We start from the raw sequence: 72,089 nt of genomic DNA, 5'->3' as shown, positions 1-72,089 counted from the left end.
AGAAAACCATGCAATAATCTGAGTACAGCGTTCAGACAACAAAGCAGCCAAAAAGATATCCGCCATATTGGGTAGTCAACATTAGTCAGAATTAGCGTTATAAATATTCCCTTACCATTGATGATCTTCATCAGAATGCACTCCCAGGAATCCCAGTTCCACCATAAATGTTTGATTTGTTCGATAATGTCCATCAGTTATGTCCAAATATCTTCTTTTGATGTGGCGATTTCAAATTCAAAAGCGCATTCAGGTTGCGCCGAACGTCGGACGAAAAGTTCAAAAAGTTCCGCTACAGCCCGTAGAAACTTGTCAAACTTAGTATAGAATCAACCTTTAGGATGTTTTTAACATAAATGTTCAATAATGTTCCAACCGGAGAATTCCTTTGTCTGTAGAAAAGCACTGGAACGAGAGCTAAACTCTGTCAGGACCGCGCGTCACGAGCCTGAGACACTCTGCCAGACCACTTACTCAAACAGCTCTCATGAGCCCCTCCTTTATAGTAGAATCCTCAAACCAGTTTCTAAAGACGGTTGACATCTAGTGGAATCCTTAGGAAGTGCAACATAACCAATATCCCATGGTATCCACAATAGGGGCTGAGTTAAAAAACTACAAGCCCCAGATTTCCCACTTCCTGGTTGGATTTTTCTCAGGTTTTCACCTACCATATGAGTTCTGTTATACTCACAGACATCATTCAAACAGTTTTAGAAACTTCAGAGTGTTTTCTATCCAATACAACTAATAATATGCATATATTAGCATCTGGGACAGAGTAACAGGCAGTTTACTCTGGGCACCTTATTCATCCAAGCTACTCAATACTGCCCCCATGTCACCAACAAGTTAAAAGTTGTGGAATTTCCTTCCTTCTTAATGCATTTGAGCCAATCAGTTGTGTTGTGACAAGGTAGGGGTGGTATACAGAAGATTGCCCTGTTTGGTAAAAGACCAAGTCCATATTACGGCAAGAACAGCTCAAATAAGCAAGAGACACGACAGTTCATCATTACTTTCAGAGATGAATGTTAGACATTTCAAGAACTTTGAACATTTCTTCAAATGCAGTCGCAAAAACCATTAAGAGCTATAATGAAACTGGCTCTCATGAGGACCGCCACAGGAAAGGAAGCCCCAGAGTTACCTCTGCTTCAGAGGATAAGTTCAGTAGAGTTGCCAGCCTCAGAAATTGCAGCCCAAATAAATACTTTACAGAGTTAAAGTAAGAGACACATCTCAACATCAGCTGTTCAAAGGAGACTGGGTGAATCAGGCCTTCATGGTCGAATTGCTGCAAAGAAGCCACCACTAAAGGACACCAATAATAATAAGAGACTTGCTTGGGCCAAGAAACATGAGCAATGGACATCAGACCGGTGGAAATCTGTCCTTTGTTATGATGAGTCCAAATTTGAGATTTTTTGTTTCCAACCGCTGTGTCTTTATGAGACTCAGAGTAGGTGAAGGGATGATGTGTGGTTCCCACCGTGAAGCATGGAGGAAGGGGTGTGATGGTGTGGGGGTGCTTTGCTGGTGACACTGTCTGTGATTTATTTAGAATTCAAGGCACACGTAACCAGCATGGCTACCACAGCATTCTGCAGCGATACGCCATCCCATCTGGTTTGCGCTTAGTGGGACTATCAATTGTTTTTCAACAGGACAATGACCCAACACACCCCCAGCCTGTGTAGGGGCTATTTGAACAAGAAGGAGAGTGATGGAGTGCTGCATGGGATGACCTGGCCTCCACAATCACCCGACCTCAACCCAATTGAGATGATTTGGGATGAGTTGGACCACAGAGTGAAGGAAAAGCAGCGCCAACAAATGCTCAGCATATGTGGGAACTCCTTCAAGACTGTTGGAAAAGCGTTCCAGGTGAAGATGGTTGAGAGAATGCCAAGCGTGTGCAAAGATGTCATGAAGGCCAAGGGTGGCTACTTTGAATAATCTAAAATCAAAAATCTAATTTGTTTTGTTTAACACTTTTTGGTTACTAGATGATTCCATATGTGTTATTTCATGGTGTTGATGTCTTCACTATTATTCTACAATGTAGAAAATAGTTAAAATAAAGAAAAACCCTTGAATGAGTAGGTGTGTCCAAAAGTTTGACTGATACTGTATATCACAGCAAAATGTGACACTGTGTCACCTCCTGTAGCTTCGTAGCCTATGGAAAGTGTGGTGCATAACTCCCCAGTGAGCTGTTGCAGAGGCTTGTTGGCTACTGGTGTATCAGCACACATCTGAAACTTGATCTTTCACATCTGCGTCTTTCCACCATGGCTAAATCCCTAGCTACTGTAGCCAAGGGATTGTTTTTGTTCCACTGTAATGCAACTTCAACGCTCTTTTCCTTGCACTTCCATAAAAGTGTCAAGATTGAAATATCTGGATTAAGAGAGTAAAGTAGCCACTATTTTCAACATGCCGTTTGAAATTTCTCTGTTGGATGAACTTAGCCTTTTTCCAGGAGGAAAATGCATTAGCCAATAGAAATTAGTAATAAAAAAAGAACCCCCAAAGAAACCAGATATGTCACTTCCTTGAGTAGGACGCAAGTAAATTTATGCCAGGGATTAAAATGTTGGTTGACTAAGTCTCGTGTTATTTCTGTTTCATGCTATTCCATGATAACAGCTTTGTATGCCTTGCAGGTGTTCTTCGAGTTAAGTCCTAGCATTGGCTGGGGCTATAAACTGTTCAACACTCTTGTTACAGGCACCTGTAGCCACTGTCTATATTAAATGACCTATAATGACCTGTTCTTTGGATGGGCTTTTATGTTGTATTTTTTACCTTTATTGCCAATACATGTATCTTTTTGTCTCTGAGTCTTGTGGTCTCTAACTGGGTTGTGCTGTCCATTCAGGAGTCTTAGCTGATGGTTTCTAAACATTTAAACCACCACAACAATAAGTTGACATGGGGAATCATCAACATCGAAACATTCTTCAAAGGGGCAGAAGCAAGCTACCTTAAAACGGCAAGACAACCGAGTCAAAGAGGAGCTTGACACTGTTGAACTTTGCACGGCGTGTCCTTACACGTCGGTGCTTCCCGCTAATATTGATGCATTCCCATCTGCCATTGTGTCGGCGAAGCGGAGCGAGATCATAGACAGGGCAGTCTGCAGATCAACAGCTACTCGGCTCCTTACCACGCTCCTCCACCCAGCGACTTGTGGAAGAAAACAGGGAAAGAGTCTGGACAGCATCTCTTCTCTCAGGCTTGATAGCCCCTCGGAGCTATCAAGGCTCTTGAAACATTTTGTCGCCATGCAGTCCAGGCTGTTCCATTCCTCCTGATCCTCTGTTCCACCTGTCATCCATCCCACAAGCCCCCTCTGGGTGACCTGATGACAGCTGCCGAACGTGAGGGGATTCATAAACCGCCGAGGGGAGGTGTATCGGGGACTTTGGGATTTTTCTAGTCACAAGTTTACTGATCAAAACACGTTTGGTCTAACAAGCAAACAACAAACACAACACTCTTATTTTGTCTGAAAATCAAGAATGAGACAACTCCAGTATTCCCACATAGATTTAGCGATCATTTCGCACGAGCTCCAATAACCGATGAACCCTGTGTAGTTATCTCACTTGTTACTTGGGTGAGGGCTTGATATGGATCTGCAGATCAAGACACCACTTCTTCCTTCCAGGATGTGAGAAAGCCCTCAGCCACCATGATGGGCTGGATGATCTATGAGGCTGCGCCATTGAAGTCAGTCCATAATAATCCCGTGACAAAGCTGAGGGTGTTTGGGGAAACAGAAATAGTACCATCATGGCTCTATTTCAATAAGCTGGCCCCCAGTCCTTCTGACTGTATCTCACAGCCATCTTCTGCTTGACTTGTATTACCTTAACCTTGTCTGATGTAAAAGAGATCGTGTTAATGTCTAAAACAGTGAAAAAAGACCATGTTGATGAGATATTTCATCTTTGGGGACACAGGACAACCGTTGTATTTTACAAGCACTTCGTTACACCCACAACAATGACATCTGCTAAAAACGTGTATGCGGCCAATAAAACGTGATTAGATTTCTTATTATTTGTGTTTAGCACCTGTCATCCTTTCTACAAAGGGTGAAAAATCAGACATGCAGTCTAATAGCCAGATTCCGCTGTAAAAGCATGCATGTCTGTCGAAAAAAAACCTGGTTACTTTCAGTCTACCTTTCAAAACAATAACTATCGTGCTGGAAAGTTTGCCTGACTTTTTGGTGTATCTCTTCAGCTCCAAATCCATGAGTGATGGCAGTTAATGAAGTGTAGTCACAAGTTCCTCGCTAGCTACCATCATTAATACATTTCAAGCCTTGGTGACTCTGATTCAATCGTCATAAATGAAATAAAGAATGACAGCTGAATAAGGCGATTGAGTATTCTTTGATTATCTAGAGACATCATACAACTATTCAAAAGTGATTATATTAATTCCACAAGGTATTTAAACCACGTTTATAGCCTCCATCAACCCTCAAATCTCTAAAAATGAAAACGAGCAACAAATGAACCGTTTTTAGTAGAAACCAATCCCGACCAATCAGCCTAATTCTCTGCGGGTGTGACGGCATCACACTGTTCGTGGTCTCTCACTCGGTGCCTGTTTTGGGGATAAAACACTCTTGCCCCACTATGCGGTGCTGCCTAAGCAGGAGGAGTTTTGTAATGAGCCAGCAGGTATCTGCAGCTGGGCCTAACGTAATTTCTCCGCAGCTAAAGAACAGATCCTATGGCACGGCACCTAAGTGGTTGTGATGGAGGAGTGCTACAGCTCATCGTCCCCCTCTCATCCTCATCACCCCCCCCCCCCCCCCTCCCCCGTTGCACCCCCTCGAAGGTTCCCCCTCTAACCCCTTTTTAAGAACAAAGGGTGACTAACTGGTGCCGGGCCCCTGATCACCTCTCTTCTGTGACATCACCACCATTGGCAGAGGGCTAGTGTTTTGGTTGCCTGTGAGTGCTAAGCATGTCTCCAGCATCAATAATGCAGCGCTCCAGTGGTTGGGGCCTGGGGTTTCAGTGAGCCAAGTATGAGTGCAGCACTTAAGCTGGCATGGCATCCAGTTGTCAGGGGTGTCAATCCCTCATTCCTGTCCAAGGAGGATGAATGGTGTTCCCCCTCTCAAGGGCAGAGAGAAGTTGTCATTGCAGAGAGATGTTGTTGTCGTGGGTCAAGGGACCATGTGGTGGGATATCCATATGCGGTAACTTGAGTAAACACTTGGTAAAGTGGAGATGCGTCGCTGCTCCCTGACTGTTTACACCAGCATGTTTTCAGAAAGCAACCAAGTACACTATCAGGGAATTCTTCGTCAAGAGTCAGCTGACCATTTCAAACTTGTGGATCTCATATCCAGCCACCTTTATTATTTCAAATACTTTGATGTTTGTGTTATAGTTCATTGCAGTTGACTGTTGTTTTTCCTTCAATTCGTATATCATTGGAGTCCCAATCTAAAATGGTTCGATACCAAATGACTCAAGTGGTTTAATCAACATTAAAATATGTCTGTTATTAAAACACTTGTAAAACATAACGTAGCATGCTTTATTTGAGTGACACTAAATAAACAAATCAACTGTAGGTTTAATAGCACATGTTGATATAAATGAATACATCTACTAATTGAGCAATAAGGGCCGTCATTATAAAGGTTGGAGATGTGACAGAGTTATTTGATTGTAGCATAAGGATCTTTTTGTATTTGGCGCATTTGATTTGATTTAAATAAGTGGTATTTGGAGACCATTTTGCAGTCGTTTTGATCGTGGCGTCTCATTTTGAAGAGGATTGTGATATGAGGGGGGCTGGTGGTCAAAAAAGAAGCACACCGGTCAACTAAAAGTGGAAAGTGTTTTATCTCCTCCTTCATGCGTTTAGAATGACAGACCGGACTGGGACACCATCTGTTACAAGTCTTCCTAAACTTGACCCTGTCGCTTTGGGTTTTGACCTCTAGGATTGTGCCGTGACCTGTGGAACGTGGAGTCGTTAAAAAGAGTAAAGGCTTCAATATAAATCACCTCGACATCTGTAGGATTAATCCAGAGTCTGGAGACTTTGCTATTATTACCTGAACGCACTAGTTTCAAAACAACTACAACAGTATGAGACTGAAAGGAAAATAGGAGACAGCATTAAATGGCCATACATCTAGAGAAGGTCCACTTGTCTTCTGTCTTTGGCAGTATTTAACATAACGGACATGAAGACTAGACAACTAGACAACACATTACCCAGGATGCATTCCAGAGCAGCAGAGTAAGGTGCACTTTCACCAGCTCTGGAAAAGTGCTGTCGTTTTCCCTGGCTCTGTTTTTAATCTTTTTCCACCATTTTTAAGATGGTGTCTGAGATGCCCAGAGGCAGCAGACCTGCATTTAATTATGTTATTTTTGTCTCCATTTGAAATTAAAATAATTTGTCATTTTGATATTGTTTTTAGAAAAGGCAAACAATACAGATAATCATTACGTTTTCATTTATTTGCATAATCCACTGGGACACCCTAGGGCAGAATTTTCATGTAAAATGCCTGTTTTGGTTATAATGTGACTTCAGACAAATTTCCTTTACAGTGCCGTTTTCATAGGTAAATAATTGCTACAAAAGTGCTAATTCGGTAATGAGATGGTGCATGAAAGATTATCAATGAGGACTGCCGCAGACCCTGCAAGAAAGGTTATAAACAAAAATGAATGAATGAATACGTCATTAGAGCTTATCACCAACTAGAAAGGCGAACGGTCCACCTCAAAAAGCATGAAGCAAAGCACTTCCAAGTGTGTTACACTTTCAACAGGCCAGACTCCTCTAACTCCCCTCCCCAGAGGGCAGCACCTCAGTGGTATTGGAACCTGTAGCTACCATCCCAGCTTCAAGCAGCTCAGTGCAAGGCCTGACCTTGACTCAGCTCTGATGGTGCGATCCTCTCTGCCCCATTGCCCACATCAATATCCATAAAAGTAGTGTAATGATGTATTATGTACTTGGACCATTACATTCCAAACCGGCAGAAGATAACCAAAGGCTTCACTTGGAAGTGTTTTGAGAACTTCTGAGACAACATGTGATTATGATGTCCAAATACCATTTTCTGCTTCATGTGTCATGTTAGTGTTATGGCAGAACACATCAACTTAAGTGGATAGATGTTTTCTCATATCGTTGTCCCTTTTTGTTGTCCCTTTGAGGAAGAAAATAATGTGTGTGTGTGTGTGTGCGTTGGTGTGCACGTGACAAGTGTGTGCGTGTGCCTGGCTGTGTTTTATTATAGAACTGGTGATGTTAAAACTTGATTACCCTTATCAGATGAGCCATCTCCAGCACAAGGCCAAAGAGGCAAATGAAGAAGGATAAGATGGCTTTGTTTGTTTGGCCTCTGTCTGCCACCGGGTGACATGACGTATGTGAGTGGGGTGTCTGTTTGACTGGGTCCTAGGGCTCCGCTTCACTGGTCTGGTCAATTGATACATGCTGCAGCTATTGATCTGTGCAGGTATTTTAAGTTTGCTGAAGTGTGCTCGAGTTTCCATGCACAACTACTCAGTCTGTTGCCTACCCCATCCATAGAAACCTCCGACATTATGGGTCTCTAAAGGGAGCGGGGTTGGGGGATAGGTTGACCCAGGACTCTAACGGACAGAAGAGGAAAATAGGGGAAACATTTACAACATTTGTGACTCATAGAAGACACTTTATATAGAATAAGGGAAAAATGAGGACAAAGACCACAAGTCAAAATGACGCCAATGCTTATTATGCCACACACGTTACTGAATACAACTGAATCACATCTGTAAGTGTATCTTAAGTACTTTTATTTGAAGCGAATACATTTAATTGTATTAGTTCATTCAACGGCATTGATAATTGAACACGTTATCATTGAACGCAGTAGAGCATCTCCTTATCATATCTACCCTTCAAGCAGTCATAGAAATATTACTCAACACCTGAATGGCAACAAAAACACATGACTCGCGTGGGAAATAAGCTCCAACGAGCCTAATGATGGAAACGGCTTAATGCGTCGGCAACATTACCCAGTCCTCCTCCCCGACGACGGCTGCAGTGGTGTGTAATGTCCATTTGGGACAGCCAGCTAATTTACTGCATCGGGCATATACCCGCTCAGCCATAATGATCACTAAGCCATCAAAGTCTCCCCCTATCACAATCAAACGCTCTCTAGTCACAGCTTCAGCATGAGAGAGCTGGGTTAATTTGAAACCAAAGCTGAGGTTTGAAAAATGACCTTCCCTGTTGTGGCACGTCAGGCTGACAGGAAATATGTGGATGGTGAGGCGTCCTGACATTAATGAGACACCTTGCAGCTGTGGGGGCAGCAGCACAACACAACACCGATCCTCTGACCGGGCCTCTCTCAGTAGAAACTGTCTATGACGGTCTTATTCACAAGAGACCAGCAGCTCGATAAGGGTCCATTTAACTTACTGAAGCTAAATTAATGCATATTTAAAATTGAAAACAAAAATAGGGAAATATACTGTACATAAAAGGCAGTTCTCCAGTGACAGTGCAACTACCAGTGTATTTTGTGTAAATCCAGGGCGATTTTGTAACACCACAAAGAGGGTCTCTCAGAACTGGGAACAAACCTCATGAATCAATAGTGATGCTTGTGATAGATATTTGTTACTTAAGTCAGTAAGAGAAATATTAAGACAAATGTGGATCTGACCAAAGCATTGTAAAGGGAAGATACATATGAATGCTAAGAGGGTGTAACTGATCATGTGAATGGCTAAACCAGAATAATGAGGCATCGGGTGCTTCTCCCAAAGGCCACCCTGGGGAAACATCATCTCCACCTCGCCGCCATTGGTCTTCTCCGTAATGGTATCCACATCAGAGACACTGCTGCATTGATTTAGCACTTAGCCCCACCGTCCCATATGAACGCTTATCATTTTGGGCTCCCAGCCAATGTCCAGGCGTCAACGTTACCAATCAATGCTCGGAACTTTGAAGATGGGGGAGGGGTGGGGCAAAGTTGTTTTCAGTTTGATGGTACAGCGATGGGGGAGACAGGAAGTGGTTTACTTGAAGGATGTAAGGCAGCAGATGGTGGAGTCTCTACCAGTCAATCATCTGTTATGATAGTTCTTGGTTTGACACAGCAGATACTCTTTCGGTAACACTGGCCAGTTGCATGAGCATTTCTAAATAGAACATTGCCATAAAATGTGGATGGGAAGGTGATCATGTTTACTGAGTTTGATCGGTATGATTAGTAACATGTCAACAATGGCTAGAATCCATAGGAGAGAGACAAAAGTATTTCAGTGGCAGAGTCAAATGTTTCCCCACTAATGGATGTGACCACCAGATCCAGTTACAGAACTTATTAATAATACTACATTACAGTACATGTATTATTCAAACCCATTCCTTCAAATGGCAATTTGGATTCTCAAGTGATGGTTAATGTGGTACATCTGTTCACTGCGTTGATACATTTATGGAACGTACGCACAAGATACAGTAATGGGTTTTTCATACCTCCAAGTGGACAATAAGTGGCTCATCTTGACTTTTTCTCACCATAAATCTATCCTAAATCCTTTTTCTTCAGTCAAAGTTCAAAATATCTATAGGCTATGTTACTTCACCCCAACTCAGATCAGACTCTATTGTCCCCAAAGGAAGTATGAAGTGCCATAATGAACTATCTTCCCACATAGTCTGACGTTGGGATGTGTAATTATGTTAGTATAGCCTCCTTAATGAGAAAGGATAGTTCATACTTCATTGCAGATCATGATATGTGCTCTCCAGTTCCAGAGAGGTATAGCCTACCTGTGGCTTTGTTGTGAACCGCAAGCTACAGTATGCGCCTATTACCCCGTGTTTCGTAGTCAGTCACCTTGGAAATAAAGGAGAGAGGAATTGATTCACGGAACTACTGCCAAAAGACAGCAGAAAACACATTTATAATGTTGCATGTAAGCTGCAAACCCTGAGCTCTGGCTTCGTTGACCCTAGGCTAAACACTCATGTGTCTCTACGTGAGCACTTCCCTCTTCTTCAGTTAAAAGCTTGACAGGGAAGACGTTTCACTGTCATGCTTGATCAGACAATGAGAGAAAATGTGCAACAAATCTCAAAAACATTTCATCGGAAGTCTTATTGGGGCTTTGGCAACAAAACCTCACATCTGACATTGACAAATGAGGCCTCGTGCCGGGATAATAGCAAATGCATTACAGTACTTCAAAGCAAATGGCTCGATAGAATGAGCTCACACAGGCCTGTTGTCTTTTTAGTTTCATATTAAAGCACACCATAACCCCTCCCTCTTCATGTTGGCAGTCAAAAATGAGTGGCATCCATGTTTAATCGGCAAACAGAAGAGTTGTAGAATATTTTTGTGCCCTGTGAGCGCAGCCACCTCCAGGCAGGAACCCACACCAGCAGAGGAGGAAAGTAATGTACAATTACAGGAGCTGCAGCAGCTTGCCGGGCAGTAATATGTTAAGTGACTATTAATCATTTCGGTGACAAATAACAACATAAAAGCTGGACGTGTTCTGCAGGAGACATGGATTTGATCGATGCTCCAGAGGTAAGGCGGAAGTCACCACGACAACTGGGCGTTGTTGAGAAGGCATCCCTATCAGTTACAATCTTTATTATGTTCATCTTCATAAAACAATATCATTTGATAACTCACTTAATTGTTTTATATTGCATTCTTGAATATACCTTTTTGCAAATGAGTAAATAGGAGCGTTAAAGGAGATGGTTCAGTGAGCAATGCTCATGTGATCAAAAACATTGCCTGAGACCTGAAGACCCACTAGCTCCCTGAGTTATTGCCTCGGCTTTATCTCCGCAGGCTAATGTGGTCTTGAAACGTGTGGACAGACTACATAAGAACAAAACAGAAAAAAGGAACATGGAAATCCCCTTTTTAATTTTTTCGTGTTTCGACTCTTCCGCCTGCCCCACTGGTGTGGACTATTAAAGCACTCACGCTACACACTTTATCATTCTTATGACCTTATCTTCGACAACAGTGCTGAGGCGGGTCTCCGCCTCCACCTCTAATTCATCATCCTTTACAGAGACTAATAGGCTAGAGGTGACACTAGGGATAGCCAACCATGATTTTGGGTTGCTGGAGTAGGCCTCAAATCCACTCGGAGTGAGGAGTTTTCATTTGCCTCAGAGACAAAGCGGTATTCATTTGTTGTAATGAACCCAATTTTCTCCTGTCTAGAAGGAGCTTCTAGGTCAGCGAATCTGAACAGAACATGGGATACTGTAACCTGTGCCTGTAGTACCATAGTGTCTTCATGGTAGACATTGCTCCTGAGCACACATCTAGGATCAGATTAGCAGTAGTACAGTAGTTAAAGGGGCTATCTGTAGGTTGATAAACAAATACTACTCTGTCAGGAACATTAACTGTTGCTGGCTAGCAATGTAGCAACTGAGGTTAGATAACTGTGGTCAATGTTAGCTAGAAAGCTAAGTTAGCTAGCATCTGTGATATTGATACCGTACCGTGGCTGGCAAAGTAAACAAGGCAAAAATACTTTCACACATCATTGCATTAACATGTCAATGTAAGACTGATTTATACTTGACTAATTTTCTACATGCAGTGTCTAGAAAGTTAATTGTTTTTGTTTTGTTTGCAAAAGGCCCCTTTTTCTCATCCTAAACTATATCTCACCAAGTGTACCCTGCACATCCTCCATCACTGGGTGATTACAGATAGGGGGTGAGGGATGGAACCAGAGACAAGCTCTCTCTGCAGTGGAACATGCCTCTTCTCAGGCCAAGTCACAGGCATCAGGCATGATACCTGGCTCCCATCAATCTTGACTGAACGGCAACTACATAAGTTTAGCCGAATAAGATGAGCAGCGCATCAGAGTAGGGGGAAGAAAACCTGTTCACACTGACAGCAAATATCCCTCGGAGGGTCGACAAGAGGAAGCGCTGAGTGACTGGCAACGTGGATGACCGCCTCCGGTCTAAGTCTATGTTTCAGTGTGTCTATGTGAGTCTAGGGGTGTGTTTATGCGTGGGATGTGCCAGTGAGCAGTCCCTATTGCACTTGTGTGATTACAAAAAACTGACCATCTCCATTACTATGCAAATATATTGGAATTACTACACTGAACAAAAATATAAATGCAACACACAACAATTTCTAAGATTTTACTGAGTTTCATATAAAGCCATCTTCAATTGCTTTGCGAAGTTGCTGGATATTGTCAGAAACTGGAACAGAGCATCCCAAACATGCTCAATGGATGAAATGTCTGATAAGTATATAAGGTCATCAAATAAGGCCATCAAATAACTGGGACAGGCCATCAAATAACTGGGACATTTTCAGCTTCTAGGAATTGTGTACAGATCATTGCAACACGGGGCCGTGCATTATCATGCTGAAAAATGAGGTGATGGTGGCAGATGAATGGGCCTCATGATCTCCTCACGATATCTCTGTGCATTCAAATTGCTATTGATAAAATGCTATTGTTTTCGTTGTCTGTAGCTTATACCTGCCAATACCATAACCCCACCTCCACCATGGTGCTGTCTGTTCACAAAGTTGACATCAGCAAAGTTGACATCAGCCCACACAACGCCATCTGCCATCTGCCCGGTACAGTTGAAACCAGGATTCATCTGTGAAAACACTTCTCCACCGTGCCAGTGGCCATCGAAGGTGAGAATTTCCCCACTGAAGTCAGTCACAATGCCAAACTGTAGTCAGGTTAAGACCCCGTCGAGGACAATGAGCACACAGATGAGCTTCCGTGAGACAGTTTGTGCAGATATTCTTCGGTTGTGCAAACCCACAGTTTCATCAGCTGCCTGGGTGGCTGGTCTCAGACAATCCTGCAGGCGAAGAAGCCGGATGTGGAAGTCCTGGGCTGGCGTAGTTACACGTGGTCTGCAGTTGTGAGGCCGGTTGGACGCACTGCCAAATTCTCTAAAACAATGTTGAACATGAAATTCTCTGGCAACAGCTCTGGTGGACATTCCTGCAGTCAGCATGCCAATTGCATGCTCTGCATCTGCAGCATTGTGTTGTGTGACAAAACTGCACATATTTAATCAGCTTCTTGATATGCCACAGGTGAACAGTCAAGTGAATGGATCATCTTGGCAAAGGAGAAATGGTCACTAACAGGGACACAAACACATTTATGCAAACAGTTTGAGAGAAATAACATTTTTGTATGTATGGAACATTTCTGGGATCTTTTATTTCAGCTCATGAAACACGGGAAAAACACTTTACATGTTGTGTTGATATTTTTGTTCAGTGTCGTTCTGGACTTTAGGGAGAGCTGTGTATTTTGACCAATTGCCGGGTTTGAAAGAATCTTTTAAATCCATTGGTTCAATTTCAGTTAAATGAATCTGAGAAATGACTGAAGAGTTGTGACGTTTCCCTTTAACACTACTTATGAAACTGAAATAAATCAAATAAAATCAGCAATAGGCTGACCGACAGATAAGTCATTAATGCCACCAATACTACCTACATGAACATCCCTGTCACCTTCTCTTTCCCAGAGAGAGAGGGATGTGATTGTACGGAGCGGTCTGTACTGGCGAGACAGTGACACTCCAGATGGGGAGACAGCAAAGTGAACTGTCATGACAGTGGCTTGATCACACGCAACCAAACATTACAATAACAATGTTTGTGGTGCGCAACAAAAAGGAAACTCAACTGCATAAGAGGTACTTTTCACTGCAGAGGAAATACGCTGTCTGTGACTTAACCCGGAAACCCCGCAACCAGGTTTGATTGAATCTTTTTAAACGGCAGTGAAAATGCTCTCTTTCCTTTTAATAACCCTATGTAACATATGAAGAGGTTTGTTGAGCTTTGGGCCTAGTTGATGGTGTGTTTTTAGCTGATAGTCTGTCTGTGCTTTCATTCCTCCAGTCTAGCAGAGCCTCTACTGTCAAAACCGAATACGTGTCTATATAATGAAGATGGATGACTATGTTGCTGCTGTGTGTGCAGACACTGAGGGAAACAGACAGAGAGGGGACAAGGCACATAGGGAAGCATTTCCTCTGTGCACAGTCTTTCCTGTAAGGGCTTTTACAACGTATATCTAATGCTTAGCTAACCTTGGACTACAGTGTCCAAACATTCCAAACACCAAAACAGAGATGTGCTCTGTCTACGCTATGGGTGGGATGCCGGTCCTGCCTTAAGCTCTCTTTCCTCGGAACGCCATCCATTAGTGATGACCTTTGACCCGACCTGTTGTGATCATGTGATAGTGGAACATAGAGGTCAGACAAGCCCGGTCAAGTCAGAAGTGTTGATGAGTGAAACTGGGATAACCCCATGGTAGTTTAAAAGATCTGTTTATTGTTTTGATTAGAGGGCACAGATTCCTTGTTATCTAAAAAAAAAGGTGGCCTTAATTCAGTTATGCGATCTAGCTGAAGAGAGTAACGTGTATGTCTCTTGATCAACCCGTCTTTCTATAAGAAAAGGGAAAGGTGATGCGTAAATCCAACAATTCAATTTAATTGTTAATTGTTAAATGCTCTAACGAAATATTCTCTCTGAGCGCTATTAGCCCAAAGTCCTGTATAGGACCAGAATTCATAAACACCTGATAGCTCCAATGAATCCTGCAACTCGATCCAATGAGACGTCGGAGTTGCAGGTAATATTTAGTGACGTCAATAAATATCAGTTTTATTTGGATATAATTGTGGTCATCGCAAAGGTTATTGCTTTCATTGAATTTAATATTTCAAACACTTCAATTTCAGCTTTGACTGTAATTCAATCTGCCAATTGTTTTCAGCAAAAAGCCCATCATCACAAGAAGCTGCTTTTTTTGTGATACAAGATCTGCACGTTAATCAGCAGCTTTGTGAAATTATGCCTAGAGTACAAACGTTCAGACCTTTCAAGCCATGGTGAATTATTTTAAAGTTAGGTATCTCTTTAAACCCATCTCTTTAATTTACAGATCAGCATGGTTTGGTGGATGTTTGTGAAGTTAGAGAGATTGGATTTGACTGTTAATGAGCACGGTAGACAGAGAGAAATGAACAACATGTCATGACTTCACTCAAATTGTGAGCGCAAATCTAAGCAGTCACTGCAATGTGGTTACACTCTCTCCTCTCCTGCAATAAGGCATTACATGCTTACTGTTGCTATGATATAAGAGGAGCTTATTTCTTAGTGGTTCCTCCTGGAAGGAATCACTTTCATCCTAACTCAGAATCTAATCAGTAGGGTTGTAAAATTCCGGGAACTTTCAATAAATTCCCTTGTTTACCTGAAATCTTCTTTTGGACGATTCCCAGAACCAGGAAGTAATAAGCAGGAAATCCTGCATCCTCCAACCAGGATTTCTGGAGAACCAGGGAATTTATGGAAAGTTACTGGAATTTTGCAATCCTACTAATCAGGTACATACAGTTTGACATATAGCATGTAAATATTTGATTTGTTTACTGATGCATCCACTTAAGTAATTCTTAACTGAGGATTTATAGTATTGGGACTTTACAGGACATATTGTAATGATGATGGTGTCACAAATGACAAATGGCCAAAGTAACTCTTGTGACTCTAGGAACAACCTGCAAGGAGGAGTTGATATGGGAGAGAAGGATGTTGGCGATATATAAAAAAGAGAAGGAGAGATATTGAGAGAGAGAGAGAGGGAGAGAGAGTAGGTTTTAAAAGGATTTTGTCGGTTATTGACTGGTTGCACTCCTCTGCTAATAGCCATTTAAAGATTATGGGCCTGCTGGTGGAAATCAAGGCCTCCATTGTTCCCCTTATTGCATTCTGGCAGATGGGGGCTGACAACAACACACAGGCTCCCTCCGGGCACACTCACTCGCTGCACGCCCACCTCCATCAGCAAATATCCTATTGAACCAGCCCTAATAACTGCCCATGCATTATTAATCTACATACGATATTGAAGGCGGAGAAAGCGGCGGGGTGAAAGGGCTTGTGGGCCGGCTGAATGAGGGAAGATTGGTGTTCAGGTGCCAGTCGGAAGGAAAAGGTCCATCCAAAGAGTCCCAGGGTGACCATTTCTCGGAACAGGGCGTACATTCCGATAAAATATAAAATATATATTCATTAAATATCAGATTGCTGATGAAATGAGTGCGATCCATTAGTGGGCAGCCGAGCGACCGGCTAATGTTTCCCGGTCGTACCTGGGTTGGGTGGCTTTTAGCGTAGCTGCCGCTGGAGCTTGTGGGAACAAACTTCTTGATATGAAAAAGTTGGTGGTGGTTAGGTAAGAATGGTGAGGAATAGGAAAGGAACACGGAAAGAATTAGATGCGTGAAATCAACCAAACATTTTGGGGAAATGGAATTGTGTGGTTAGCTGTGTGGTCCCACTGGGCACACACTGGTTGAATCAATGTTGTGTTCACGTCATTTCAATGAAATTACATTGAACCAATGTGGTATAGATGTTGAGTTGACATCTGTGCCCAGTGGGGTGATATTGGGTGATTTGATCACAGTTACAGTACAACACAGTCCCAACGTCAGAGGAGTGTGGACCTACATCAGATTCCACAACGAGAACCCATGAACCCTCTCAAACATGTCAACGTCTGCTAACAAATGTGTGTATAACTAACAACAAGCATTCACAATCGTCGGGGTGTACATTCTAACATTCACATGTCGCGTGTGTATTACCTGCAGGATAAACGGTTAACATTTGGAATTGTTTTAGAATAGCAGCTGAGGCTGCTCTGTGAAGAAAAATAGGCCTTTGGCAAAGCTCTTTTTCTTCCAGATGATTCCAAATGAACTATATGCAGTGTGTGATGAATTGAATTTCCTTTGCCAAAAGGCTCACATTTGAATGAAAAATAATGAACAGTGCCTGAAGACTCCCATTTCAGATTTCATTATGAAACATGGCCTTTAATTGTGAGGAAATGAAATTCTTCCACTTCAGTATGAGTTCTGGAGCAACGACACTGATTATCTAGTGTACTTTGGGGTGAAAATGGCTTGGCCTGTATCAGGATTACTAAACACACAACCTTCTAGCGTATACAACCTCCATTCTGAGAGGCTAGCATAGCTAATATGTCTTCTCTCCATTGAAACAACCTGAACATGTGTCATGAGATAGGAGAGACAAGGCTTTTACTGCTCCCTCAATCCACTCAATGGGGGAAGATAGAGGGTTCATGTAGTAGCCTATACGTTTCAGTAGGTGAAGATAGAGGGTGCATGTAGTAGCCTATACATTTCATTAGGTGAAGATAGAGGGTGCATGTAGTAGCCTATACGTTTCAGTAGGTGAAGATAGAGGGTGCATGTAGTAGCCTATACGTTTCAGTAGATGAAGATAGACGGTGGAGATATTAGCCTATATCTCTCAGTAGGTGAAGATAGAGGGTGGAGGTAGTAGCCTATACCTCTCAGTAGGTGAAGATAGAGGGTGGAGGTAGTAGCCTATACGTTTCAGTAGGGGAAGATAGAGGGTGGAGGTAGTAGCCTATACCTCTCAGTAGGTGAAGATAGAGGGTGCAGGTAGTAGCCTATACCTCTCAGCATGATTTAACATGGCACCACTCGCTGCCCTCAGATGTCTCTCCCCTCCTCGTGAAGACCTGCCTGGATGAACGCTCCCATTTCATCAGATGCACAGACATGAGAGGAAAAGGAAAACTAATAACCTGCTGGCGGCGAGCCAAACTAAAGACGATTAGCCTTGGGTCGCTTCCAGAGAAAACATGCCAGCACGCCATTTGCTTGCATGATCATAATTTGCACTTCTCTGTCAGGTCGAAAGAAATAGAGGGAGGTAAGAAGAAGAAATGAGGAAATGCCATCAGCATGGACGGACATGGGTTGGGTGATGTGAGTGGTGCATGGACAAGGACATGGGTTGGGTGATGTGAGTGGTGCATGGACAAGGACATGGGTTGGGTGATGTGAGTGGTGCATGGACAAGGACATGGGTTGGGTGATGTGAGTGGTGCATGGACAAGGACATGGGTTGGGTGATGTGAATGGTGCACGGACAAGGACATGGGTTGGGTGATGTGAGTGGTGCATGGACAAGGACATGGGTTGGATGATGTGAGTGGTGCATGGACAAGGACATGGGTTGGGTGATGTGAGTGGTGCATGGACAAGGACATGGGTTAGGGGATGTGAGTGGTGTATGGACAAGGACATGGGTTGGATGATGTGGGTGGTGTATGAACAAGGACATGGGTTGGATGATGTGAGAGGTGCATGGACATGGAAATGGTTGGGTGATGTGAAAGGTGCATGGACTTGAACAGGGCGATGTGAGAGGTGCATGGACATGTTTGGATGATGTGAGTGGTGCATGGACATGGGTTGGAAGATGTGAGAGGTGCAAGGACACGGGCTGGTTGATGTGAGAAGTGCATGGAGAAGGACATGGGCTGGGTGATGTGAGATGTGCATGGACATGGACATGGGCTGGGTGATGTGAAAGCTGCATGGACATGGTTGGGTAAAGTAAGAGGTGTGTGGAAAAGGGCTGGGTGATGTGAGAGGTGCATGGACATGGATATGGGTTGGGTGATGTGAGAGATGCATGGACATGGTTTGGGTGATGTGAGAGTTGCATGGACATGGTTGGGTGATGTGAGAGGTGCACAGACATGGACATGGAGTGGAAGATGTGGTAGGTGCACAGACATGGACATGGTTGGGTGATGTGAGAGGTGCATGGACATGGGCTGGGTTATGTGAGAGGTGCATGGACATGGACATGGGCTGGGTGATGTGAGAGGTGAATGGACATGGTTGGGTAATGTAAGAGGTGCATTGAAGTGGGCTGGGTGATGTGAGAGGTGCATGGACATGGACATGTTTGGTGATGTGAGTGGTGCATGGACATAGACATGGTTGGGTGATGTGAGAGGTGCATGGACATGGTTTGGAAGATGTGAGAGGTGCATGGACATGGGCATGGGCTTGGTGATGTGAGAGGTGAATGGAAATGGTTGGGTGATGTGAGAGGTGAATGGACATGGATGGGTAATCTGAAAGGTGCATGAACATGGACATGGTTTGGGTGATGTGAGAGGTGCATGGACATGGTTGGCTGACGTGATAGGTGCATGGACATGGGTTGAGTGATGTGAGAGGTGCATGAACATTGGCTAGGTGATGTGAGAGGTGAATGGACATGGACATGGGCTGGATGATGTGAGAGGTGCATGGACATGGTTGGGTGTTGTGAGAGGTGCATGGACATGGGTGGGTGATTTGAGAGGTGAATGGAAATGGACATGGGTTGGAAAATGTGAGAGGTAAATGGACTTGGTTTGGTTGATGTGAGAAGTGCATGGGCATGGACATGGGTTGTGTGACTTGCATGGCCATGGACAATTGCTGGGTGATATGACAGGCGCATGGACATGGACATGGGCTGGGTGATGTGAGAGGTGCATGGACATGGTTGGGTGTTGTGAGAGGTGCATGGACATGGGTGGGTGATGTGAGAGGTGCATGGACATGGGCATGGGTTGGGTGACGTGAGAGGTGCACGGACATGGACATGGGCAAGGTGTTGTGAGATGTTCATGGACATGGACATGGGTTGTGTGACTTGCATGGCCATGGACAATTGCTGGGTGATATGGCAGGCGCATGGACATGGACAGGGACATGGACTGGATGATGTGAGAGGTGCATGGACATGGTTGGGTGTTGTGAGAGGTGCATGGACATGGGTGGGTGATGTGAGAGGTGAATGGACATGGACATGGGTTGGGTGATGTGAGAGGTGAATGGACTTGGTTTGGGTGATGTGAGAAGTGCATGGGCATGGACATGGTTGTGTGACTTGCATGGCCATGGACAATTGCTGGGTGATATGACAGGCGCATGGACATGGACATGGGCTGGGTGATGTGAGAGGTGCATGGACATGGTTGGGTGTTGTGAGAGGTGCATGGACATGGACATGGTTACGTGAGTTGTGCACGGACATGGAATTGGGGTAAGTGATATGAGAGGTGCAAGGACATGGACATCGATGAGTGATGTAAGAGTTCCATGGACATGGGTTGGGTGATGTGAGAGGTGCATGGACAAGGACATGTGCTGGTTTATATGAGAGGTGCATGGACAAGGACATGGGTTGGGTGATGTGAGAGGTGCATGGACATGGACATGGGCTAGGTGTTGTGAGAGGTTCATGGACATGGACATGGGTGGATGATATGAGTGGTGCAGTTACATGTACATGGTTGGGTAATGTGAATGGTGCACGACATGGACATGGGTTTGGTGTTGTGAGAAGTGAATGGACATGGACATGGTTGGTTGATGTGAGAGGTGCATGGACATGGAAATGGAAGGGTTGATTTGAGAGGTGCATGGACATGGAGATGGGTCGGGTGATGTGAGAGGTATATTGACATGTACATGGGTTGGGTGATGTGAGAGGTGAAATGACTTGGACATGGGTTGGGTAATGTGAGAGGTGAGTGGTCATGGGTTGGGTGATGTGAGAGGTGCGTGGACATGGACATGGACATGGGCTGGGTGAAATGAGTGGTGCATGGATATGGACACGGGATGGGTGATGTGGGAGGTGAATGGACATGGACATGGGCTGGGTGATGTGAGTGGTGCATGGACATGGGTTGGGTGATGTGAGAGGTGCATGGACATGAAGAGGGTGATGTGAGAGGTGCATGGACATGGACATGGTTGGAAGATGTGAGATGTGAATGGACATGGGTTGGGTGATGTGAGAGGTGCATGGACATGTGTTGGTGATGTGAGAGGTGCATGGACATAGGTCAGGTCATGTGAGAGGTAAATGGACATGGAGATGGGCTTGGTAATGTGAGTGGTGCATGGAGATGGACATTGGTTGGGTGGTGTGAGAGGTGCACAGATATGGACATGGGCTGGGTGATGTGGGAGGAGCATGAACATGGACGGGTAATCTGAAAGGTGCATGAACATGGACATGGTTTGGGTGATGTGAGAGGTGCATGGACATGGTTGGCTGACGTGATAGGTGCATGGACATGGGTTGAGTGATGTGAGAGGTGCATGAACATTGGCTAGGTGATGTGAGAGGTGAATGGACATGGACATGGGCTGGATGATGTGAGAGGTGCATGGACATGGTTGGGTGTTGTGAGAGGTGCATGGACATGGGTGGGTGATTTGAGAGGTGAATGGAAATGGACATGGGTTGGAAAATGTGAGAGGTAAATGGACTTGGTTTGGTTGATGTGAGAAGTGCATGGGCATGGACATGGGTTGTGTGACTTGCATGGCCATGGACAATTGCTGGGTGATATGACAGGCGCATGGACATGGACATGGACATGGGCTGGGTGATGTGAGAGGTGCATGGACATGGTTGGGTGTTTTGAGAGGTGCATGGACATGGGTGGGTGATGTGAGAGGTGCATGGACATGGGCATGGGTTGGGTGACGTGAGAGGTGCACGGACTTGGTTTGGGTGATGTGAGAAGTGCATGGGCATGGACATGGTTGTGTGACTTGCATGGCCATGGACAATTGCTGGGTGATATGACAGGCGCATGGACATGGACATGGGCTGGGTGATGTGAGAGGTGCATGGACATGGTTGGGTGTTGTGAGAGGTGCATGGACATGGACATGGTTACGTGAGTTGTGCACGGACATGGAATTGGGGTAAGTGATATGAGAGGTGCAAGGACATGGACATCGATGAGTGATGTAAGAGTTCCATGGACATGGGTTGGGTGATGTGAGAGGTGCATGGACATGGGTGGGTGATGTGAGAGGTGAATGGACATGGACATGGGTTGGGTGATGTGAGAGGTGAATGGACTTGGTTTGGGTGATGTGAGAAGTGCATGGGCATGGACATGGTTGTGTGACTTGCATGGCCATGGACAATTGCTGGGTGATATGACAGGCGCATGGACATGGACATGGACATGGGCTGGGTGATGTGAGAGGTGCATGGACATGGTTGGGTGTTGTGAGAGGTGCATGGACATGGGTGGGTGATGTGAGAGGTGCATGGACATGGGCATGGGTTGGGTGACGTGAGAGGTGCACGGACATGGACATGGGCAAGGTGTTGTGAGATGTTCATGGACATGGACATGGGTTGTGTGACTTGCATGGCTATGGACAATTGCTGGGTGATATGACAGGCGCATGGACATGGACAGGGACATGGACTGGATGATGTGAGAGGTGCATGGACATGGTTGGGTGTTGTGAGAGGTGCATGGACATGGGTGGGTGATGTGAGAGGTGAATGGACATGGACATGGGTTGGGTGATGTGAGAGGTGAATGGACTTGGTTTGGGTGATGTGAGAAGTGCATGGGCATGGACATGGTTGTGTGACTTGCATGGCCATGGACAATTGCTGGGTGATATGACAGGCGCATGGACATGGACATGGGCTGGGTGATGTGAGAGGTGCATGGACATGGTTGGGTGTTGTGAGAGGTGCATGGACATGGACATGGTTACGTGAGTTGTGCACGGACATGGAATTGGGGTAAGTGATATGAGAGGTGCAAGGACATGGACATCGATGAGTGATGTAAGAGTTCCATGGACATGGGTTGGGTGATGTGAGAGGTGCATGGACAAGGACATGTGCTGGTTTATATGAGAGGTGCATGGACAAGGACATGGGTTGGGTGATGTGAGAGGTGCATGGACATGGACATGGGCTAGGTGTTGTTAGAGGTTCATGGACATGGACATGGGTGGATGATATGAGTGGTGCAGTTACATGTACATGGTTGGGTAATGTGAATGGTGCACGACATGGACATGGGTTTGGTGTTGTGAGAAGTGAATGGACATGGACATGGTTGGTTGATGTGAGAGGTGCATGGACATGGAAATGGAAGGGTTGATTTGAGAGGTGCATGGACATGGAGATGGGTCGGGTGATGTGAGAGGTATATTGACATGTACATGGGTTGGGTGATGTGAGAGGTGAAATGACTTGGACATGGGTTGGGTAATGTGAGAGGTGAGTGGTCATGGGTTGGGTGATGTGAGAGGTGCGTGGACATGGACATGGACATGGGCTGGGTGAAATGAGTGGTGCATGGATATGGACACGGGATGGGTGATGTGGGAGGTGAATGGACATGGACATGGGCTGGGTGATGTGAGTGGTGCATGGACATGGGTTGGGTGATGTGAGAGGTGCATGGACATGAAGAGGGTGATGTGAGAGGTGCATGGACATGGACATGGTTGGAAGATGTGAGATGTGAATGGACATGGGTTGGGTGATGTGAGAGGTGCATGGACATAGGTCAGGTCATGTGAGAGGTAAATGGACATGGAGATGGGCTTGGTAATGTGAGTGGTGCATGGAGATGGACATTGGTTGGGTGGTGTGAGAGGTGCACAGATATGGACATGGGCTGGGTGATGTGGGAGGAGCATGAACATGGGCTGGGTGATAATAGAGTTATGTGGACATGGACATTGTCTGGGTGATGTGAGTGGTGCATGGACACGGACATGGGTTGGGTTATGTGAGAGGTGCATGGACACGGACATGGGCTGGGTGATGTGAGTGGTGGACAGACAAGGAAATTGTTGGGTGATGTGAGAGGTGCATGGACATGGGCTGGGTGATGAGAGAGGTGCATGGACATGGACATGGGTTGGGTGATGTGAATGGTGAATGGACATGGGTTGGGTGATGTGAGAGGTGCATCAACATGGACATCGGTGGGTGATGTGAGAGGTGCAATGACATGTACATGGGTTGGGTGATGTGATAGGTGCATGGACATTGTCATGGGCTGAGTGATGTGAGTAGTGCATGGACATGGACATGATTGGGTGATGTGAGAGGTGCATGGACATGGACAGGTAATTTGAGAGGTACATGGACATCGACAAGGGCTGGGTGATGTGAGAGGTGCATGGACATGGTCATGGACATGGGCTGGTGGATGTGAGAGGTGAATTGACATGGTTGGGTGATGTGAGTAGTGCATGGACATGGTTGGATGATGTGACAGGTGCATGGACATGGACATGTTTGGGTGATGTGAGAGGTGCATGGACATGGACATGGACTGGGTGATGTGAGAGGTGCAAGAACATGGTTGGGTTATGTGAGATGTGCATGGATATGGGCATGGTTCGGTGATGTGAGAGGTGCGTGGACAAAGACATTGGCTGATTGATGAGAGAAGTGCATGGACATGAACATGGGTTTGGATGATGTGAGAGGTGCATGGACATGGTTGAGTGATGTGAGAGGTGCATGGTCATGGGCTGGGTGATGTGAGAGGTGAATGGACATGGTTCATGGGCTGGGTGATGTGAGAGGTGCATGGACATGGTTGGGTAATGTAAGAGGTGCGTGGAAATTGGATGTGTGATGTGAGAGGTGCATGGACATGCCTGGGTAATGTAAGAGATGTGTGGAAATTGGCTGGGTGATGTGAGAGGTGCATGGACATGGGCTGGGTGATGTGAGAGGTGAATGGACATGGTTCATGGGCTGGGTGATGTGAGAGGTGCATGGACATGGTTGGGTAATGTAAGAGGTGCGTGGAAATTGGATGTGTGATGTGAGAGGTGCATGGACATGCCTGGGTAATGTAAGAGATGTGTGGAAATTGGCTGGGTGATGTGAGAGGTGCATGGACATGTTAAGTGATGTGAGAGGTGCACAATCATGGACATGGTTGGTTGATGTGAGAGGTGCTTGGCCATGGGCTGGTTGATGTGAGAGGTGCATGGACATGGGCTGGGTGATGTGAGAGGTGAATTGACATGGGCTGGGTGATGTGAGAGGTGAATTGACATGGACAGGTGATGTGAGAGGTGCATGGACATGTTAAGTGATGTGAGAGGTGCACAATCATGGACATGGTTGGTTGATGTGAGAGGTGCTTGGCCATGGGCTGGTTGATGTGAGAGGTGCATGGACATGGGCTGGGTGATGTGAGAGGTGAATTGACATGGACAGGTGATGTGAGAGGTGCATGGACGTGGACATGGGTTGTGTGATGTGAGAGGTGCATCAACATGGACATCGGTGGGTGATGTGAGAGGCGCAGTGACATGTACATGGGTTGGGTGATGTGATAGGTGCATGGACATTGTCATGGGCTGAGTGATGTGAGTGGTGCATGGACATGGGCTGGGTGATGTGAGAGGTGCATGGACATGGACATGGGTTGGGTGATGTGAGGGGTGCAAGGACATGGGTCTGGTGACATGAGAGGTGAATGGATATGGTTTGGGTGATGTGAGAGGTGAATGGGCATGGACTGGGTGATTTGAGAGGTATATGGACATGGACATAGGTTGGAAGATGTGAGAGGTGCACGAACATGGACATGATTGGGTGATGTGAGAGGTGCATGGACATGGACATGGACAGGTAATTTGAGAGGTACATGGACATCGACAAGGGCTGGGTGATGTGAACGGTGCATGGACATGGGTTGGTGATGTGAGAGGTGCATGGACATGGACATGGGCTGGGTGATGTGAGAGATGAATGGACATTGTTGGGTGATGTGAGTGGTGCATGCATATAGACATGGGTTGGGTGATGTTAGAGGTGCACGGATATGGACTTTTTTGGTGTTATGAGATAGGTGCATGGACATGGTGCTGGGTGATGTGAGATGTGCATTGACATGGTTTGTTAATGTGAGAGGTGCATGGACATGGTTGGGTGATGTGAGGGGTGCATAGACTTGGGTTGGGTGATGTGAGAGTTTCATGGACCTGGGCTGGGTGATGTGAGAGGTACATGGACATTGTTTGTTACAGGGCAGGGTTGAGACCCAGGGTCTCAAGCTTGTTGACAAGTTTGGAGGGTACTATATTGTTAAATGCTGAGCTGTAGTCGATGAACAGCATTCTCACATAGGTATTCCTCTTGTCCAGTTGGGTTAGGGCAGTGTGCAGTGTGGTTGCGATTGCATCGTCTGTGGACCTATAGAGGTGCATGGACATGGACATGGGCTCGGTGATGTGAGAGGTGAATGGACATGGACATGGGTTGGGTGATGAGAGAGGGCCATTGACATGGACAGGTGATGTGAGAGGTGCATGGACATGGGTTGGGTGATGTGAGAGGTGCATGGACATGGGTGGGTGATGTGAGAGGTGAATGGACATGGGTTCGGTGATGTGAGAGGTGCATGGACATGGGTTCGGTGATGTGAGAGGTGAATGGACATGGTTTGGGTGATGTGAGAGGTGCATGGTCATGGACTGGGTGATTTGATAGGTGCAAGGACATGGACATGGGCTGGGTGATGTGAGAGGTGCAAGGACATGGTTGGGTGATGTGAGAGGTGCATGGACATGGGCATGGTTGTGTGATGTGAGAGATGCATGGACAAGGACATTGGCTGGGTGATGAGAGAATTGCGTGGACATGAACATGGGTTGGGTGATGTGAGAGGTGCATGGAAATGGTTGGGTAATGTCAAATGTGCTTGGAAATGGGCTTGGTGATGTGAGAGGTGCATGGATATGGACATAGGCTGGGTGATGTGAGTGGTGCATGGACAAGGACTTGGATTGGGTGATTTGAGAGGTGCATGGACATGGACGTGTTATGTGAGTTGCATGGACATGGACATGGGTGATTTGGGAGGTGCATGGACGTGGACATGGGTGATGTGAGAGGTGCATTGACATTGGCTGGGTAATGTGAGAGGTGAATGGACATGGACATGGGTTGGGTGATGTGAGAGGTGCATGGACATGAACATGGGTTGGGTGATGTGAGAGGTGCATGGAAATGTTTGGGTAATGTAAAAGGTGCTTGGAAATGGGCTTGGTGATGTGAGAGGTGCATGGATATGGACATAGGCTGGGTGATGTGAGTGGTGCATGGACAAGTTCTTGGATTGGGTGATTTATGTGAGAGTTGCATGGACATGGGTCGTGTGATATGAGATGTGCATGGACATGGACATGGTTGGCTGATGTGAGAGGTGCATGAAAATGGGTTGGGTGATGTGAGAGGTGCATGTACATTGGCTGGGTGATGTGAGAGGTGCATGGACATGGACATGGGTTTGGTTATGTGAGAAGTGAATGGACATGGTTGGGTGATGTGAGAGGTGCATGGACATGGACATGGGTGGGTGATGTGAGTGGTGCATGGATATGGACATGTGTTTAGTTTTGTGATAGGTTCATGGATATTGACATGGTTGGGTGATGTGAGAGCTGCATGGACATGGACATGGGCTGGATGATGTGAGAGGTGCATTGACATGGACGGGTTATGTGAGAGGTGCATGGACATGGACATGGGCTGGGTGATGTGAGAGCTGCATGGACATGGACATGGGCTGGATGATGTCAGAGGTGCATTGACATGGACATGGACATGGGCTGGGTGATGTGAGTGGTGCATTGACATGGACATGGACTTGGGCTGGGTGATGTGAGAGTTACATGGACATGGACATGGTTGTGTGATGTGAGAGGTGCATGGACATGGGCTGGGTGATGTGAGTGGTGCTTGAAGAGATTGAGGAGATGGAGGAGAATGAAGTCAAGGGATATACAAAGGGCTGTTTGATTTATGGCAGATCTTTCAGAAAAGTTGTGTCAAACACTAAGGGAGCCTCCTGATGTTCAGTTATCTACAGACAATAGGCAATAGAGAATGTGAGAGAGGGTGAGAGAGAGAGGGTGATAGAGAGAGAGGTTCATAGACAGAGATGGGGTTCTAGAGAGAGAGATATTGTAGTAGAGAGAGGTTGATAGAGAGAGAGGTTGATTGAGAAAGAGAGAGAGAGAGCGGTTGAACATGGCTGGCGCCAGTTAGCCCTCTCTCCCTCCCATTAGCTCTGTCATCAAAATGGAGAGGAACCATATGAATCATCCAGGTTGCAGTCATACAGTTTAGATATGGTGCAGACTGACTAAATGTATACATGGATTCATATGGAAATGAATGCATGTTATGAAGGGTCCAAGCCTCTCAATGTTATCTACCTTTTATCTACCAATGGATGCCATAGATACTGTACATACTGTTGATCTGGTTTCCAAGTGGCTGTTTGCAGGGCTGCACATCAAAGCACTAGACTATTGAACAATAATTAGGCCATAGGCTATAACATGCACTGGAACCCCTATCATATACCACGAACAAAAATGTAAAACACAACCATTTCAAAGATTTGACTGAGTTACAGTTCATATAAGGAAATTCGTCAATTGAAATGAATTCAATAGGCCCTGATGTATGGATTTCACATGACTGGGTATACAGATATGCAACTGTTGGTCACAGATACCTTAAAAAAGATAGGGGCATGGATCAGAAAACCAGTCAGTATCTGGTGAGATCACCATTTGATTCATGCAGCACAACACATATCTCCTTCACATAGAGTTGATCAGGCTGTTGATTGTGGCCCGTGGAATGTTGTCCCACTCTTCTTCAATGGCTGTGCGAAGTTGCTGGATATTGGCGGGAACTGGAACACACTGTCATGCATGTTGTTAGAGAGCATTCCAAACATGCTCAATGGGTGACATGTCTGGTGAGTATGAAGGCCATGGAAGAACTGGGACATTTTCAGCATCCAGGAACAGTGTACAGATCCTTGCGATATGGTGCCGTGCATTATCATGCTGAAACATGAGTTAATGGCTGCGGATGAATGGCACAACAATGGATCTAAGGATCTCGTCATGGTATCTCTGTGCATTCAAATTGCCATCAATGAAATGCAATTGGATTCGTTGTCCGTAGCTTATGCCTGTAACAAAGTTGTCTGTAGCTTATACTCTGTTCACAAAGTTGACATCAGCAAAAAGCCCGCCGACATGATGCCATACACACTGTCTACCATCTGGTCGGTACAGTTGAAACTGGGATTCATCTGTGAAGTGCTCTCTTCTCCAGTGAGCCAGTGGCCATCGAAGGTGAGCATTTGCCCACTGAAGTCGGTTACGATGCTGAACTGCAGTCAGGTCAAAACCCTGGTGAGGACGACGAGGACGCAGATGAGCTTCCCTGAGATGGTTTCTGACAGTTTGTGCAAAAATTATTTGGTTGTGCAAACCTACAGTTTCATCAGCTGTCCGGGTGGCTGGTCTCAGACGATCCTGCACGTGAAGAAGTTGGATGTGGAGGTCCTGGGCTGGCGTAGTTACACGTGGTTGCGGTTGTGAGGCTGCTTGGACATACTGCTAAATTCTCTAAAATTACGTTGGAGGCGGTGGTAGAGAAAAAACATTAAATTCTCTGGCAACATCTCTGGTGGACATTCTTGCAGTCAGCATGCCAATTGCAAGCCTCCTCAAAACTATAGACATCTGTTGCATTTTGTTGTGTGACAAAACTGCACATTTTAGAGTAATCTTTTATTGTCCCCTGCACACGATTCACCTTCGTAATGATCATGCTGTTTAATCAGCTTCTTGATATGCCACACCTGTCAGCCGGATGGATTATCTTGGCAAAGGAGAAATGTTCAATAACAGGCATTGAAACAAATTTGTGCATAACATTTGAGAGAAATAAGCTTTTTGTGCATTTGGACATTTTCTAGGACATTTTATTTCAGCTCATGAAACATGGGTTATGTTGCATTTATATTTTTGTTCAGTATATTATCAAAATCAGGACAAATATCCAGCAGCAGCCAAGTCTAAGCCTCCTGCAGCAGCAATTGCAAATTATCTCAAGAACATAGTGCCAAGAACCAGTGGGGGGTGTTTTTGAAGCATCTTTGGATGTGTGCACAAATATGCCAGAGAGGAGAGAGAGAAAGAGAGAGAGCGAGAGAGAAAATTGGAGCCTTCGGGCTGAAGATGAATGGATGGGGGGAGTGCAGCAGTGAGAGGTCAAAATGAACACCATCTGGGTACATGAAAGGGGGGGAGTGAAACAAACAAAAGCACCAGTGGTGCCAGCATGTAGCCAGCACGCCCCCCAACCCCTCAACCCCCCTATACTCCCTCCGTCCAACATCAGGTGGAGGGTGTAGGCCGGCCATCACTCACTCACAGGCCCCCTTATTCCCCCGTGGGCACAGATCATTGCCAAAGGAGCTACAGGCCACTTGCCGGCTGACAGTCATCTCCACTAATGGGCCTGGCTGTTTATTTTGTACTGCCTGGAAGTGGATTAGCAGGGGTAATTATGGTTAATGATCTGCCTGCATCACCCCAGTGATCTGTAGTCACCCATTGTTGGCTAGTTGTGTTTTAGCCACCAGTACATTAATATAGTATAATGTTACCCATTAGCTATCGGAGTGTGGTGGACAATTAGGCAGGCGAGAGTAGTTGATCAAATTGAAGGACTTGAATGGGAGTAGCAGTACTGATAACTCAAAATGGGCAAATTATTGTTTTGCAAGGCACGATTGAAAGTCTGATCTGTGGTCAAAAGTTCCAAATATTTTTGGTCGATAATAATACATGCTGATCAATGGTAAGGGTGGTTTTCTGCTCTGCAGGTTTTGGGTTGACATTGCTGTAACAATGCCTCAGTGGATCTATTAACTACAAAACAAAATGATGGAGTAGAAATAGATAAACAAAACAAAACTGATAACAGGTTTATCAATAAGTCATTCTTGTTATAGTTGGCACAACATGTTAAATCTTTCCACGTTTATTTACTTGTGACATATTTGCCAACAGGGTGATGGTTGACTGGAAAAAAACAAATGAAGGTGCAGACTTGATTGATGACATTCTGTGTGGTTTTATGAGCAAGCTATAAATCATCTAAGTTGATTAATTTTTCATTTTATTTATGAACACACCTATTACAAGAAATCCACAGTAATGTTGAATGTGGATATTTCTGAGATATTTTGAGAGTAAAATGAAAATAGGAAATGTTGCTGTAGCTCTAATGTTCAGCATTAATCCTCTTCTTCATAAGCTCTGTCATCTCATAATGCAGCATTATTGGGAACAGGAGACTCTTCCCTTGAAAAGCAACATGCTAGTTCTCCTCAGCAGAAATTGATCAATTGAAAGGGACATCCAAAAATGACATTTCAAAGAACAACCTTTTTTTTCCACATAGATCCATCTTCAAAATGTGCCAGTAATAGCAACAAAGTGGTTTTTCCCCCCAAATGAAGTTTTGCTTGATCGAATCAGGGGTCAGAGAAACATATTTTCGCATGAAAATGACAGGACACATCAGGGTTAAGCCAATTACAGCCTGTTAAACAGGGATTTTAGTGTCTCCATTTCAGTCACATTTTCCTGCCTTTTCCAGTAATTTTTGAAAGCCTTCAAGCTGTAATAAAATATCACTTTTTGTGCATTTGTGCATTAAACGCTTATGGCCTCATTGCATTTTTCTCATCATAATCACATTTTCCTCTAACCTTCCCTCCCGTCTATTCCTATCTCCCTTTAAAGCACTTTGGTCTGTTTCGGTGAAGAAGACACTAGGGCTTGGGGTATAACTGTTGCAAATGGAAAGCTTCGGCTGGGGCCCCCTCTCTTCCGGATGGCGTCAAGTGTTGATTTGGCTGCGCTAGAGAGAGGACCCGACCTCCTGGGGACTTGATAATGCTGATCATTACCCATAATGCCGCTGGAGACCCCAGGCCCCCACTTAGACGTGGTACTCCCAGAGTCCTCACAGTGTGATGTACAGTGGCTTGTGAAAGTATTCACCCCTTTGGCATTTTTCCTATTTTGTTGCCTTACAACCTGGAATTAAAATAGATTTTTGGGGGGGTTGTATTATTTGAGTTACCCAACATGCCTACCACTTTGAAGATGCAAAATATTTTTTATTGTGAAACAAGAAATAAGACCAATAAAAATAAAACTTGAACATACATAACTATTCACCCCCCCAAAGTCAATACTTTGTAGGCCCATCTTTTGTAGCAATTACAGCTGCAAGTCTCGTGGGGTATGTCTCTATAAGCTTGGCACATCTAGCCCCTGGGATTTTTGCCCATTCTTCAAGGCAACACTGCTCCAGCTCCTTCAAGTTGGATGGGTTCCGCTGGTGTACAGCAATCTTTAAGTCATACCACAGATTCTCAATTGGATTGAGGTCTGGGCTTTGACGAGGCCATTCCAAGACATTTAAATGTTTCCCCTTAAACCACTCGTGTTGCTTTAGCAGTATGCTTTGTGTCATTGTCCTGCTGGAAGTTGTACCTCCGTCCCAGTCTCAAATCTTTGAAAGACTGAAACAGGGTTCCCTCAAGAACTTCCCTGTATTTAGCACCTCCAACATTTCTTCAATTCTGACCAGTTTCCCAGTCCCTGCCGATGAAAAACATCTCCACAGCATGATGCTGCCACCACCATGCTTCACTGTGGGGATAGGGTTCTCGGGGTGATGAGAGGTGATGGGTTTGCGCCAGATAAAAAGCTACATTTTAGTCTCATCTGACCAGAGTACCTTCTTCCATATGTTTGGGGAGTCTCCCACATTCCTTTTGGCTTATTTCTTTCATTAAGCAATGTCTTTTTTCTGGCCACTCTTCCATAAAGACCAGCTCTGTGGAGTGCACGGCTTAAAGTGGTCCTATGGACAGATACTCCAATCTCCGCTGTGGAGCTTTGCAGCTCTTTCAGGGTTAACTTTAGTCTCTTTGTTGCCTATCTGATTAATGCCCTCCTTGCCTGGTCCGTGAGTTTTGGTGGGCGGCCCTCTCTTGGCAGGTTTGTCTTGTTTCCATATTTTTTCCATTTTGTTGTTGAATTTTTACCCCTTTTTCTCCCCAATTTCGTGGTATCCAATTGTTTTTAGTAGCTACTATCTTGTCTCATCACTACAACTCCCGTACGGGCTCAGGAGAGACGAAGGTTGAAAGTCATGCGTCCTCCGATACTCAACCCAACCAAGCCGCACGGCTTCTTAACACAGCGCGCATCCAACCTGGAAGCCAGCCGCACCAATGTGTCGGAGGAAACACCGTGCACCTGGCAACCTTGGTTAGAGCGCACTGCGCCCGGCCCGCCACAGGAGTCGCTGGTGCACGATGAGACAAGGATATCCCTACCAGCCAAGCCCTCCCTAACCCGGACAACGCTAGGCCAATTGTGCGTCGCCCCACGGACCCCCCGGGAGCGGCCGGTTACGACAGAGCCTGGGCGCGAACCCAGAGTCTCTGATGGCACACAATCCATTTTTTAATAATGGATTTAATGGTGCTCCGTGAGATGTTCAAAGTTTCACCCAAAGTTTCACACATTCTTCTATTTTAGCTCTGTACCTCAGCACTTTGGATTTAAAATGATACAATGACTATGAGGTTAAAGTGCAGACTGTCAGCTTTAATCGGAAGGTATTTTCATCCACATTGGGTGAACCTTACAGCACTTTTTGGGGGACCCAAAGTATTGAGGCAAATTCACTTAGAGTACCAGTCAAAAGTTTGGATACACCTACTCATTCAAGGGTTTGTAGAATAATAGTGAAGACATCAACACTATGAAATAGCACATATGGATTCAGGTAGTAACCAAAAAAGTGTTAAACAAATCAAAATATGTTTTATATTTGAGATTCTTCAAAGTAGCCACCCCTTGCCTTGATGACAGCTTTGAACACGCTTGGCATTCTCTCAACCAGCTTCATGAGGTAGTCACCTGGAGTGCATTTCAAATAACATGTGTGCCTTTTTAAAAGTTAATTTGTGGAATGTATTTCCTTCTTAATGCGTTTGAGCCAATCAGTTGTTTTGTGACAAGGTAGGGGTGGTAGTCGCAAAAACCATCAAGCGCTATGATGAAACTGGCTCTAATGAGGACCACCACGCGAAAGGAAGACCTAGAGTTACCTCTGCTGCAGAGGATACGTTCATTAGAGTTAACTGCACCTCAGATTGCAGCCCAAATAAATGTTTCACAGAGTTCACGTAACAGACACATCTCAACATCCACTGTTCAGAGGAGACTGTGTGAATCCGGCCTTCATGGTTGAATTGCTTCAAAGAAACCACTACTAAAGGACATCAATAAGAAGAGACTTGCTTGGGCCAAGAAACACGAGCAATGGACATTAGACCGGTGGAAATCTGTCATTTGGTCTGATGAGTCCAAATGTGAGATTTTTGGTTCCAACCGCCGTGTTTTTGTGAGACGCAGAGTAGGTGAACAGATGATCTCCGCATCTGTGGTTCCCACCATGCTGGTGACACGGTCTGTGATTTATTTAGATTTCAAGGCACACTTAGCCAGCATGGCTACCACAGCATCCTGCAGTGATACGCCATCCCATCTAGTTTGTGCTTAGGGGACTATCATTTTGTTTTTCAACATGACAATGACCCAACACACCTCCAGGCTGTGTAAGGGCTATTTGACCAGGAAGGAGAGTGATGGAGTGCTGTATCAGATGACCTGACCTCCACAATCACCCGACCTCAACCCAATTGAGATGGTTTGCGATGAGTTGGACAGCAGAGTGAATGCCAAGAGTGTGCAAAGCTGTCATCAAGGCAAAGGGTGGCTACTTTGAACAATATAAAATATTTTGGTTACTACATGATTCCATATGTGTTATTTTATAGTTTTGATGTCTTCACTATTATTATACAATGTAGAGAAATTGTTTTAAAAAAAAGAAAAACCTTTGAATGAGTAGGTGTGTCTGAACTTTGGACTGGTACTATATATGTGTATTGAAGTAGTTAAAGGTTTAGTATTTGATCCCATATTTCTAACATACAGTGACTACATCAAGCTTTTGACTCTGAAAAATTGTTCGATGCATACACATAAGTGAATTTGTCCCAATACTGTTGGTCTCCTAAAATGGGGGGACTATGTACAAAAAGGGCTGTAATTTCTAAACGGTTCACCCATTATGAATGAAAATACCTTCAAATTAAAGCTGACAGTCTGCTCTTTAAGCTCAAAGGCATGGTATCATTTCAAATTCAAAATGCTGGAGTACAGAGCCAAAACAACCAAACGTGTCACTGTCCCAATACTGTTGGAGCTCACTGTATGTGCAGGCCTAATATGTTTTACCTTAATGCATCAACCTGAAAGTGTGTTGTCAAAATATGGCTCAAAATGTGATTGCATTGGGTGACCAATGGATGATTGCGATCAAATTGTGGGCAATGACTTCAAAATAAGGATGAAGGTCATAAACGGAAAGGGGCATCCTGGCAGTCTGCTCACATTCACACATTTATTTTTGTGTTTGGCTGCCAACCGGTTTGACATCCTGCAACCATCTCGAGTTCTCACTATTAACCCTTCCCTACCTAGGCGACTCTGGTTGAACAGAGATGGTGCTCCAGGTGTTGGAAAGAGGGGCGGAGCTCGTTTAATGAAAGCCCTGGCATCTGGATCCGATTAATCATCCGTCAGCATCCCACCGTCGTCTCTGCCCCTAACGAAACCCCAGCATGCCTTGCAACGAGGCACTTTAATTACTTTCTGTGGTGCTGAATGGCGGAGTAGAAGACACCCCGACAGTGACAGACAGGTGCAGCGATCCTGATTCATTAAAATAAAACAAACGGGTGGAGGGAGAATAAACAGGAGGACGAGAAGATGTGCTATGAGGCGGAGGCAATGGGATAGTGGACGGGGGGCGGGGCTTTGATTTGCTGTGTGACAAGGGTGGCTTTCCGCCTTCGGGGCCTGACATGGATTTATATAGAAGGGGGGCGTGCTGCTTGTCCCGTTCATGTCCTCAGGCCTTTTCTCTAGTCCCAGTGAGGGGACAGAATGCTCACGTGTCTGACTGTCACATGCTGGAGAGCCAGACCAGTGCATGGCTGTCAATAGAGGATTAACTTAATAAAGAAACTCTCTAGTGATTCATCTGTCTAATGGTTGTATATTTGATATTGATATATTTAATCATGTGGGTTAAGAAATCAAATAATATGACATCAAAATGTTCAATATTTCTAAATGCTGCAACGATGTGAACAGTCAAAATGGACAACTTTTTCCATTTAAATCTCAATCTTATATTCATTCTAATCTTAAATAGCTAACTTTAAGGGTGGAGAAAACTATCATTCACCCCTTTGGCAGGAGGGCGGTAAGTTGGTTGCTGGATCGAATCTCCGAGCTGACAAGGAAAAAAATCTGTCGTTCTGCCCCTGAGCAAGGCAGTTAACCCACTGTTCCCCGGGCACTGAAGACGTGGATGTCGATTAAGGCCTCTCTGATTCAGAGGGGTTGGGTTAAATGCTGAAGACACATTTCAGTTGAATACATTCAGTTGGACAACTGACTAGGTATCCCCCTTTCCCTTTTGTGTCTTTGAAAGCTGACCTGCAGTGCCAACATCCTAAAGCTTCCACACAGAGTTGCAATATCTCAGCTGAGCGTGTAAGAGAAACACAGATGAGCAACAACGATGTGGAAAGGACCAGCATGTTTACTACCTCCATCTGAAATCAAATACTACAAGCTGCCAGGAGGTCAGGCCATTATGAAAACCCAGCATAAACTACAGTAAATGTATTACCAAATATTATTGGAGAAAAAAAATCCATTCATCCATCCAAACCATAAGCAACATCTATATCAGAGATCATCCACAGCTATTGTTGCTTGAGAAACCTTTCCATAGTCCAGAAAAAATATGAGATCTAAAAACAGACCTTATGACGTTTAAAAAAATGAAAGATCAACATCTGACAACATGGTGGAAAGCTCAATGGCCTATTCGCAGCAATAAACAGTAGGGCAATCATTTCTAACGAGCTGAAAAGCCATCAGTCACAATATGAAAACACAATTTGCTTGGATTATTGACAATATTATTGCTGGGTAATTATCAAATTGTGTGTTAATGACTTTTAATATATTAGCTAGCTAATTAGGCTAAGCTGATGCATAGATCCGAGAGGCGTACCAATGGGTGGTTAAAATGTAATTTGACAGAAATGAGTATTTAAAGAGCCACTAAGTCCTTACCATGCATGCACAGGAGAAGACGCATCCGCTACAAGAAATCATTAATAGAAAGGTTTGATTTGACAGGGTATGACTTTTCATTTTTTCATTTCTCAATGAAAAAGAACAAAGTAAAGCAACTTTTGCCAATTAGGTTTCTTTACCACTTTCCCACAGAGGCAGGCAAGGCATATATCAGTCATTGCTGTCATGATTAGGGTACTTGGAATCCATCATGTAAATGCCAAGGTAATGTAGGAAGGAGAGTCTACGTCAACTAGCAGTGGGCTAAACATGGGAAATTAGAGTGCTATACGCCACCTTATGGACACATATTGTATTAGTATTATCCAAGCCAATGCATGGTAGGTGTTCTCACTGGCTTTGTTTCAAGAAAATAAATGGCACATTAATTGTTGTTGTACATTTACAGGCAGGTACAGCATTTCCCCCCTTTTATTTAAAAAAAAAAAAAAAATTAAATTCTGTGTGCTTGTTTCTCGTCAACAACATCATAAAAACTGATTGGACACACAATTTAAATACAGAAGCCCAAAGTAAGTTATTTACAAAAGTAAATAAAAACCACTGTCTTATGTAAAAGCATTTTATTGCTGTGTACGGTAGTTAGTGTGAGGAAAGTAAACAGCCCTGTAAAAGCTACGTGCCATTTGTTGTTTTCATATCTGAACAGTGACACGTAACAAACGGCATTCTTTAACCGTGATGGATTTGACATGAGACGAAACTGTTTGATTGTTTTCAGTTACGAGTCTGTGCCCATCCCCCAAAAAAAGAAGCAATTTGAAGAGCCAGACTGCCTCGCCCTACTGTCTAATATGAGACTCCCTCTATTTGGCTCAAGTCTGGCTGGAGTGCCGGTAATATTAGCTTCCACTTTATTGAGAGATCCATTAATCGTAGCCTTCTGCCTGTGACCCCTGACCTCCCAGACTGACCCTTTAACATCGTGTTACTGTCTGGCACAGATAACTTCTGTACCAGCCCTCTTGGTTCTCATGAGTGGCAGCAGTTCCCTTTGTAGCTAAATCATTAGACGGCTATGAAAATAGGACCAGGGGAGAACTTTATGCAATCAAACACTGCCGTAATATGCAGCTTCCCTGCTAATAACCATGGGTAGTGTTTCACTGGAGCAAAAATTTATCAGGATGTAAATGCAATCCTTTTTGTTGTTGCAGTTATGGTAATAATAATTGTCTAAAATTATGATAGGAATAACTATCCAAATAATACAACATATGCTTATTCAGTTGTTACTAGCTTTTTCATAGGTGTTCACTAGACATATTTATTTTAAAAGGGTCCAATGAGCTCGTTTTTAATCTCAATATCAAATCATTTCTGGGTAACAATTAAGTACCTTACTGTGATTGTTAATAATAATTACTTCTTAGCAAAGAGTCATTTCTCAAGCAAGAATTTTACTAGGACTGTCTAAAGTGGTCAGAGTAGGGAGGGGTATACTGAAAAATATCTGTTATCGGCATATCTCGTTATTGGTCTACTTTCTAATTTACCGCCTGGTGATGTCACCATGCAGGCCAAAACTCCATCCCACCAAAACAGGCTGAATTGTCAGGCGGTCTTTTCAAAAAGCTCTTACACTAATGATCATTTTCACAATTTCACAGTATATACTGTACTCTATATCATCTACTGCATCTTGCCATCTTATGTAATACATGTATCACTAGCCACTTTAAACTATGCCACTTTATGTTTATATACCCTACACTACTCATCTCATATGTATATACTGTACTCTATACCATCTACTGCGTCTTGCCTATGCCCGTCTGTACCATCACTCATTCATATATCTTTACGTACATATTCTTTATCCCTTTACACTTGTGTGTATAAGGTAGTAGTTGTGGAATTGATAGGTTAGATTAGTCATTGGTTATTACTGCATTGTCGGAACTAGAAGCACAAGCATTTCGCTACACTCGCATTAACATCTGCTAACCATGTGTATGTGACAAATAAAATTTGATTTGATTTATTCCAACCGCACAGTGTGGGAATATATATGAAACACAGGAAAATTACATTTCTGACAGCACTGGGCCTTTAATTTTACATTAAGTAATTTAGGTATCATTTTCCCAGCGCTTCAGAGAACAACTTCATCCACCATAAAAGTACCAAACAGAAAAAATAATTCTGTAACTTTATATAAGCCATAGATGTCTACAACAAACTGCACTCTGCCCGTTTTAGACAGCCAGGGCTTAGCTAGGACGAGTGTTGAAAGCAAATACCTGATTGTATTAGTGTCTCCCTTTAAGCTGTTGTCACCTAGCTGACCGATTATGGGCAATTACCTGATCTGTCGGAATCCCAGCCGAATAGATTGAATTCGGATTGATTTCTGCCCAGGAAAGAGGAGGGAATTTAAAGGCTTTTTTAATTGGGTATTTGGTGTGTGCTGATCTGAACACCATGGCCTTCCCAGGGGATCCTTTATAGGGCAATAATGGCATTGGGCTGCAGTCTCGTCTGCTGACTCCCTCCCAAGGCCATAACCCTGCATTTGCTCTGAGTGCTTTTCTATTATGCATTGATAGTTGAGCATCAATCAATAAGTGGAACCAAAAACCCAGCGAAACCAACTTCTTAAGTGTAAAACTCCTCTTAATAGCGGGCCTTTCAAACAACTTAACCTGGACGCTTTCTCTCTTCTGCTCCCTCAGCACTTTGAACACATTTCCAGGTGCCTGGCGACAGTGTGTTTTATTTAGCAGGCTGGGTCTACAGTATGTGTTGGGGTGGAGATGCCCTGTGCTTGAGTCATAACTCAAACTGTTAGGAATAAATATAACATGCGTATGATGAAAGAAGAAGCCCTATTTGATGGATACCTGACCACCGGGTTCTCGGTAAGGGTCACAACTAGGTATATTTCTTATTTTTGCGTTGAGAGCATGTGCAGCCATTTGTTTTTAGCCTACACAATTTTGTGTGACCTTTGTAGATTCCACATAATGGTCACAGTGAAAAAACAATACATTTTGTAATTGTTGTTAACATATGATTGTATTTATATCTTTGTATTACCATGTTTTGCGATAACAGCTTTAATAAAAAATGGTAAAATTATCATTCTAAACGGAGGACATATGAAGCCAAAAAATATTATTCAACAACAGTCACCTTTCATATTACCAGGCACTGCCATAGTTTACTACATGGGGACGATTCCGGGAAAGAATCTGTGGGAGAACTCAGTCTGTCCTATAGTATAGTATTTAACTCAGTCTAGAACTCAGTCTGTCCTATAGTATAGTATTTAACTCAGTCTAGAACTCAAATACTATACTATAGGACAGACTAACTCAGTCTAGAACTCAGTCTGTCTTATAGTATAGTATTTAACTCAGTCTAGAACTCAGTCTGTCTTATAGTATAGTATTTAACTCAGTCTAGAACTCAGACTGTCTTATAGTATAGTATTTAACTCAGTCTATAACTCAGTCTTTCCTATAGTATAGTATTTATTCACTCAGTCTAGAACTCAGTCTGTCCTATAGAATAGTGTTTAAGAGAAAAACTGTAAGAGGGAGATGGTCACAGCTATGACTGGCCACATAATACACAAGCCCACATCTAAATCTCCCATAAGCCCCGTCCCCTTCAGCCTGCCTGCTAATGCACCTTTTCCTTTAGGACAAAGTCCAAGACGCCCAGTACGCCGTAAGGTTATCTGCTGCGAATTTCTCGGAATTGGCAAGTTCACCTTTCCCTGTGTTCAGATGATAGGAAGCGATAGTCAGAGGGATCGATTGCCGATTATTGTTGATATGTATAATGTATGTCTTGGTCCGCCATATTCAACCACAGTTCAGTCACAGTAAATTCAAACCGACTGTGCTGTAAAAAACTAATGAAACAGGCGAAATAGTAATGTCCACTCTTATGTTGTTTTCTGGGGTTGGTGTTACCTGGGTAATGCGGTTTATTGGGTTTGCACCATGATCTGATCATCATTGCTTGGTAGCAGATTTATCCTTCAAGAAATGTCCACTAGTAGTGAAAGCATCATTGAGAACATTTGTTCTTATCAGTGAGAGTGAAACACCTTCTCAGATGGCCTCTAGTTTACCCCTACTGCATGTCTTAGAAGGCCCAAGGAATCATCTAAGTCATCATTATTGCCAGAAGGTGGGCTTGTGCCTTAATGGTTATGTACTCTTGTTCAAGGCATTCAAACGGTAACTTCCCTGATGTGGAGTCGGTTTTAACTCGTTTAACACCACTGCTACAGTATAAACATTCTTAGTGAACCCGCAGTGCGTTTTTCCTTAATCTGACTATGATTGAATTGGGACAATGGTTCAGCTTGTGAGATATAACACCACCACCACCTGTCGATCTACAGTATAGAAATGGGTGAAAATTACAGCATGAACAACCAACTGTCAAAGATATTAATAAAGAACAAAACATATTTTTTATGCATCAATGACCAACCAATACTTGAGGAAGTTGTATAATGATACCATCAATACAAAGTAACAAAAATGTCCCCCCATCAACCCTGCTCCTGGAAAACCTAAGAAGTAGAGGGAGGTGCCCTGGTGAAGCAACAAGGTCCTCCAATCTACTTTGGTTACACAAACTTTGTTTACAGCCTCAATACATCAGAGCCCCGAGCCTTCTCCACTCCGTCTACCATCTGCTCGTGAAGAATCTGTTTCACTCGATGAGCCAAGCCCAGCCTTTATTGGTCCTAATGGCACTATCAGCTGAGCCGCCAAACCCAATTACTGCTTAAAAAGGGAGGCCACCCCAGCTAATCATGGCCGCCTAACCTGATTTCCCTGTGATGAAGAGAGGGGATAAAGAGCAGTTAATGGAGGGAGAATGATCTCTCAAATACAAAAAACTCAATTCATTTCTCCAGGAGAGCAATCTGTCTGATTCAGCCTTAATGGAGTGGAGTTTCATTAGACCCCAGGCCTTAGTAGTAACGCCGATGTCCCCTTATCAACCAAATGACAAGATTTTCGACATCAAACGGGTCCCACTCATAAGTGCCATGTTGGAAGGATAATATAGTATACATGAGCTAGAATCATAGTCAATTCACCTAGATGTGATATTAAACATTTTTGGGGGGGATTTGTTGAATGTGGCAACAGTACCAACTGATATTCTGCAGAAGCTTAAAGCACTTCAAGTGGCTTACCTGATGTCATGTGACATAAGTATGATGATCATTGCATCATACTTAGAGTCACGCATTAAGTCACTTTAGCATAGCTTTTTTTTGGATGCCACATTTGTCAAATCACCCTAACAACCTGTTATCTCACCCTTTTAAACAGAATATAATTTGCTTGCTTATACAGGATTTGTATAGAGGCATTATGAAGGCTTTACTACATTCAAATTCAAAGTACTCATCATTCATCACTTATCAAGTGTTGCAACCTTGGCATGACCAGTGAACAATCTCAACTGGAGTCATGGACTGCTTATAACTAGGCCTAACTGACATCACTGCCCATCACCTGAGGGAGAATTCAAGAATAATTGACATTGGCCACTCAACAGTATTTACCACACAGTAAATTGTTCACTAGTTACAGTATACAAGGTCAGCAGCAGGTATGTTGTCCTGGACATTCGAGGGATACCAAGGGAGCATATTAGGTCCATGTGTAAAAAATATGACTTTTTATGGAAATTTGAGTTAAATGATGGGTTCCTGGAATTCAATCAAAGTGAGTATCCCATCCCTCACTGAGTCAGATGTTGAAAGACCTCAGGCTTTTCCCATGTTCTGTCTCTGACTATAACCTGTATACATTTCCTATCAATTTAATGTCTTTGTATGTCTTTCTGGGAATGAGTCATAAGGGCAGAGTACGACTGGCAATCTGTGCACATGGAAGGACGACACAGCAGCACACACACACACACACACAGACAGACAGATATGATCCAGAGGGCACTGGTTGGCTAGGGCACAGGGCCACAGCCAGGGTCTGCAGACGGACATTAGGCCAAGCCCAAGTTAAAATCCTATTAGTTTGAGTTGGGAATCGGATTATCGTCGTCGAGAATCACTCGTCTGGCAACTAGGGTCTAATTTATGCCAATCAACGACAATTATTGAGGGGAAGGGAGCTCCTATTAGAGAACCTCATCCACTTAGTCTAATGAATGGGGAAGATTCAATCTCTGCTGTGGAGACGGAGCATTGGGGAGCTGCAGCTGGAGGCGATTGCTCCAGGCTGGAGAGCCAGTGCTGTTATTTATCAACAAGGGGGTGCTGTCAGGGCAAACATGAGCTGGGGAGAGGGCACTCTATGGTAGGGGCATTGCAGAGGCTAATGGCATATTTCTGTATTTCTCTGATAGAAATGTGTCACTCCATAATCTATGGTCATCCATCAAAACAAATGAAAGATTATGAATTTGCTAACAAATTTCATAAACTAGGGATAGTTTTCTGCCCAAATCACACATGTCATTTAATACATTGAGGGATTGGCTTCTAGGGCCATCTAATGATGTGACTCAGACACCAAATGCAGAATTACAGTTCACATTCACCAAATGTAAAATTATAGGGTGTCAATGACTTTCTGTCACATCAGTTGCATTACATATTGAACACAGTAATTTGTTAGATTTTCTTAAAGGTAGATAGATATTTGTTATAAACTGTAGACGGGTATTGAAACAGAAGGGTTCAAATGTAGTCATGTATTTATGTGTAAATACTGCCCTCTAGTCTCTAGTCTCAGAGTTGCAAATAGTAGGCTTGAAGCTCTTCACACAAAACAAGCACAAAGGTCCAATAATGCAGAAGAAAATCAATGACTTACTATGGCAAAATAAATGGTCCCTTTCTGTAATGAATGGCAAATGATAAAATTGATAAATGATAAAATTATATTGGCAGACACACAATCATAGCCTGATCCCAGACAGGTTTGTGTTTTTGCATACTCAATTGTCATAGTCAAACTAAACATGTTTGGAATAAAAAAAACATGAGGAGTTGCCAAGAGAGTACAAACAAACTTGGCACCCCGGCAAACACAATCCCCTCATCTCGCAAGGATGCCACATTGGCCACCCATTCAATTAGCCCTCAGCTGGAATCTATGAATGGAGATGAGCATCAGTGTTTCGTGGGTCAAACATTTTTCCATGCTACTATATATATATATATATATTCTTTTTTTTTCTTCCTCATGCTGATACTACTTAAATTCTAACGCAAATCCCAAGTGAGATATTTGGGAATATGGCCCCCCAAAAAATTGCCTGGCAAAAACGTTTAGTGCCCTAATTTGCATTCACCTTGGTTTCGGAATGTTTTGACACGACACTCAAGAAATAACCTATCAGGGACCTGCATCCTTTAAAATTTCAACTGCGTTCATGCAGAATCTGCTGAGTGACTGACCCGCTAACCGCACTTGACATTCAAGACAGCAGGTAACGTTAGGTGCTGTTTTTGAATTAGCTAGCTGGTTATCAGCTAGTATAAAATGACTATTTTGGAAATGTTTGTCAATAGGTACCTAGCCAAGTAACTATTTAGCTACAGTAACGTTAACTATATCCCCACGTGCAATAACTAGCTTCAGACAGTTCTACAAGATGTTGGCTAACTCGCTACATAGTTAACACACGTTTTAGCTATCAGCAAATTGAATTTGATTTTGACGACGTGCCAGCTAGGTAGATACCGTTTGTAAACGCAGAGACGCAGTAATGTAACTAACGTTAACTACATGACTAGCTACTGCATAGGCCGCGTTTACCTGATGACGACTGAGATCCGTCACGCGTAATTTCTAGTGATGTGCAGTTCGCGACTATTTTTACCGGGGCTGCACTCGCGCCACCGGCACCTGGCTAGACCTTCCTTTTTTTGGATAGGCCTAATTAAACATTTAATTATTAAAGTGATAGGCTGAAGAACTTTGTAGAATTTAGATATTTTGAATACACACATGGATTATAATAAATAAATGGATAAGACTGTTCTATTCTCTTTGATTTAGTTTATTTTGCAACTCAGACATATGACTGAATAGATGACTGAACTGAATGAAGGATGAATTAAATGTTCAAATATGTTGGAATGATGAGTTTCAGGCATCATGAATGCTCTGCACTTTATTTGGCTAGTAGGCAAATAGGCCTACATTTGGGGTATAATGACTATGGCTGCAGGCCTCCAGAAGGGCATCTTCTGAGGCTGAGGGGTGCTTTTCCGAAGGCGAGTGGTGCTGCATGGAGATCACAAGCTCTGTCGCGATGGAGGGAATAACCTATTTGGAGACTACCTAAAACCACTGGGAACTATATTACTTGAGTTACAACAGAGTTATTGTAAAGTGTGGAAATAAGCTTATGCCAGATTTAGCCTACGTTTAACCTCTCCCTTGTTCATTTCAATGTCCATATGTCCATGACTGATTTTCATATGTAAAATTGTTTTAAATTCATATTAACCCCTCCTACACAATATGCTTTGGCAAGATTTTTAGCGATGAAATATATATCAAAATAGTCAATTAAAAAAATATATTTTGAGTGTCAAAGACTACAGTGGTCATACGTAATTCATATAGTCATCAATTATTCTTCTATGTTTCATTATTCCTGGTAGATTCTACTGGTTATGATTCATTATTCCTGGTAGATACTACTGGTTATGATTCATTATTCCTGGTAGATACTACTTGTTATGATTCATTATTCCTGGTAGATACTACTGGTTTTGATTGCAGATGGAGCCCAGAGAATGTGATGGTGCAATATTGAATTAGTCATATTTTGATGAGGTGGATGCATGGGGATGTCCACGTCACCCAGAGATATGCCCATGCTGTGGAGATACACCTAGCAGACTGAAACTTCACTGTTTTAGGCATAATACAGCTAATGCTGTCCAGACTTGCGCTGGCAAACAAATCCATTGCATTCGCTTCCTAAATGTGAAGTAAACTCAACTGAGGAGTAATAGAGAATGGAGACTTTTAACTTGAAAACATGCAGGATACCTCTTTCCTGTTTCCCTGACTTCAGTTTTTTTTTATACTGTGTTATGCTTTAGTGATGGGCATTCCGGCTCTTTTCAGTGAGCCGGCTCCTTTGGTTCCCAAATGGCTCTTTAAAAAAAAAAAGTTATATTTTTTCAAGTCAAACAGTTTGTGATAGTTTGACTATGATTGGTGTTAAAACAATTCTTATTAAATTAAATCATACTCTACCTTAACCACAATGTATTTAAAAATGCATTGGTTTGTTATGAAAAAGAATACTATTAAACATTTGCATTTAAAGTATAACTTTTTTAATGTATATCAACAAAGTGCATATAAATGTAACAATTCAAAACGAACACAAACTTCTAACAGCATAATAGAATATTGCACCATATCAAAGAAAAATAAATAACAATGTGCAAAACTGCAGCATCCCACTTAAAACATTAAACTAGTCCCTCTTTTCTCTCTCTTCTTTATTGCCATGTTATAACCAGCAGCACACAGCAATGCTGACCATGTTTTGCTTTTATGAGAGATTTGCATTCAGAAATGCAAGCTGCCTCACTTTCGAGGGCCTGATGTGGTGTCTTCTCTCAGTAATTACTTGTCCCGTTTTCGAGAAGGCCCTCTCAGAGGGAACGGATGTGGCCACTATGTAGAGTCTCCCTGTCATGACTTTAGATAGCCGTGGCTAGACAGAGGCCTTGTTCTTCCACCAGCTCAGAGGATCTGCAGATCTTTGGAGGAGGGGCTCCTTCTATTAGGATCGGACCTCCATTATGGCATCTGCAGAGCGATTCCTTCGTGCTGCATCCCGGGTTGCTCTCTCGTCAAACAGCAGACGTTTGTGGCACTACTGCTGGTGCTTCTGCTCCATCTGATCCCTCTTCTTCCTGTTGCCCTGGTGCCTGAGCCAGCTGACTGCTGGGGCTGTCCCTCCCTGCTGCTGAGGTTATTCTTTGAAGAGCCTCATCAATCGTTCTGGCATCACTGAAGGCTAAATTCTTAAATCTGGGGTCAAGTGCAGCGGTTTCTGATAGCACGTGATTATATTCCATTCTGTGGAACTTTCTGTACATTGATGAACATAGGGTGTCCATCAACTCTGTCACATGTCCTGTGGTTACTTTGCTTCTCTCTGGCGGTTGGCTGTGATTCGCTGCAGACCCTTACACAGGAGTATCATTTTTGAGGCTGTCATATAGCTGAAAAGAGAGACCAGTAACTTATTAGTTCATGTTTTGTCTACTGATACTACATTCTCATCTACTGCTCATTTACATATACAGTGCCTTGCGAAAGTATTCGGCCCCCTTGAACTTTGCGACCTTTTGCCACATTTCAGGCTTCAAACATAAAGATATAAAACTATTTTTTTGTGAAGAATCAACAACAAGTGGGACACAATCATGAAGTGTAACGACATTTATTGGATATTTCACATTTTTTTAACAAATCAAAAACAAATCAAAAACTGAAAAATTGGACGTGCAAAATTATTCAGCCCCTTTACTTTCAGTGCAGCAAACTCTCTCCAGAAGTTCAGTGAGGATCTCTGAATGATCCAATGTTGACCTAAATGACTAATGATGATAAATACAATCCACCTGTGTGTAATCAAGTCTCCGTATAAATGCACATGCACTGTGACAGAGGTCCGTTAAAAGCGCAGAGAGCATCATGAAGAACAAGGAACACACCAGGCAGGTCCGAGATACTGTTGTGAAGAAGTTTAAAGCCGGATTTGGATACAAAAAGATTTCCTAAGCTTTAAACATCCCAAGGAGCACTGTGTAAGCGATAATATTGAAATGGAAGGAGTATCAGACCACTGCAAATCTACCAAGACCTGTCCGTCCCTCTAAACTTTCAGCTCATACAAGGAGAAGACTGATCAGAGATGCAGCCAAGAGGCCCATGATAACTCTGGATGAACTGCAGAGATCTACAGCTGAGGTGGGAGACTCTGTCCATAGGACAACAATCAGTCGTATATTGCACAAATCTGGCCTTTATGGAAGAGTGGCAAGAAGAAAGCCATTTCTTAAAGATATCCATAAAAAGTGTTGTTTAAAGTTTGCCACAAGCCACCTGGGAGACACACCAAACATGTGGAAGAAGGTGCTCTGGTCAGATGAAACCAAAATTGAACCCTTTGGCAACAATGCAAAACGTTATGTTTGGCGTAAAAGCAACACAGCTCATCACCCTGAACACCATCCCCACTGTCAAACATGGTGGTGGCAGCATCATGGTTTGGGCCTGCTTTTCTTCAGCAGGGACAGGGAAGATGGTTAAAATTGATGGGAAGATGGATGGAGCCAAATACAGGACCATTCTGGAAGAAAACCTGATGGAGTCTGCAAAAGACCTGAGACTGGGACGGAGATTTGTCTTCCAACAAGACAATGATCCAAAATATAAAGCAAAATCTACAATGGAATGGTTCAAAAATAAACATATCCAGGTGTTAGAATGGCCAAGTCAAAGTCCAGACCTGAATCCAATCGAGAATCTGTGGAAAGAACTGAAAACTGCTGTTCACAAATGCTCTCCATCCAACCTCACTGAGCTCGAGCTGTTTTGCAAGGAGGAATGGGAAAAAAATTCAGTCTCTCGATGTGCAAAACTGATAGAGACATACCCCAAGCGACTTACAGCTGTAATCGCAGCAAAAGGTGGCGCTACAAAGTATTAACTTAAGGGGGCTGAATAATTTTGCACGCCCAATTTTTCAGTTTTTGATTTGTTAAAAAAGTTTGAAATATCCAATAAATGTCGTTCCACTTCATGATTGTGTCCCACTTGTTGTTGATTCTTCACAAAAAAATACAGTTTTATATCTTTATGTTTGAAGCCTGAAATGTGGCAAAAGATCGCAAAGTTCAAGGGGGCCGAATACTTTCGCAAGGCACTGTATAATACAGGATTAAATAATGATGTAGTAATAACTGCTTACCGTACCTCTCTCCACTGATCTCCACAGTGACCTGCTCAAAGGGTTCCAGGACTCTGTACACCTCCTCCTCCACCTCCCATTCCTCTTGGGTCAGAGCATCAACAGGTGCATTGACAATCGCCAGGGTAGAGATGATGGCATCCTTTGACTCAAGAAACAGCCTCAACATATAAAATGTTGAATTCCATCTTATATTGCAGCCCATCTGGCATTGTGTAGACTTTAGTTTTCAGCACCTACTGTGCTCCTGTGGAACTATTCCACAGCTGCTTTCACAGCTGCTTTCAATTTGTCCAGCTAGACATCGAAAAGTCTTCAATGAAGTGACATGTAACCGACATGTAAGAAGTGGTTACCCTTGATGTCCAGCAGTCAGTGGTAAGGCAAACTGCAGTAGCTTTTTGGACTATTTCCCGCACTGAAGCCTGTGTGCTCTCGTACAGTTGTGGAATAAGTGATTTTGAAAGTGTTTTCCTGCTTGGAATTATGTACATTGGATTTAGACTATTGCTATAATTTCTAAAACCTCTGTCCTCCACGATGGAAAATGGTTGGAAATCGGTGGCAATCATTTTAGCCAATTCAATATCAATTTGGCCTTGTTTTGCTACAGACATAGACTTTGGCATAAACTGGTCCATAGAAGACTGCGTTGCTGTGGGTTGCGGAGTAGGCCTACTTGACTGAGTGGATACATCTCCATGTGTGGAGGTGGTGGCTCTATCACTAGCAGGCCCGCTAGTTTCTCGACCCTCCGCTACAGCTAGCTTCACAGTTGTGTGCACAGTTCGCATATGCTGGTGTAGGTTGTGCGTAGAACAGGCTTTATATGAGATTTTGTTTTGGCTAATTCTAAACTGCTCTAACATTGACTACATTATTAAAATGCATCCAAATGCTACTGTGCTTCCGACTCATTTTCCAGCTGTTGTTTTCACAGCTGTCCTTCCTCGCTCTCCTCGGCTGCTAAGTGTGTGACAGTGAGTGAGTTGGCTCGGCCCTCCCTCACGCATCTTTGGTTCATTGGTTTACACTGCGTGTCTGATTGACAGGAACAACAGGTGAGACTTAGTCTGAGCAGACAGTCAGAACGAATGTGTGTGCGCTTGAGCATTTAGGCCTATATTTTATTTTTTTGTTCTTTGAATTAGTTAATTCTATTAATTTAAATCTTTATTTTTTTATAAATAGATTTGTCTCTTCTGATATGCGAGCCGGCTCCCAACGTTCACCTACAAGAGCCGGCTCTTAGAGCCGACTCGTTCGCGAACGACCCATCACTCCTCACTTGCCGTATGGTGTACGTTGTTGTTTTTGTTTTTGTTTTGTTGGTGAGATGGAACTGCCAAAACTCTGAAAGGTATTATTGTACGTCATTGGTTCCTTCATGAACACCCCCCCTCTCAAGCATCCCATTGCCCCTTTGAGTCAAAAGGGAAATAAAAGTATTTTGAGTTGTTTCACTCCCGACTGCCGAACACCTGCGCTCACCATCATTAACAGAACCAAAGGACACTGTCTACCGGCTGCCTCCCACTAGTACAGCAGGCGCGAGGCTGGAGCGACACCGTGTGCTAGCTAGCTCCACTGTGCGATAGTTTGCTAGTTAGCTAGCTAGCACACCGTGTCGCCTCCGCCTGCTGTGTACTGGAGAAAACCATGCCCGACAGGCAGCGGCAAAGGACACTGTCTACTGGTGTTGCCCCCACCGCTAACTACTCAGGCACACAGTAGGCGGAAGGCGGGGGGCCATTGCTGTGTGCTAGCTAGATAGCTAGCACACGGTGTGGCTCCCGCCTGCTGTGTACCGGAGGCCTCCTTAGGACTAGCTGGCACACACTGTTCTTCGCTCGCACCTGCTGAACATCTGCCCTCACCGTTATTAACAGAACTGCAGGGAAACAGTGCCAGACAGGCAGGGGCGATGGACACTACCGGTGTGTAATTGATCATGCTGCAGGCAGCAATAACAGCATGGAGAAGGAAAAAGACATATTTGCACGATGAAATGTAATGAATTCATTATTAAATGGTGTGATGGAGACTAGAGGTCGACCAATTAATCGAAATGGCCAATTTTAATTAGGGCCGATTTCAGGTTTTCATAGCAATCGGTAATCGGCATTGTTGGACACCGATCATGGCCGATTACATTGCACTCCACGGGGAGACTGCATGGCAGGCTGACTACCTGTTATGCGAGTGCAGCAAGGAGCCAAGGTAAGATGCTAGATGGCATTAAACGTATCTTATAAACTATCTTAACATAATCACTAGTTAACTACACATGATTGATGATATTACTAGTTTATCTAGCTTGTCCTGCGTTGCATATAATCGATGCGGTGCCTGTTAATTTATCATTGAATCACAGCCTACTCCGCCAAACGGGTAATTTAACAAGCGCGTTCGCAAAAAAAGCACGGTCGTTGCACCAATGTGAACCTAACCATAAACATCGCCTTTCTTAAAATCAATACACAAGTATAAATTTTTTAACTTGCATATTTAGTTAATATTGCCTGCTAACATGAATTTATTGTAACTAGGTACATTGTGTCACTTCTCTTGCAACAGAGTCAGGGTATATGCAACAGTTTGGGCCGTCCGGCTCGTTGTGAACTGTGTGAAGACTATTTCATCCTAACAAAGACAGCCAACTTCGCCAAACGGGGGATGATTTAACAAAAGTGCATTTGCGAAAAAAGCACAATCGTTGCACGAATGTACCTAACCATAAACATCAATGCCTTTCTAAAAATCAAAACACAGAAGTATATTTTTTTAAACCTGCATAATTAGTTAAAAGATATTCATGTTAGCAGGCAATATTAAACTATGGAAATTGTGTCACTTCTCTTGCGTTCATTGCATGCAGAGTCAGGGTATATGCAACAGTTTGAGCCGCCTGGCTCGTTGCAAATTAATTTGCCAGAATTTTACGTAATTATGACATAACATTGAAGGTTGTGCAATGTAAAATGAATATTTAAGTTTTATGAATGCCACCCGTTAGATAAAATACGGAACGGTTCTGTATTTCACAGAAAGAATAAACGTTTTGTTTTCGAAATGATAGTTTCCGGATTTTACCATATTAATGACCTAAGGCTCGTATTTCTGTGTGTTATTATGTCATAAATAAGTCTGATTTAATAGCGCAGTCTGACTGAGCGGTGGTAGGCAGCAGCAGGCTCGTAAGCATCCGTTCAACAGCACTGTCCTGCATTTGCAAGCAGCTCTTCGCTGTGCTTCAAGCATTGCGCTGTTTATGACTTCAAGCCGATCAACTCCCAAGATTAGGCTGGCAATACTAAAGTACCTATTAGAACATCCAATAGTCAAAGCTATATGAAATACAAATGGTATAGAGAAATAGTCCTATAATAACTATAACATGAAACTTCTTACCTGGGAATGTTGAAGACTCATGTTAAAAGGACCCACCAGCTTTCATATGTTCTGAGCAAGAAACTTAAACGTTAGATTTTTGACATGGTACATATTGCACTTTTACTTTCTTCTCCAACACTTTATTTTAGCCTTATTTAAACCAAATTGAATGTTTATTTATTTATTTGAGACTAAGTTGATTTTTATTGATGTGTTATATTAAGTTAAAATAAGTGTTCATTGTTCATTCAGTACTGTTGTAATTGTCATTATTACAAATATATATATATATATATATATATATATATATATATATATATATATACTGCTCAAAAAAATTAAGGGAACACTAAAATAACACATCCTAGATCTGAATGAATGAAATATTCTTATTAAATACTTTTTTCTTTACATAGTTGAATGTGCTGACAACAAAATCACACAAAAACTATCAATGGAAATCAAATTTATCAACCCACGGAGGTCTGGATTTGGAGTCACACTCAAAATGAAAGTGGAAAACCACACTACAGGCTGATCCAACTTTGATGTAATGTCCTTAAAACAAGTCAAAATGAGGCTCAGTAGTGTGTGTGGCCTCCACGTGCCTGTATGACCTCCCTACAACGCCTGGGCATGCTCCAGATGAGGTGGCGGACGGTCTCCTGAGGGATCTCCTCCCAGACCTGGACTAAAGCATCCGCCAACTCCTGGACAGTCTGTGGTGTAATGTGGTGTTGGTGGATGGAGCGAGACATGATGTCCCAGATGTGCTCAATTGGATTCAGGTCTGGGGAACGGGCGGGCCAGTCCATAGCATCAATGCCTTCTTCTTGCAGGAACTGCTGACACACTCCAGCCACATGAGGTCTAGCATTGTCTTGCATTAGGAGGAACCCAGGGCCAACCGCAACAGCATATGGTCTCACAAGGAGTCTGAGGATTTCATCTTGGTACCTAATGGCAGTCAGGCTACCTCTGGCGAGCACATGGAGGGCTGTGCGGCCCCCCCAAAAATGCCACCCCACACCATGACTGACCCACCGCCAAACTGGAGGATGTTGCAGGCAGCAGAACGTTCTTCACGGCGTCTCCAGACTCTGTCACGTCTGTCACATGTGCTCAGTGTGAACCTGCTTTCATCTGTGAAGAGCACAGGGCACCAGTGGCGAATTTGCCAATCTTGGTGTTCTCTGGCAAATGCCAAACGTCCTGCACGGTGTTGGGCTGTAAGCACAACCCCCAACTGTGGACGCCGGGCCCTCATACCACCCTCATGGAGTCTGTTTCTGTCCGTTTGTGCAGACACATGCACATTTGTACCTGCTGGAGGTCATTTTGCAGGGCTCCGGCAGTGCTCCTGCTCCTCCTTGCACAAAGGCGGGGGTAGCAGTCCTGCTGCTGGGTTGTTGCCCTCCTACGGCCTCCTCCACGTCTCTTGATGTACTGGCCTGTTTCCTGGTAGCGCCTCCATGCTCTGGACACTACGCTGACAGACACAGCAAACCTTCTTGCCACAGCTCGCATTGATGTGCCATCCTGGATGAGCTGCACTACCTGAGCCACTTTTGTGGGTTGTAGACTCCGTCTCATGCTACCACTAGAGTGAAAGCACCGCCAGCATTCAAAAGTGACCAAAACATCAGCCAGGAAGCATAGGAACTGAGAAGTGGTCTGTGGTCCCCACCTGCAGAACCAATCCTTTATTGAGGGTGTCTTGCTAAATGCCTATAATTTCCACCTGTTGTCTATTCCATTTGCACAACAGCATGTGAAATTTATTGTCAATCAGTGTTGCTTCCTAAGTGGACAGTTTGATTTCACAGAAATGTGATTGACTTGGAGTTACATTGTGTTGTTTAAGTGTTCCCTTTATTTTTTTGAGCTGTGTGTGTGTGTGTGTGTGTGTGTGTGTGTGTAAATCGTCCGATTAATCGGTATCGGCTTTTTTTGGTCCTCCAATAACTGGTATCGGCGTTGAAAAATTATAATCGGTTGACCTTTAAAAAAAAACTTTATTTGGACCTGTAATGGAGACAGCTTTGTAGACCTTAAACCTACAGTCTGCTCAACAAACAAACTTGAGAACGAATAATTTGGGGTGCTGCAGTTTACAACATATATTGTGCTTATCGCCCGCATGGCAGTCAAGCAATGCATTCCAACTAGGTAGCTATTCTCTCTTACCAACAACTTAAAAAATGTGTAAATACTGCCCTCTAGTGTCAGTTGCAATCACAATTCAATAACGAGCAAAAGAGCAGAGACTGGTATCCAGGCTATTGGAAGTTGGGCGAGGCCTGTTTGCAGTCCAGTGCATAAACCTATGACCAACTTTGGGAAAATAACACACGGCTGCTATGTATGAATAACATGTTACTCTTTTTCTACAGTTTCCAAGATGGCTTGGACTCGAGGTGGATCATTTCGTGGTTCTAGGGGTGCCAGCTTTGCCCAAATCCTCAAGAAAAATATTTGTGCCCCACCTGGATTGGCAGTGGCATATGTGTCTCCGGCTGTCTCAGAAGTTAACAAAAACCTCTTTGACCCGGCTTGCAACACCAATTGTAAGCTTAAGTAAATGTTGTGAAAGGGATGGGTCCGGTTGGTTTGTGCTTACGGGGGATGGGTCCTGTTGGTGTGAAAGGGATGGGTCCTGTTGGTTTCTGTGCTTATGGGGGATGGGTCCTGTTGGTGTGAAAGGGATGGGTCCTGTTGGTTTCTGTGCTTTGTGAAGGTGAAAATGGCCACCCATCCCACTTTGGCACTAGCACCAGAAACTGTTGTTTGGTTGTCTTGTTGTTCTGCCACAGGTGGTGGCATCAGATCGAAAAGCATTCCCCAAGAGTTGATTGACCGATACAAGCGGGGTGAGACCCATGCAGTGTCAGCTCTTTACCAGCTCTCTCAGGTTCTACAGTTCCAGGTTGAGTTAAAGGAAACGGTAACCACAGGTACGTCTCAAACCATGTCCTCCATTGATCCTCCATCCATAGGCTCTTATTCATGGCAGTGTATATACATGTTCAGTAATATGATGTGATGACTGTCCAGGTAACATCCCAGGCTTCTACTTTGCCTTCTGTGTCGTGATTGACGGGGTGAAGTACAAGACTGGGATGGGGATCAATAAGAAGGAGGCCAGGGCCAGTGCAGCTCAGCTGGCCCTTGAGGACCTGCTGCCCACCTTGGATGGAGATTCTCTGCTTCCAGAGGCGTTGGGTGAATAGCTGTACCAACTAGTTTGATGAAATGTCTGTAATTGGAAATCGATTTTCAATTCAAATTCAATGTTTTAGGGAATGGTTTGTAAATGGACTGTCAATATAAGATAGTGTGTGGTTTCAGATGGCCCTCCTCCCTTGCCAGTGAAAGAGAGTCAGTCTACAGGCTCAGAGATCCATCCTAGAAGAACCATTTATGGCAAGTCATTTATTTTTTAATTATTCAGTTATTTTATTTATGTTTTGTAGTTGTTGGAAAGCACATTGTTTGTCAAAGTTGCTTAAAACTATTGGATTTTGATCTGCAAACGATGACATGTTAGGGGTTGTTTCTGGACATTAAGCAGTGATGGTGTTTTTTCCCCCTACTGTACCGCAGAGCGTCAGAACCCCATCAACGAGCATGTTCCCCAGGCAGTGAGAGAGCTGCTGAGTAAGCTGATCGACAGCTACCCCGAGGTCTCTGCCTGCAGGAGCACAGTGGCAGCATTTATCACTCAGTCACGTAATTAAGGAGGCACTGGGAGACACTCTTTTTCCATGTCTGGTTATATATTGGCTACATTTAAATGTTATATACAGTACTGTGCAAAAGTTTTAGGCAGGTGTGAAAAAATAGACATGTTAATAGATTATATTTAGCAATCAACTAAATGCAAAGTGAGTGAACAAGGAAAATCAAAATGAAATCCATATTTGGTGTAACCACCCTTTGCCTTCAAAACAGCATCAATTCTTCTAGGTACACTTGCACAAAGTCACAGATTTGTAGGCATATAGTCAGGTGTATCATTAAACAATTATACCAAACAGGTGCTAATGATCATCAATTCAATATGTAGGTTGAAATACAATCAGTAACTGAAACAGAAACAGTTGTGTAGGAGGAATACAACTGGGTGAGGAACAGCCAAACTCCGCTAACAAGGTGAGGTTGCTCAAGTCAGTTTGTCAAAAGTCATACATACCATGGCAAGACTGAGCACTGCAACAAGACATAAGGTCTTTATACGGCATCAGCAAGGTCTCTCCCAGGCAGAAATGTCAAGGCTGACAGGGGTTTCCAGATGTCCAAGCTCTTTTGAAGAAGCACAAAGAAACGGGCAACGTTGAGGACCGTAGACGCAGTGGTCGGCCAAGGACACTTACTGCAGCAGATGAAAAACACATTATGCTTACGTCTCTTCGCAGCCCGAAGATGTTCAGCAGTGGGACACTGGTACACCCATCTACTGCGCGGAGAAGTCTGGTCAGAAGTGGCCTTCATGGAAGACTTGCGGCCAAAAATCCATACCTCCGACGTGGAAACAAGGCCAAGCGACTCAACTATGCATGGAAACACACGAACTGGGGTGCAGAAGAATGGCAGCAGGTGCTCTGGACTGATGAGTCAACATTTGAAATATTTGGCTGTAGCAGAAGGCAGTTTGTTCGCCGAAGGGCTGGAGAGCGATACACAAATGAGTGTCTGCGGGCAACAGTGAAGCATGGTGGAGGTTCCTTGCAAGTTTGGGGCTGCATTTCTGCAAATGGAGTTGGGGATTTGGTCAGAATTAATGGCCTCAATGCTGAGAAGCACAGGCAGATACTTATGCATCATGCAATACCATCAGGGAAGCATCTGATTGGCCCCACATTTTATTCTGCAGTATGACAACGACCTGGAAATGATGGTATGGCACCCACAGACCCCTGATCTCAACATCATTGAGTCTCTGGGATTACATGAAGAGAGAGAAGCACCTGAGGCTGCCTAAATCCACAGAAGACTGTGGTTAGTTCTCCAAGATGTTTGGGCCAACCTACCTGCCGAGTTACTTCAAAAACTTTGTGCAAGTGTATCTAGAATAATGGATGTGTTTTTGAAGGCAAAGGGTGGTCACACCAAATATTGATTTATGTAGATTTTTCTTATGTTCACTCACTTTGCATTTTGTTAATTGATAAATCTAAACTATTACCATGTCTATTTTTGAAAGCATTCTTACTTTACAGCCTTTTTTCACACCTACCTTAAACTTCTGCCCAGTACTGTACACACAGTGTATTTGGAAAGTATTCAGACCCCTTGACTTCTCTACATTTTGTTACGTTACTTATTCTAAAATGAATTAGTCCCCCCCCCCCCCATCACACAATACCCCATAATGACAAAGCAAAAACAGGTTTTTAGAAATGTATACAATTTTTACAAAAAAACAAAACCTCAAAAATGTACATAAGTATTCAGACCCTTTACTCAGTACTTTGTTGAAGCACCTTTGGCAGCGATTACAGCCTAGAGTCTTCTTGGGTATGACGCTACAAGCTTGGTACACCTGTATTTGGGGAGTTTCTCCCCTTCTTCTCTGCAGATCCTCTCAAGCTCTGTCATGTTGGATGGGGAGCGTCGCTGCACAGCTATTTTCAGGTCTCTCCAGAGATGTTCGATCGGGTTCAAGTCCAGCCTCCGGCTGGGCTACTCACGAACATTCAGAGACTTGTCCCAAAGCCACTCCTGCGTTGTCTTGCCTGTGTGCTTAGGGTTGTTGTCCTGTTGGAAGGTGAACCTTCGCCCCAGTCTAAGGACCTGCTCCAGAGCGCTCAGGACTTCATCAAGGATCTCTCTGTACTTTGCTTCGTTCATCTTTCCCTCAATTCTGACTGGTCTCCTGGCCCCTGTCGCTGTCAAACATCCCCACAGCATGATCCTGCCACCACTGTACTTCACCGTAGGGATGATGCCAGGTTTCTTCCAGACATGACGCTTGGCATCAGACCAAAGAGTTCAATCTTGGTTTCATCAGACCAGAGAATCTTGTTTCTCATGGTCTGAAAGTCTTTAGGTGCCTTTTGGAAAACTCTAGCGGGCTGTCATGTGCCTTTTACTGAGGAGTGCCTTCCGTCTGGCCACTCTACCATAAAGGCCTGATTGGTGGAGTGCTGCAGAGATGGTTGTCCTTTTCCCATCTCCACAGAGGAACTCTGGAGCTCTGTAAGAGTGACCATCGGGTTCTTGGTCACTTCCCTGACCAAGGCCCTTCTCCCCCGATTGCTCAGTTTGTCTGGACGGCCAGCTCTAGGAAGATTGTTGGTGGTTTAACACATCTTCCATTTAAGAGTGATGGAGGCCACTGTTATTGGGTACTTTCAATGCTGCAGACATTTTTTGGTACCCTTTTCCTCGACACAATCCTGTCTCGGCGCTCTACAGACAATTTCTTCGACCTCATGGCTTGGTTTTTGCTCTGACATGCACTGTCAACATTGAGATCTTATATAGACAGTTGTGTGTCTTTCCAAATCATGTCCAATCAACTGAATATACCACAGGTGCCTCCAATAAAGTTGTATGAACATCTCAAGGATGATAAATCGAAACAGGATTCGACTGAGCACAATTTCGAATACTTATGTAAATAAGGGTCTAAATGCTTATGCACAATTTATTTATTATTTTATTTTTTACTTCATGGATTTTTCCCCCAATTTTAGTCTAAAATAAAATACCCAAATCTTCCTGCCTGAAGCAAGGATATGCATATTCTTGGTACCATTTGAAAGGAAAAACTTTGAAGTTTGTGGAAATGTGAAAGGAATGTAGGAGAATATAACACAATAGATCTGGTAAAAGATAATACAAAGTAAAAGCCAACGTTCTTTTTGTACCATCTTTGAAATGCAAGAGAGAGGCTATAATGTATTATTCCAGCCCAAGCGCAATTTTGATTTTTGCCACTAGGTGGCAGCAGTGTATATGCAAAGTTTTAGACTGATCTAGTGAACCATTGCATTTCTGTGAGATTTTCTATCAAGACTGCCTAAATGTGCCTAATTTGTTTAGTAATAATTTTTCATGTTCAAAACTTTGCAGTCTCCTCAAATAATAGCATGGTGTTTTTTCACTGTAATATCTACTGTAGTAGATAGTATAGTTAGATGAAGAATTTAAGCTTTCTGCCAACATCAGACATGTCTATGTCCTGGGAAATGTTACTTGTTACTTACAACCTCATGCTAATCGCATTAGCCTACGTTAGCTCAACTGTCCCGCAGGGGACCCACCGATCCTGAATTAAGAAAAAACATTTTTTTGCTTTTTCATTATAGGATATTGTGTGTGTAGATTTCTGAGGATTTTTATTTTATTTAATCAAATTTTGAATAAGGCTCTAACGTAACAAAATGTGGGAGAAGTCAAGGGGTCTGAATACTTTCTGAAAGCACGTTTGAATTATATTAGATACATTTTAAGTTGCTATTATGAATGTTACCGGTAAATGTGTTCTCTGTGCGTGGCTCATGAACATCCATCTAGCCAGTGGATGTGAAGTGGTGGCCATTGGAACAGGGAATTACAACACTAAGGAGAGCGCTACACCAAATGGACGGGTTCTTCACGACTCCCATGCAGTTGTAACAGCAAGGAGATCACTGATGCGGTACATTTATCTCAATCAGTGTATTCATGAATGTGAAAAAACATCCCTTCAAAACACCCTTTTTTTCTTTCTATCCAGGAAGCAAAGATGGTTGTGAGAAAGTTCAAATTGTTCTTTTGTGGTTCCTGTTGTATTTCCTGGAACTTTTCCATGCTCTGAGAACACTGCTTAGATCATGTAATTTACAACATCGTAAGTCAGTCAAGGGCAATTACAAATGAACCTGACATAGCTGGTTATATTTTTTCCAACCCCTCTCACTACAACCTAGCGATATTCAATAACAATTCATTCATTCATTCACTGCCTCCTACTATGTTCTCCTTATAAACTTTAGAGCACCAAGATTCCATACAAACATTCCCTTATTTCACATTACTTTCAGGGTACCAAATATGCATTAGTTTGTAGTAGTTATACCTGTATAATCATGTTTTATTTGCAGTTATCTGTACAGGCACCTGTTGCTGTTCTTTAGTAAGAATCGCAGCCTTGAGGAGAAGTCCATGTTCCAGCAGGACAAGAACACCAAGCTGCTCAGTCTGAAGAGCAACATCACGCTCCACCTGTACATGAACCAGATGCCCAAAGGAGCCGCCCAGATCCCATCCAATCTGTTAGTGACTGGCAACTCTAAAACTCCTTATGCCCCACCAGTACTCAGCTAATAGCCAAGTTGATATTTTCCAGCCTGTCTGTCCCTTCAGCCTTGATGTTTTTCTCCCCTCAGGCGCCTGAACCCCCTCTCCATCTCAGCCTGGGAGGTGAACAACCAGATCAGCCTGCACGTGACGGTGGAGGGCAAGGTGTTCTCAGTCTTCTCCCCTACCTTCGACCAGGCCGCCTCCAGGGTGGTTAGCATGTCGGCCAGTGACAAGATCACCCAGTGGCAGGTGCTGGGTTTCCAGGGAGCCCTGCTCAGTCACTTCACTGAGCCCATCTACGTCAGCAGCATCCTCGTAGGCAAGTCCCTCAATCATAGGTTACACCTCAATAGTCTGAAAAGCAGTGTTTCTCAACTCCAGTCGTATGTAGCCCAGTGGACAGCACGTTTGTGTTCTATCTCTGCACTAACACACCTGATTTAACGCATCAACTGATCAGGTCATCGAGCACGTAAGTTGTATCAGGTGATGTAGTGCTGGATTGGAACAAAAATGCAAATTCTCTCCTAGTCTTTCCTTCTGGGCTGATTTCAAAGAATAGATTTCTTTCAAATGGTGTAAAGTGAAGGCGAGTGCTTCTGCCATCGTCCTCATCCTCAAATGCAGGCGACGTGAGCTGCTGTGACGTGCGGGGCATGGAGATTGCGGTGAACCAGCGTGTGGACGGCATCACCCCCCGCCTACCCATGTACTACTGCGTGTACCGGCCCCACATAAGCCTGGTGCCCACGGCGTGCCCTGAGGGTGGCGCAAACACCAACGCCCAGTGGAGCCACGGCATCAACTGGAGCCAGGGGGACGTCTCCCTGGAGGTGGTGGACGGCCTGGAGGGCAAGACGGTGGAGGCGTAAGACTATTTCATAGTCAGACTTTCCCCAAATGTTCTGAAATAATATGAACTTCATGATATGAAATAGGCCCCATTCTGACTTGAAAACCCAGGGAATCTACAGGTGATCTGTTAGCTGATTCTTCACAACGGCCATGTTGATTTGTGTGTCAGGTCTCCGTTTAAGAGCGGCCCTGCCCTGGCCAGTCGCCTGTGTAAAGCAGCCATGCTGAGTCGCTTCAACCTGGTGGCCCAGGAGGCTTCAAGACGGGACCTGCTAGCTACAGTCTCCTACAGAGAGGCCAAGGTAATAAAAACGCTCCTCTTGTCTCCCCCCACCACGGTTGGGCTCCATTCAATTTGAATTCATGCCCTGCCCACTAGCTCCACTAGGAAACCATGAGTGGGTGTGGGACAGGATCAATTACAAACCCTCTCAGATGTTACCTTTCACAAATGTGTGAAGTCTCCTGTCCCATTGTTTAGCATTAATAATCCATGTCCCATTAATGGGTTTTCTAGATGATGGCCAAGCCCTACCAGGAGGCCAAGAGTGTGCTGAGGTCCTACTTAGCGCAGCAAGGCTACGGCTCCTGGGTGGCCAAGCCTCCAGTGAGCGATCACTTCAGCATGTGAGAGGACCCCAGCGTGATTCTTCACAAAAAATTAATTTGTGAAACTTCTCCACCTACACTTGAACAGAAAACGACATCAAAAAGCATACCTCAGCAGGACAAATGGGAGCATAAAATAATAGGTTGACATGATGCCCTTAAACTGCAAGTTAATCTTCCATAGCCTGTGAAGTTAAGATTATTATGAAAAATGGTTCATGAGGTTTTTATTTGTTTAATGTTTTTTTGTTTTTTTTAGGTGTGTCACAATTTGTTAGAAGGCACAAAAAACACGTTTCTGAAAAAGTTTTTCTCATAGATTTTTAATGTTCTATTTAGTTCTGTGGTCACATTGTTGTGCATTATGCTTTGAGATAAGAAATTGAATATAAATAAACCTCTCAAATGATAAAGGTTTGGCAATAATATCTGTAGATTTAATTGATTGTGTGCTTTTTGACAAAGAACTATGCCATTCAAAGTTGAAGGTAAGACTTTCTCTGTAATACAGCCAAGATATTGTATGAACTAGTCCAGTCAACTCTTGTGGCTGATGGGAATTCATGCAATGATCTTCATTATGCATGCAACCAGAGCAATTCAAAACATGATTGAATTTAGACTAAGGCTCTGCAATGCATTTAAATCAATCATCCAACGTGCTCTCATCAGGAGTTTGCATGCACCTTGACATTGCACATGAGAACAAGTCAATTGCATACCAATGTATTATCAGTTTGTAGGAAGTCATGTTGTGTGTCAGAGGTCCGTAGTTGTGATTTTGCCTTGCATTGATACCGCCAGTGGTTTCACAAGCTGATCCCACCATCTAAGAACGAGCACGGTCTTTACTATAAACACACACACACAGGAAATGCTATGGTTTCCTGTGCAGGCGACGCAGCATATCATACCACTCGTTTTAATGTTTACACAGACCTATTTTGTTGTATTAACCTGGCTTCTTTTTACTTCCTTGTATACAGGAAGTCTCTCGTTCATTAAGGGACCCGACGCTCCAGGATCAAACACCTGAATAGTATGTATGAACCACTAGATCTGCTGTTTGTGGCATGCCTGGATGGGTTATCATGTAAAGCCTGGTATTTATGCAAATATTCTGCAAGGCTGGATGCAAAATTGTTCATAGTGAAGGTGTCACTGTAGTGACATGAATAGAACACATTGATATTGAAACTGTCTTGATACGAGCCTTGGACGCTGATGTCCGCTCAGATGTACATTGTCATTGTTTATCTGAATTACATGTTAAACATTGATTGACGAGTGACTACTGTCAAGGCTTGGTTTGGATGCATGGAATTGTCCTTTCATGTCGAGCTAGTATAGAGAAGATACTGTGGTGTATGAGGCATTTGGTTATTGACGTATTCAAGTCAAGGCGGTTGTCCAAACGGGGATGGCCGAAAACTCTGCTGGTACACAAGGGGTTGGCCAGAGTGGGTCATTATCTGATTCTTAAATCACGACTCCCAAATAACTGATCCAGATCCTTGTTATCAGAAGGTGTGTGAATCATATAATTGGAATAGTAATGAATAGGATCTCTGTGATTAAAGTGCTTGACACAGCAGCCCCGTTGAAATAGTAGATGCAGAGATAAACAGGATATCCAGTTCTCTTGATGTGGTCGCACACAGCTTTTTAGGCCTACCTCTCATTTGGGTAAGCTAGATTTAGGTCATACAGCCCGTGTTTAGAATAGTCATGTTTGAGGCACAATGTTAAGAACTTGATCCTGGAAAAGGTTTCCTGTTCACATAAGATGGGTGGGTGGCCCGACGCATACGAAGGGAAGGATTGGCAGTAGAATAAAGTCAACCCGCAGATGCATTTGTGTGCTTGTAGCCTTTTGAGTGGTTTACACATTACTAGAAGGCAGCTACTTGGGCTATGTTTTAGAACAGCAAAATGACTGTTTAAACCCTTCTAAGATTCCAATGTGTTTAAGGAGCTTCAACACATTGCATTAGTTACATCATATTCATACTACTGGTGATGTCAATGGGTTTTCTTTTAGGCCAGGTGCAGGAGACCAGCCCACCGTAAACATGAATCACTACATTACCCGAGCTTGAGGTTAGAATGTCATTTACATTTACTACCATTTTGTGGATGAGGACGAGCTCATTTTCCATCCATGGACTTTAATTGTTTATTGCCCTATAACTGAGAAGGGAATTCCCCCTCCTACAGAGGTCACCTATAGGAACCCACCTCCTAAGTTGGCCTGCCTTTCACTCTCGATTTTAGCATAGACCCGGCAACAATTTGTTCAAACCACAGTATGACTTACCATAGTACACAGTCAGATATTGTGATATTCCATTGAAACATACAGTAGGAGACGGAAGGAAGCTCAGTAGAGATTAATTTAGATGCAGCTGAGAGCCCCACACCTCCGAACTATCCCCACATGGGCCGATAAGCAATTTATACTTGTACAATGAAGTGGTCCCACGAGCTGCGAACGTAGGAGCCCACCTAAGTCTAGGCAACGAGGATTCCAGATTCGGGCAAAAGGGCATTCGACTCTTGGTCTTACTGCGCCGAACTCTAATTCACATATAATTAACGATAAAACCAATCAATTTAAATGCATCTTATTTGCTACATTAGTGTTAGCAATGTTTAACCCTAAAAAAAACAAGTAAATTAATTTCAAATACTTTTAATTGCAAATGTATTATCAAGGTTATAGGAACAGTCCATGTGTAAAAATCTAAATATAATAAATATGTAATAAATACATAAATAAATAACTTAATTAGAGCTTTTTAGAAGCTTAAATACATTATAGTTAACATACATTGAGAACTCAAACACTTGCATTCAGAGCAGTTCAAGGCACAGTATATGGATATCACATCATTAAACAGAACCTACAGTAGCCCCTTCCTTCATTATGTAGGGCTTTCATACCAGGTTAAGGACATCCAGTTAGACATATAAATATATATATATATTTTAAAAGCTGGTGTTACACAATGTTACACAAATTGTTAGAGATAATATATGGTATCAGTGCAATGACAATCTACTTCCTGTGACCCCATCCTCCCCCCATGCAACTGGGAGCTAGAACCTATTTTACCATGGGTACCGTTGGGCAGATAGAGCTTTAGCTAAACTGATCATATTCTCCATGAACTCCTTGCAAGACTTTTTGGACAGCGGGTTCTCACGGCTGCATTCTGACGAGTCCGTTCTCTGAGGAGATAAGGTATGATTTAGTCTAACGCCATGTAAAGTGGTACACCAACTTATATGAGCCGACCTGTTTACTGAGAAAATATATTTCTATATATTTTTTTGAAGTGGCAAGACGTTTAGGGAAAGTAATGAGACTTACGATATCATCAGATGTCTTTTGTAGGACCGTCAAAATCCTGTTGATATGATGCTGCAGATTTGTGTTGTCATTGAGGTGGCTCAGTTGTTGAATAGAACAGGCCAGTGCTCCAGCAATGCTTTTCTGCAACCCAGAGAAAGAGACGTAACTGTTTGCCCTGGGGCTCTATGATTTTGTGACATGGAAAAAGAGGCTGTGGATTAGTTGTGGTGAATTGCACTGCCAAGACGGGAGTGGGTTTTAGTTGTTCAAAGTGCTATTTGAAATGAGTTGAACCACCGTCTGCAACCTTGCTGTGTTTCCTGTACTAGTGGTCTTCTATGAACCGTCGAAGCAGAAATAATGCTTTAGCAAGTCAGAAACCCAGCTAGTGCTAGAGGCTACATGTGAGTGGAAAGGTTAAGGGCTACTGTGTTGTACATTTGCAGATATCAGTTGTTGAACATGTTTAGTTAGCCTTACCTCTACATCCGCTGGAGACGGAGCATAGAAGAATGTACCTTCTTCTGGCTACAGGACAATATGGAAAAAGAGAAATGTTAGTTGATCACAGAAATACATTAAAATTATTTGAACACCTCTTATGTCATGAAGGGACTTACACATGTAATATTTATTTGTAGTCGTTCGATTCCTTTTGCAATTTTCAAGAAATTGGTAGCCGGACTTCCTTGAAGACCAACTGAGAGAAAAAGCATCAAAAAGGCAATCCTGAATATGTTTTCCATGATAATCTGAAGGTCTTGTAGGCAGAGTCCTGTGAGGTGTATACGAAGGGAGGTCTGGAGTCTGTAAATGTTTGTCATCTTAGATTGTTAGCAGTCTTTTATATACCTTGCTGTGTGGAAAATCAAAGGGCGGGTTGAATTTATTGCTCTAGATATTACCACATGCAAGCAGCTATATTTTTCCTCTTGATGACTGTTGGGATTTTTTTCTTTGCATAGTTGTTACAAGGTGGTAAAATCCCCTTGGTGACATATAGTGGCACAGCATTAGACTGTACACAGTAGATAGACTTTTCAATTTGTGGTGGTGAGGGGTGATTCTTGAGCTGACGTGTGGGTTTACTAACGTGTCATCTGGAGTTTGTGGTCGTTGGTCAGTTCTGAGCATCACTTACAAAAGATTTTCTCTCCAAGGAAAGGGAGATACCTCTAAATATCAAATGTGTTGCTTTGTCCATAGCGCCGTTAAAATATTCCCATCTCTGGTTAAGATGTGCCAGTTGAAAAGCCATTACAACAAAGAAACTACAACACAATTGTGCATGCAGAGAGCCACATTTTTCTGCAAAGTTGCTTCAGGATCAGTAGCTATTATTTTCCCTCAACATGTGATCAGTTAATTATGTTGCTGCCAACGTGTGATCACTTGTTGATCACGTGGCAGGTAGCCTAGTGGTTAGAGCATTGGACTAGTAACCGGAAGGTTGCAAGGTCAAATCCCCAAGCTGAAAAGGTACACATCTGTCGTTCTGTCCCTGAACAAGGCAGTTAACCCACTAGGCCGTCATTGAAAATAAGAATCTTTCTGTCTTAACTGACTTGCCTAGTTCAATAAAGGTGTAAAAAAAACATGGTGATCAGTTAATTATGTTGCAAACATGGAGGTGGAAACATTATTCTTTGGGGATGCTTTTCTGCAAAGGGGACAGGACGACTGCACCGTATTGAGGGGATGATGAATGGGGCCATGTTTCACGAGATCTTGGCCAACAACCTCCTTCCCTCAGTAAGAGCATTGGGTCTTCCAGCATGACAACAACCCGAAACACACAGCCAGGGCAACTAAGGAGTGGCTCCGTAAGAAGCATCTCAAGGTCCTGGAGTGGCCTAGCCAGTCTCCAGACCTGAACCCAATAGAACATCTGTGGAGGGAGCTGAAATTCCGTATTGCCCAGCGACAGCCCAGAAACCTGAAGGATCTGGAGAAGGTCTGTATGGATGAGTGGGCCAAAATCCCTGCTGCAGTGTGTGCAAACCTGGTCAAGAACTACAGGAAACGTATGATCTCTGTAATTGCAAACAAAGGTTTCTGTACCAAATATTAAGTTATGCTTTTCTGATGTATCAAATACTTATGTCATGCAATAAAATGCTAATTAATTACTTAAAAATCATACATGTGATTTTCTGGATTTTTGTTTTAGATTCCATCTCTCACAGTTGAAGTGTACCTATGATAAAAATTACAGACCTCTACATGCTTTGTAAGTAGGAGAACCTGCAAAATCGGCAGTGTATCAAATACTTGTTCTCCCCACTGTATATGAATGGTGGGACCAACAGCAGTAGTAGTGGAAATGGGATTAGCATTAACAGCAACTACAACAACAATATTAATGAGAATAATAATAATACGTTAAAGCAATGGTAGTGGACCAGTCTCAACATGACTGAGAAGACACATGACATGGTAGGGAAGCCAAAACAAAAGTAAATGGGAAATATTATTGACATTGCACTTTTTTCTGGCTGCAACCTGAGGGTTGAGGCAGGAGGACACTTATTTGGCTGCCAAAACTGCACATTTTGGCTTTTCACCCAATAAATATGAGCTTTTTTCTTCATCTTTTATAGTTTCAAATTCTTTGTATTGAATTAGCATTTTGTGAAAGAAATATTCTCTTAGGTCTGAGTATTTGTCACAGTGTAATAGGAAATGCATCTCTGTCTCTACCTCTGCCCTGGAGCAGAGTGAGCACAGCCTGTCCTCTCTGGGCAGCCAGGTTTGTCTGTGACGACCGGTCTCTATAGCCAGACTGTGCTCACTGAGTCTGTACCTAGTCAGTGTTTTCCTCAGTTTTCTATCAGTCACAGTAGTCTGCCACCACGTGTACTGTCTGTTTAGAGCCAAAAAGCAATGGCTGATTTGGTTGGGCCAGATTTTCTGAGTATTGTCCTGAGGCTCTATGTGGTTGGTTTGGGTTAGTGAACTGAGTCTCAGAACCAGCTGGCTGAGGGGACTCTTCTCTTGTTTCATCTCTTGACGTTGTGTGGTGGAATGTTTTGGGGTCACTTGTTTTTAGATGGTTGTAAAATTTGATGGCTCTTTTTTTCTATTGGAATGAGGAGGGGGTATTGGCCCAATTCTGCTCTACATGCTTTACTTGGAGTTTTCTTTGCACTTGCAATACAGTCTTGCAAAACTCTGCATGCAGTATTTCGATTGGATGTTTGTCCCATTTTGTAAATTCACTGTTAGAGAGTGGACCTCATACTCCACTACCATATAGAGCAATTGGTTCTATAACTGATTGGACATTTTTGAGCCAGATTCTAATTGGAATTTCGATTTTAATGTTCCTTTTAATGGCTTAGAATGCTCTTCTTTCTTTGTCTCTCAGCTCATTCACATCCCTGCAAAAGCTACGTGTGTTGCTGATATTTAGCCCAAGATGCGTGTAGTTTTTGGTGTGTCCAAATAGAATTTATATTTGGCATCCTGATTTCCGGACCTTTTTTGGAATGTCATTGTATTTGTTTTTTAGATTTAACGGTCAGAGCCCAGGTCTGACCGAATCTGTGCAGATGATCTAGGTGCTGCTATAACTCCTCCTTAGTGGGTTACAGCAGCACCAGGTCATCTGTGTACAGCAGACCCTCCTTAATGGGAGTTGGCAGCACCAGGTCATCTGTGTACAGAAGACCCTCCTTAGTGGGAGACAGCAGCACCAGGTCATCTGTGTACAGCAGACCCTCCTTAATGGGAGACCGCAGCACCAGGTCATCTGTGTACAGCAGACCCTCCTTAGTGGGTTACAGCAGCACCAGGTCATCTGTGTACAGCAGACCCTCCTTAGTGGGAGGCATCAGCACCAGGTCATCTGCGTACAGCAGACCCTCCTTAGTGGGAGACAGCAGCACCAGGTCATCTGTGTACAGCAGACACTCCTTAGTGGGAGACAGCAGCACCAGGTCATCTGCGTTCAGCAGACCCTCCTTAGTGGGAGGCATCAGCACCAGGTCATCTGCATACAGCAGACCCTCCTTAGTGGGAGACGGCAGCACCAGGTCATCTGCGTACAGCAGACCCTTGATTTCAGTGTTGTGTAGGCTGATGCCAGGTGCTGCCGATTTCTTCTAATGTTTTTCCCAATTCGTTAATGTAGATGTTAAATAGTGTTGGACTTATTGGGCAGCCCTGTTTCACTCCACGTCTCTGAGAGAAGAAGTCTGTTTGCTTGTTGCCAATTTTAACCGCACATTTGTTTTTAGTGTACATTGATTTAATAACATCATATGTTTTCCCTCCAATACAACTTTCTGTTTGTTTATAAAAAATACCTTCATGACAAATTGTATCAAATGCTTTCTTGAAATCTACAAAACCTGAGTAGATTTAGCCTTTGTTTTGCTTTACTTGTTTGTCAATTGGAGGGTGTAAATGTGGTCTGTTGTACGATAATCTTTTAGAAACCCAATCTGGCTTCTGCTCAGGACGTTGTGTACATCAAGGAAATGATGTAGTCTGCTATTTATGATACTGCAGAACATTTTCCCCAAGTTGCTGTTAATGCAAATTCCTCTAATTATTTGGGTCAAATTTGTCTACATTTTTATAGATTGGTGTGATCAATCTTTGGTTCCAAATACTGAGGAAAATGCCTGCAGTGAGGATAATGTTGAACAGTTTGAGTATAGCCAATTTGAATTTGTGGTCTGTATATTTGATCATTTCATTTAAAATACCATCAGCACCACAGGCCTTTTGGGTTGGAGAGAGCATCGTTTTTCCAATAATTCTTCTGTAATTGGGGTATCCACAGGATTCTGATAGTCTTTGACTGCTGATTTCAAGGATATGTCATTTTTGTTCCGGGCTCTTTGTTACATTGCTATAGAGGTTTGCAAAGCGATTTCTCCACATATCCCCATTTTGGATAGCCAATTCCTTCTGATAAGGTTTGTTTAATTTATTCCAATTTTCCAAGAAGTGGTTTGATTCTATGGATTCCTCAATTCCATCCATCTGATTTCTAATGTGCTGTTCCTGTTTTGTTCTTAGGGTGTGTTTGTATTGGTTCCCCATATTGAAGGAGTGTATTTTTGTTGTCTGGTTCTCTGTGTTTTTGATTAGATATATTTCTCAATGATTTTCTTAGATTTTTGCAATCATTATCAAACCATTTTTCTTGCTGTTCTTTTTGGTTTTCTCTTATGTTTCTTTAGATTAGGAGGCTAATTTGTCAAATATAAAGTTTGTTCCAAACGGCCAAGTTTACACCTTCATTGCTGTAGGAGAATGTTAAGGCTAAACCGTTGTCCAGGAGAGATTGTATTTTTTGGCTACTAATTGCTTTTTGGTAGATGTCTGTACTGTTTGCACTCCATCTATAGGCCTGTTTAGTACTATGTCATTTATCGGGCCGTGATGCTTCATGGCTGGGTTCCGCTCTTCTCAGATATACTGTGGTCTGATAGGGGTGTCAGTGGGCTGACTGTGAAGGCTCTGAGAGACTCTGGGTCTAGGTCGGTGAGGAAGTCGTCTACAGTGCTGCTGCCAAGGGATGAGCTGTAGGTGTACCTACCAAAAGAGTCCCCTCTCAGCCTACCATTGACTATGTACAGACCCAGTGTTCCACAGAGCTTCAGGAGCTGTGCTCCATTTTAGTTTTTCACTTTGTCATAGTTGTTTCTGGGGGGTGGGGGGGGAAGGTTGTTACTTCCTGGTAGGTGTTTATCTCCATGACTGTTAATAGTGTCTGGTTCTTCTGCTGTTCTAGCATTCAGGTCTCCACAGACCAGTACGTTGCCCTGGGCCTGAAAGTGACTCCTCTCCCCCTCTAGAATGGAGAAACTCTCTTCATTGAAGTAGGGTGACTCTGAGGGGGGAATGTATGAGGCGCAGAGGAAGACGTTTTTATCTGATAAGATAGCCTCCTTGTTGATTTTTAACCAGATAAATAGTTTTCCTGTTCTGATCAATTCGATTGAATGAGTTAGGTCAGATTTATACCATATTAGCATTTCCTCTGAGTCTCTGCCCTGTGTGATTCCTTTTCATTTAGTGGATGGTATGATTATCTCCCTATAACCTAGTGGACCGCCAGTGAGAACATCACCTCTGCACCATGTTTCCTGTAGTACTACAATATCAACATCAGCAATTTCTTTCAGGAAGTCTAGAGTTTCTGCTCTTTAGCCCAAAAGCAGAGGACTTCAATCCTTGCAAATTCCAACATGCAACGTTAAAAGATTTCATAACTGTTTTTTCTTAACCTTCAAAATGGGACAAACACCCACAATCCAACAAGAACTAATGAAATAGGATTTTTCAATAAACGCAAACTCTTTATTATGCAAATATAATTAGTTTATAATTTAAGATGTCATTTGTGTTATGCTACTTGGGTGGATGTAGTGTGAGGGTGGAGTTCTTGTGCTCATCTTACCATGACCCTCGGCCTATCACGTGAGCATAGCAGACTCAGCCTGTGTTTAATGTCACTCATTTGGTTGGTGGGGGCTGGGCCAGTTGCTCCTCTCACAGCCTGTGCGTAGCTCTGCCTGCCGGGCTGTGGCTCCTCCAAGTGTGGGTCTGCGTTGGGGGTGGGGGTGGTAGGCCTTGTCTGAAGCTGGGGTGGTCTATGCTGCTCTGGCTGTGGTGGGCATTGAGGTTGGTGGTGCTGTGG

General features: G+C 43.5%; 1 protein-coding gene across 5 annotated transcripts; it reads left to right on the top strand.

Moving 5' to 3' along the window:
- The first annotated feature begins 44,285 nt into the window (after nucleotides 1-44,285).
- On the top strand, nucleotides 44,286-62,372 carry adad1 (adenosine deaminase domain containing 1 (testis-specific)). Of its 5 annotated transcripts, XM_031798488.1 has the most exons (13): nucleotides 49,051-49,311; nucleotides 49,874-49,994; nucleotides 54,720-54,893; nucleotides 55,140-55,280; nucleotides 55,381-55,548; nucleotides 55,675-55,749; nucleotides 55,930-56,055; nucleotides 59,848-59,971; nucleotides 60,417-60,587; nucleotides 60,702-60,934; nucleotides 61,243-61,483; nucleotides 61,640-61,772; nucleotides 61,988-62,372. In XM_031798488.1, the coding sequence occupies exons 3-13, from the start codon at nucleotides 54,728-54,730 to the stop codon at nucleotides 62,099-62,101; spliced, it is 1,692 nt and encodes a 563-aa protein (XP_031654348.1). In that variant the 5' UTR covers nucleotides 49,051-49,311; nucleotides 49,874-49,994; nucleotides 54,720-54,727; the 3' UTR covers nucleotides 62,102-62,372. The 5 variants fall into 5 exon arrangements, with proteins under 5 accessions (XP_031654351.1, XP_031654350.1, XP_020364825.1 ...); XM_031798491.1 differs by lacking the exons at nucleotides 49,051-49,311; nucleotides 49,874-49,994 and adding an exon at nucleotides 44,286-44,409 and having other exon boundaries at nucleotides 60,450-60,587; XM_031798490.1 differs by lacking the exons at nucleotides 49,051-49,311; nucleotides 49,874-49,994 and adding an exon at nucleotides 44,286-44,409 and having other exon boundaries at nucleotides 60,429-60,587.
- Nucleotides 62,373-72,089: the final 9,717 nt, after the last annotated feature.

Source organism: Oncorhynchus kisutch, linkage group LG19 (assembly GCF_002021735.2).
Source record: "Oncorhynchus kisutch isolate 150728-3 linkage group LG19, Okis_V2, whole genome shotgun sequence".
NCBI classification, from domain to species: domain Eukaryota; kingdom Metazoa; phylum Chordata; class Actinopteri; order Salmoniformes; family Salmonidae; genus Oncorhynchus; species Oncorhynchus kisutch.
This window is presented reverse-complemented; position numbering and strand designations above follow the sequence as displayed.

What these genes read in the sequence shown, in the direction of transcription:
- adad1 (XM_020509236.2), top strand. Translation starts at nt 54,728, where the DNA reads ATGGCTTGGACTCGAGGTGGATCATTTCGTGGTTCTAGGGGTGCCAGC. An exon ending in AGCATTTATCACTCAGTCAC is followed by an intron (nt 56,056 to 59,847) that starts GTAATTAAGGAG and finishes ACATCCATCTAG; the next exon opens with CCAGTGGATGTGAAGTGGTG. An exon ending in GCAAGGAGATCACTGATGCG is followed by an intron (nt 59,972 to 60,416) that starts GTACATTTATCT and finishes TTTTATTTGCAG; the next exon opens with TTATCTGTACAGGCACCTGT.